This window comes from Brassica rapa, chromosome A10, assembly GCF_000309985.2.
Source record: "Brassica rapa cultivar Chiifu-401-42 chromosome A10, CAAS_Brap_v3.01, whole genome shotgun sequence".
In the NCBI taxonomy this organism is placed as follows: domain Eukaryota; kingdom Viridiplantae; phylum Streptophyta; class Magnoliopsida; order Brassicales; family Brassicaceae; genus Brassica; species Brassica rapa.
Genome location: NC_024804.2, coordinates 7,594,429 through 7,655,376, shown reverse-complemented (window position 1 = coordinate 7,655,376; position 60,948 = coordinate 7,594,429). Strand labels below are relative to the sequence as shown.

Below are 60,948 nucleotides of genomic sequence, written 5' to 3'. Positions count from 1 at the left end.
ATGGGATGCAGATCTCCTCGACGGACGCACTCTCAATGGGTAAAAAAAATAGTGTTTCCGAAACGAGTGCGACTTCGAAGCGAATCCCTTGATTATCGCCATATGCGTCCTCGACGGACGCACTCTCAATGGGTAAAAAAAATAGTGTTTCCGAAACGAGTGCGACTTCGAAGCGAATCCCTTGATTATCGCCATATGCGTCCTTGGGGCCAAACGGCACATTCGCAAATTTGGAACTGCCACTGGCTTCAACAAAGCTTCGAGATAGTCAGCGTTAAGATTCATGTCCCGCTCATAGCTCAAGACCAAGATCCCGACAAGATACTGCAAACTAGTACGCATAATCTGATTTATCGACAGCCAAACCGCTTCAGGATCTGAATGATTATCTCCCGGATGGGGAACCACAAGCGGAAACTCAACAAATGACCTTTGTAACATGTAAAGTACCCATCCGGAGCAGCATCAGCACGTTCCCCAGCCTGTGGAAGTCGAAATTTTACTATCTGGAACATGGCAGAAACGTCGAATGACTTCGATGTATGAAGGATGGCTGCGGCTCGGACAGCCAGCGAATCTTTCGTTATTAGGCTTAGGAGGAGGCCACGATTCACTCGGAGGAACCTCCTGTCCGCACGTAACCATCCAGTATACATCGGCTTCCTTAGGATCAACTGAATATGCCACGAATTCAGTCTTTACGACGGTTTGGCCATTTGGCGTTTCAAGGCTCTTAGGATCAAGGCAACAAGGAATAACATGGACTGAAGCCTTCTGGTTTTGAGATATAATCCAAAAAACAACAAAGGGAGAGAGAGGGAAAGAAAGATTTTTCTACCTTAAGTGATTCTTGTGGAAATGAGCAAATAACGATTTTGAAAACTTACTCCACATACTTATAGGAAAGGAAAACCTACTATTTACCCTCAGACTTTCGGCCATTGATCCCGCACAACTTTCCTAACCTACCTAACTGAACATAAGAATCAAATTCGAAACTTGCGAGCTTAAAGACTATTGCACGACAAGCTCCTCAGTAGCGACAAAATCAATATCGGAATTTTTTCCGAATTTTGGGGGGGGGGGCTAACTGTTGGGGTCAAAATCGGTAGTGACAAAATCAATATCGGAAAATTCGCGAGAAACCTTTCTAAAACGAAAATAAGAATACGAAAACCTAAAACTTCGTATTTTTAAAGACTTTTGCACGACAAGCTCCTCGCAAGAGATCACTCAACCCGTCGAATTGACGATTCCCGTGCATCGGAAAAACCAAATCAGCATCGTCCGACCAAAGTCCAACTCACCCAATGGCTAGTTGGACGAATAACTTCCAACTCGCCCAACTGCGAGTTGGATCGACCAAATCCAACTCACCGTTGGGCGAGTTGGATGACCCATTTCCAACTCGCCATTGGGCGAGTTGGATCAGTCTTTTCTAATACGCCATTAGGCGAGTTGTATCAGTCCAATGATTTCCATTCTTGTCTCCGCAACTCCCCCCCCCCCATTCGAGTCTCGGTCAAAGTGTCTCTTGTTTCATTCCGATCGGAGTAACAATTGAAACTTTAGGATAAAAACGACGAAGCCTTATTTTCTCGTATAAGTTCGGATCAATCGTATAAAACGATAACGGTTTACTAAACACCAAGGTTATCTCAGCTATACGATTGATCTCCACTGTTTCGTAAAACCACCGTCGAACTAAAGGTTATTCTTCAAAAAAAATCGTAAAAATGATTTCGTCGAAAACGGCCCAAAGGGTCTAAAACACGGCAAAAGCCCACTTACGATTTTTAAATAAAAATCGGCCCAAAGTCACTATGACGGTTTATCAATTATTCTCGGGAAGACATAAATATCAAGTTTGAAGATAAATGTCAAGTCTGAAGATAAATATCAAGTATGAAGTTTCAAGCGATGATTAGGAAGATCGGGAAAATGGAATATTTTCATAAGAAGATAAACTCGACCCAAGAGCAGAAAAAGAAAGCCCAAATCGACGATGGAGGAATATATAAGGGATGCAAAGGCGAGATACGCAAGAAAGAACTTTACACACAGCAAAATTTAACACAGAGCAATTTAGGCAATTTTCGTTTTTGTTATCGAGCTGCGACTCACCTAGGTTACACAGTCTCACTACAAGAAAGACGCGTTTTTATAGCAGACGAATAACGCTATATAACGATAGGATAGCGGTTTCTTAAGGGCTGTATCATCGCCCGTCATAATAGGTCGAGGGCATTAAATAGCGGTATTTCGTTGTGCTATCTTTTCTTCCGCTACGATAGCGCTTTTATTTCTGCCAATAAATATTATTTAATAGCGTCTTTTTACTGCTATTACTAATTTTATAAATAGCGTTTTCTGTTTGTTTTAGTTAATACTACTATAGTAGTTACCAAAGTGCAATGTATATATGTACTACTATAGCAGTTTCATTTGTGCTGTATATATTATGTTAATATATTTATATATTTTAAATTCACACTAAAGCAACATTGTCATCCTTAGAGATACACAATCTTATCATTTGGCCAAGCCACGGTGCTTCCTACTGCATCACCCATGAATTCGATTTCAGAGTTTGGCCTCCACACTCGAGCCCCATCGAACTCGGAAACCTCTACCCAAACCTTCGTAGCATTGGGACCTAAAGGAACGAAATGCACTTTCTCTGCTGGATCAGTTGAGAACACACGACCTAAAGCAACTCTCTGTCCTAAGTTATGACAGTCCAAGAGAGTAACCTTCTGTTTGCCACCTTTGTTGCTACTACTAGTGCTGTTACCACCACTCTAAAACCAAAAAAAGACAAACACATTCACCACAATATCAACACCGGCAACCTAAGAATTCAATATCTAATCACCTTCTCAGAATTTACAAACTTACCTGATTGGATATCTTGTTTGATTCAGTAGGTGAATGTTGATCAGTAGGAGAATTTCGATCAGGTAGTCTTATCTTATCTAGAGGCCACGCTATTGTCCCATGTACTGCATCACCCATCTTTGTCATTTCAGGTGTAGGTCTCCAGATAAAGGCATTAGGTTTAAAAACCATTTCGACTCTAAGAACTGCTGCATTCGGTCCCAGTGGAATTTGGTTGACGAGGTGAGTAGGTTCGGTTGTCAACAAAACACCCTCAGCTATCAACTCCTCTTCTAGTTTCCAGTAATCAAATATTTTAACATTTCCTAAAGATGCAGCTACATCCTGAATCATGTAAAATATATTCACACATTGAGCCGCTGAGAATGATCCTTTGAGTTATTTGGTATCTAGCATGAACAGATCACATATCAATATCATTACCAGATCACATATCAATATCATTACCATGACCAGATCACATACCTTATCTTTTATCCATGTCGAAAACCTTTTTGTATGAGTTTTCCATAATATGGTACCATTTCTTGCACATCTTCCATCTTTTGCTTGAAGTTCCTCTAAATACATCATGTAAAGGCAAAAATATCTTCATCTACAGTTATCTACACTGATAGTAAAACATAAAATATCTATATCCACACTTACTGAACATAAGGATCCATCACTGCAGTATTCATGAGGACATAACGATGAGCTACATCTCTCTCCTTATCAGTAAGTTTCACTTCTGTAGCTTTTTGAAGAGGGCGCCCTTCAAGTACATTATCATGTGCCTCTAAATCTTCATTTCTTGTCATTGGTTCCTCAACTGGTACCGATTTCTGCAAGAACTCCATACAAAATGCAAGACATTCACCAGCTAGATAACCCTCTGCCATACAAGCTTCAGGTCTTGCGAAATTCTTCACAAAAGCCTTCAGTGTCTTCATATACCTGCAAATCAAGAAGGTTAAAATATTGAAATTCGCTTAAAGCCTTAATAATTAAGCTTCTAATGAAAACAATATACTTACCTCTCAAATGGATACATCCACCTGAAGTGTACAGGGCCACCCAATCGTGCTTCTCTCGCCAGATGCAGTGGAAGGTGAAACATGATATCAAACAATGAAGGTGGAAAGAATCTCTCTAACTGGCACATTGTCTCCACAATCTCTGTTTCTAGAGCAAGTAGCTTCTCAGGATCAAGAACGCGTTGACAGATTCTGTTGAAGTAATTGCACATACGACTCACTGCAATCCGAGGTCCTTTTGGGAGTAAACCTCTCAACGCAACCGGAAACAGATTCTGCATAAGAACATGATGGTCATGTGACTTCATGCCGCCAATAGAAGGAGGATCCAGTGAGACACAATTGGATATATTTGCACAATATCCATCAGGGACTCTGAAGTTGGATAATCTTCTGCAGAATTTTTTTTTCTTCTTTAGAGAGCCAAGACGCAGCTGGAGGCAGATAAGTTCTCTTCCCCCTTACTTGTGTATGTAAGCTGCTTCGAATACCCATATCTTCTAAATCCTTTCTCGCTTTCAGGCCATCCTTTGATTTGCAACTATTCATCAGAATAGACAACAGGGCATCGCTCACATTCTTCTCCACGTGCATCACGTCGATGTTATGCCTCACAGGCATATCCTACAAAAAATTTTACAAGTATTTAGCATAAATAATATTAACAATTTCAGACTAATAAGGTAAGTTAAAGAAGGTAAATCAAATAAAATACCTTCCAATAAGATAAGTCAAAGAAAATAGATTTTTTCTTCCACCGCCACATATCATGATCTTCTTCGTACTCCTCAGCTGAAACAACATCATCCTCATCTCCGTCACTCCTCTTTCTCTTACTCTTCTTAGGTAAGAGTTTTCCAAAATCGTTTTTAAAGTCCCTTAGACTGTCTAATATTTCTGAACCGCTCTGAATCCTCTTTGCAGAACCAACCTCAACCGTATTGTCAAACCATCCTTTCTTTCGTCTGTATGGATGACTAGGCATGAGCCGCCTCCAGTTCTTCATGTATACATGTTTACGACTGAACTTTAGCCACCTATGTGCACTACAAGAAAACACAAGATTAACGATGAAAATTAACGAGGAAAACTGGTCCTCGTAAATTTACGTTGACTTTACGAGAATCTTACAAGGAAATTTACAATCAACATTTTACGAGGAAACGATTTCCTCGTAAAAACCACGCAAGGTAACTTCGTTTTTACGAGGAAAAACTGTTTCCTCGTAAGCTCGACGTAAAAGTAGCATCTTCTTTACGAGGAAATAGTTTACGTTTACTTAACGAAGAATTTTCGAGTCCACCCACTTTGTAATTGTAACACGTTTTTTGTTTCGGCTACCTTACTAAATTCCACATAATCATGAGTAATGAAAATGATGATGTTTCTGGTAATGACGAAAATGTCGATGTATCTGACTGATGTATTTGTGTTTTAATATGACTGATTTTCAGACTTAATCCATGTGATTTGATGGATTTAATCATGAAAATCTATTTATATAATTTAATTTTATGTAATGGGGTTTGAATTAGAAAGAAGAGATTGAGATTATTAGTTAAGGAATTGTGGTTTTAGAATTTGGGGTCTAGAATGGATAGAAGAGATTGAGGTTAAAGGGAGGATGGGGTTGGGGTTTGGGGTTTCGGATTTTAGGGATTTAAACGTAAACATAGTTATTTCCTCGTAAATTAACGAGGAACTTACGACGATTCTTAAAAATAAAGAACGCGGCACTCGTTAATTCCACGTAAGCAGAAATCGTCGTAAAGACCTCATAATAAAAAAACGCTGGCCTCGTTCATTCCTCGTAAAAATAAAAGCGGGCCTCGCTAATTCCTCGTAAATTAACGACGATGTAACGAGGAAACGAAACGGGAATAAATTGGTTTGCCGTGATCAAAGTTACACCTCGTGGACAAATCATCAGTGGAGAAGAACCACCATTGCAAGAAGAACAGATAGATGAAGTTGAGGTACCTGAACAACAAATTGATGACATCCTTCTCATTGATCCGCATAATCATGAGTACGAAGATATTACCGACGATGCCACGGACGAAGCTGTTGAAGACGAGTTTAATGAAAATGATGATGTTTCTAGTAATGACGAGAATGTCGATGTATCTGATTGATGTATTTGTGTTTTAATATGATTGATTTTCAGATTTAATGCATGTGATTTGATGGATTTAATCATGGAAATCTATTTATATAATTTAATTTTTGTAATGGGGTTTGAATTAGAAAGAAGAGATTGAGATTATTAGTTAAGGAATTGTGGTTTCAGAATTTGGGGTTTGGAATGGATAGAAGAGATTGAGGTTAAAGGGAGGATGGGGTTGGGGTTTGGAATATATGAAGTAGAAGATAAGGAAGATAAGGAAGAAGGGGTTTGGGGTTTCGGATTTTAGGGATTTAAACATAAACGTAGTTATTTCCTCGTAAATTAACGAGGAACTTACGACGATTCTTAAAAATAAAGAACGTGGCACTCGTTAATTCCACGTAAGCAGAAATCGTCGTAAAGACCTCGTAATAAAAAAACGCGGGCCTCGTTCATTCCTCGTAAAAATAAAAGTGGGCCTCGCTAATTCCTCGTAAATTAACGACGATGTTACGAGGAAACGAAACACGGACCTCGCGAGTTCCTCGTAAATAAAAACACGGGCCTCACGAGTTCCTCGTAACTTTACGAGGAATTTACGACATTTCATAATTTCCTATATATACACGCGAGTTCTCACTTCCCATTTCATCTCAACTTCCTCTCCCTTTTGTAGCTATGGTACGCTCTCTATTTCCTCTCTAATTTGATTAGTTTAGGTAGATTAGGTGGTTAGTGTAGGAAATTTAGATAGTTTTACGGATTTTATGTTAATTAGTGTTGATTAGGTGGTTAATGTAGAGAACTTAGTTAGATTTATAGAATTTGTTAATTATTGTTGATGTTAATTTTAGGCGAATCATCATCCGTCACACATGCCGACGCGGATGTAGAGAGGAGGAGTGAGAAATTCTACCGGGGATGAACGACCCTTAGTTTTTTTTTTTTCGTTGGTTGTATTATAAATTCAAAAATTATTTATGTATAAATTATTTTCGTATTCAATATTCTTTTTAAATTAGATTTTTATTAAATAATTAAATACATTGTTTTTTTTTAATCTGGAAAATATAAACTCAAAGTAAATTCGTAGCTAAATTACGACAACCTTACGTGGAAATTTTACGAGGAATTAACGAGTAAAATATTTACGTCAACACTACGAGGAAAGATTAACGAGTATTTGACGTGGAAACATTTACGTGTTATTTACGAGGAAATGTTTTCAAGGTATTTACGAGGAAATGTAGCGTCCCCCTTACGTGGAAGGGTTACGTGGTTTTTACGACGAATACTTTGCTTCGTCTTTACGAGGAAATGTTTTCTCGTTAGTTTATGACGAATTAGCGAGGAAATATGCGTTACGACGAACAAATAACGACGAAACGTGTTTCCTCGCTAGTTCCTCGTAAAACTGATTTTACGACGAACTTACTACCAATTTCGCCGTCGTTAATGTTGTGTTTTCTTGTAGTGGTGGTGTATCCTTCCCACAGACATTACACGCTTGCTTGCCGTTCACTTTACAACCAGCTAAAGTTCCTAAACCAGGGTAATCTGTGATACTCCACAGCAACATGTCTCTAAGAGTGAAACTCTCCTTCTTAAAGGCGTCATAAACTTGTATACCTTCTGTCCATAGTTCCTGCAAGTCTTCCATCAATGGCTGTAGATATACATCAATATTGTTGCTAGGTGCGGTTGGGCCAGGAATTAGCATGGTCAACATAATGTTCTCGGACCTCATACACTGCGTTGGAGACATATTGTAGTTGACCAAGAGAACAGGCCATGTGCTGTGGTTGGTGTTCTGGATGGAGAACGGATTCATGCCATCTGTTGAAATACCTAGTCTTAGGTTTCTTGCCTCAGCTGCGAAGTCCGGCCATTTGTTGTTTATCTGCACCCAAGTCAACGAATCCACTGGATGTCGCATAGTTCCATCTTCAGAAGCATTAGTGGAGTACCAACACAACTCCTTAGCCAACCGCTTTGATCTAAACATTCTCCTGAAGTTGTCTTTGATCGGGAAATACCTAAGCACCTTAGCAGGAACCCCTTTCTTCTCCTCACCAGATTGCTTATCCTTCTCCCATCTTGATTCACTACATCTTGGACAGCTGACCACATCTTCATACTGTTTTCTATATAAAATACAGTCATTCTTGCAGGCGTGGATGACATCGTAGTCAAATCAAAACTGTTTCAGAAACTTCTTCATCTCATCAGTAGACTTAGGTAGCACATTTTCACCGGGAAGCATGTCATGAACCAAGGACAGTAGCTGATCGAAATAGTTCTCAGACATCCCACTCTTCACCTTTATCCTATAAAATCCCATGATTGCAGCAACTTTTGAAAATTTCTCACACTCCGGGTACAACGGAGTTTCTGCATCATCTAACTTCTTTCTGAAGTCAGCCTCTTCTGGACTGTCAGGCCCCTCAAACGCTCCTGCATTCTCTTGTTCAGCAGTCGCATTGCCTTCACTTGCCAAGAAAGTCGTTCTGAACAACTCGTAAGCCTCATTTTCAAATGAGTACACATCAGCTGACTTATCTGGTCTTGTCTCCCCGTGTTTTGTCCAAAACACACAACTCTTGTACTTCTGATCCATTCCTCTAATCACCAGGTGCTCCAAAACTGTCTCACAAGCTTGATGGCAGACATTGCGACAACCAACACAAGGGCAGAACATTTCAGCTGGATCTCCTAAACGTCTTGATGAAGAAGACACAGATTCACTAGCTCCTTTCTCATACTCAAGGCTATTCCTGTCATGTAGAACAAATGAGAATACAACATTCAGTCTACCAAATAAATGAGATCAACACAAAACAATTTCTAAAAGATAGTGAAGTGAAGTTAATACCTTGGTAACTAGACCCACGATTTATCCATGTTACAGCTCCGAGCAATTGTACATACAAGACGCTCACTTTATCAACCCAGAAAACCAAAACAGAACGAGTTTTGTAAATAAAAGATGATAGTGTGACTTGTTTTTACCTTTCGATAAAATCTCTTCAATTTTGCTTCGAGTCAGCTACAAAATAAGAGAATTGTGTTAAAATAGAAAGAAAAAAACTAAGTAAAAGAGAAACGAAAAGAAGAAAATGGACCTTAATCCGAAGATCTACAAACGAAATCCTTCCTGCAAAATAGTATACAGAAACGCATCAATTGACAATGCAATAACACTAGAACATATATAAGAAAAAGAAAATCGAAATATAATCTGATGGATTAGTAAAAGCGAACTCACCTTCGACGGATTGGGAATTGATTACGACAAGAGAAGAGGAATTGAAAATGGATTCGAGATTACGAGAAAGTGGATTCGAGATGAGAAAAGGTAAGAGCTTAGGAATTGAAAATGAAATTAGAAGTGAAAGAGATTGAGATTGATTCTTTCGAGCACAAAAGAGGCAAGGAGATACGAGAGAGAGGGAAGATCGTAACCCTAATAATTTGGGTTTTTTTTTCGACACTAATCTTGTTTAGGAGCCAAAATTTTACCAAGTGTCCCGGGCATAACCGCGAAACTCAACCATAACACTTTTAATCACTTATTGCTATTATACACTCCTATTTCTTCTTTAAACATACACTTAATTTTTTTTTATCAGTTCACAACTCTAACATAGCGTTTCGAAATATACAAACGCTATCTTTAAAACCCGCGTATATCAAGCATAGCACAATTGAAAAAAACGCTATTCCGGTCTGCTATTAAAACCCATTTTTCTTGTAGTGTCTTAAATACTTAGAAATAGGGAACTCGCCGACAGATCTTGTGGCCAAGGCTCTTACCTGTTGTAAAAAGCTCATACCCAAATTTGGAATAAGATCTTCTTTGCTCTCTTTTTCATGTTTATCGATTTCGTACTTAGTCTTTTTTTGCGTGTTCTGATTGCTTGGCGTATGGTTTAGCAACTTGTAGCTGTATAGGGATAATATTTAAATGCTTGTAAACCAGCAAACAAAACTAACAAACTTCTCAAAAAAAATTAACTAAATAATAATTTATAATAAATAGATAAGTTTAGTTAAATCATTTTCGAAAATTTAGATATGATTAATTCATTATCTTTGAAAACTCAAATCTATAAGTCATCTCACAATATAATTTCAAATAATTTTATTTGATTTTGGTTATTAAAATAGATAATACTTTTAGCAACCTGTAGCAATATAGGGATAATATTTAAAAGGCAGTAAACCAGCGACAAAACTAACAGACTTTTCAAAATTTTGTAAGTCAACTAACAAAATAGATTTCGAGGTCATGATTTTTCTAAAGACATCATTTGGTGACTGGGCAAAAAAACACAAAAGATAGCTGTAAAACGAGACAAATTGAAGCAAAGGAGTGATCATAAGAAATGGGCTATAAGAAGCAGACAAAACCTCCAGATTTTCCAAAATCTCCTTTGGTTTTCTTTAGTTATTTTCCATTCAGGATTGTCGCCCCATCAGTAGCTGATAACAAAATGTATATGTATGTATATATGTATTAATGTCTTCATTTGTCCTTCATTAATTTATCGGTTCGAGTTAAAACTGAAATGCTTTCATTCAGTTCATCAATAAATTTTTAATATGTAGAACTCTTACTTCCTAAATTCTATTAGATCCTTGTTATAAAATGTTTTGATCCTTTTTCAGTTTTATGTTAACTTAACTAAAGGTACATAGTTTAGGTTCAATGTTCGTAAAGAAGAATGCATGTCCTACTTGTTAAATTGTCAGCTTTTGTGTAGGTTCCACAAGAAATAAGGTCATTGAACCACTCTTACAACTTTAACGTTGTTTGAATTATACAATTGCAAATTCTACGTCTAGGTATATGTTGAATCAAATGGCCTAAATTAAAAGAAGTGTGGTAGATGTATCGTTTGTAGGTGGTTAACCTCGAGTTAATCACCACTACAAAAAAAAACATCAACTTTGAGAGTACTCTTGCAACTGCATTTGGTGGTTGCAAAATTAAGGGAACAGTTTCTGACTAATTTGAAACTATTTTGCAACAACTATAAATAAGCTATACATAAGTCGCATATTTGCGACCAAAGCGAGTTATGGCAATCGGTCATTTATTTGGGACACATTTTTGACATTTTTTGTAACTATTTAGAGTAGTCACAATATAGTAGCATCATTATAACTAATTTACAACTATTTCTGTAACCGCAAATCTGTAGTTACAAATTAGTCACAAGATAATGTTAATTCATAGTTTCAAATTGCTGCAAACTGTAGCTAACTCAATATACCATTCACACTGATCATCCGGCAAAAGCTCACTAACAATTTTTAACGTAAAATCGACTAAAGTCACTATGCCGGTTTATCGATTATTCGCTGATAGAGATAAATGTCAAGTTTGAAGATAAATGTCATGTTCGAAGATAAATGTCAAGTTTCAATGGATAATTATAAAGATCGAGAAAATGAAATATTTCTGTAAGAAGATAAACTCGACCCAAGAGCAGAAAAAGAAAGCCCAAACCGACCTTGGAGGAATATATAAGAGACACAAAGGCGAGAGACGCAAGAGAGAACTTTACACCCACCAAAATTTAGCACTTAGGCAATTTTTCGTTTTTGTAATCGAGCTGCGACTCAACTAGGTTACACAGTCTTAGGTCGTTAGAACTAGGGAACTCGCTTACAGCTCTTGTGGCCAAGGCTCTTCCCTATTGTAAAACGCTCATACGCAAATTTGGAATAAGATCTTCTTTGATCTTTTTTCGTTTTATCGATTTTATACTTGGTTTATTTGGCTTGTTCTAATTGCTTGGCGTGTGGTTTAGCAGATATATGGGGCCTCTCGAAATTTAGGGTTTTTTATCTTTTCTTATTTTACAGAAATCGACGGTGTGAATCTCGGTTCCCACAAAATATAGATATAATTAGTTTAGCTAGTTTAATATTTTTGAAAACTCAATTTTATTAGTCATCTCACAATATAATTTTCTTAAAAAAAAATTGAATTAGTTTATTAAAAAATAGATAATATTTTTAGCAACTTGTGGCAATACAGGGATAATACTTCACTGGCTGTAAACCAGCAAACAAAACTACCAAACTTTTCAAAACTTTAACTAAATAATTTTTGTAGTACATCGATAAATTTTCTTAAATAATTTTTCGAAATTTAGATGTGATTAATTAAGTTAGTTTATTATCTTTGAAAACTCGATTCTATTAGTAATTTCACAATTTAATTTAAAGATTTTTTTTTAATTAGTTTATTAAAAATAGATAGTATTTTTAGCAACTTGTAGCAGTATAGGGATATTATTTAAATGGGTGTAAACCCGCAAACAAAACTAACATAATTTTCAAAAAAATTAACTAAATAATAGTTTTTAATACATAGATAAATTTTGTTAAATAATTTTCGAAATTTAGATATGATTAATTTGTTATCTTTGAAAACTCATATCTATAAGTCATCTCATAATATAATTCAAAATTATTTTATTTGATTTAGTTTATTAAAATAGATAATACTTTTAGCAACCTGTGGTAATATAGGGATAATATTTAAAAGGCTGTAAACCAGCGACAAAACTAACAGACTTTTCAAAATTTTGTAAGTCAAGTAACAAAATAGATTTCGAGGTCATGATTTTTCTAAAGACATCATTTGGTGACTGGGCAAAAAAACACAAAAGATAGCTGTAAAACGAGACAAATTGAAGCAAAGGAGTGATCATAAGAAATGGGCTATAAGAAGCAGACAAAACCTCCAGATTTTCCAAAATCTCCTTTGGTTTTCTTTAGTTATTTTCCATTCAGGATTGTCGCCCCATCAGTAGCTGATAACAAAATGTATATGTATGTATATATGTATTAATGTCTTCATTTGTCCTTCATTAATTTATCGGTTCGAGTTAAAACTGAAATGCTTTCATTCAGTTCATCAATAGATTTTTAATATGTAGAACTCTTACTTCATAAATCCTAATAGATCCTTGTTATAAAATGTTTTGATCCTTTTTCAGTTTTATGTTAACTTAACTAAAGGTACAAAGTTTAGGTTCAATGATCGTAAAGAAGAATGCATGTCCTACTTGTTAAATTGTCAGCTTTTGTGTAGGTTCCACAAGAAATAAGGTCATTGAACCACTCTTACAACTTTAACGTTGTTTGAATTATACAATTGCAAATTCTACGTCTAGGTATATGATGAATCAAATGGCCTAAATTAAAAGAAGTGTGGTAGATGTATCGTTTGTAGGTGGTTAACCTCGAGTTAATCACCACTACAAAAAAAAACATCAACTTTGAGAGTACTCTTGCAACTGCATTTGGTGGTTGCAAAATTAAGGGAACAGTTTCTGACTAATTTGTAACTATTTTGCAACAACTATAAATAAGTTATATATAAGTCGCATATTTGCGACCAAAGCGAGTTATGGCAATTCGGTCATTTATTTGGGACACATTTTTGACATTTTTTGTAACTATTTAGAGTAGTCACAATATAGTAGCATCATTATAACTAATTTACAACTATTTCTGTAACCGCAAATCTGTAGTTACAAATTAGTCACAAGATAATGTTAATTTATAGTTGCAAATTGCTGCAAACTGTAGCTAACTCAATATACCATTCACACTGATCATCCGGCAAAAGCTCACTAACAATTTTTAACGTAAAATCGACTCAAAGTCACTATGCCGGTTTATCGATTATTCGCTGATAGAGATAAATGTCAAGTTTGAAGATAAATGTCATGTTCGAAGATAAATGTCAAGTTTCAATGGATAATTATGAAGATCGAGAAAATTGAATATTTCTGTAAGAAGATAAACTCGACCCAAGAGCAGAAAAAGAAAGCCCAAACCAACCTTGGAGGAATATATAAGAGACACAAAGGCGAGAGGCGCAAGAGAGAACTTTACACCCAGCAAAATTTAGTACTTAGGCAATTTTCGTTTTTGTAATCGAGCTGCGACTCAACTAGGTTACACAGTCTTAGGTCGTTAGAACTAGGGAACTCGCTTACAGCTCTTGTGGCCAAGGCTCTTCCCTATTGTAAAACGCTCATACGCAAATTTGGAATAAGATCTTCTTTGCTCTTTTTTTGTTTTATCGATTTTTTACTTGGTTTATTTGGCTTGTTCTAATTGATTGGCGTGTGGTTTAGCAGATATATGGGCCTCTCGAAATTTAGGGTTTTCTATCTTTTCTTATTTTACAGAAATCGACGGTGTGAATCTCGGTTCCCACAAAATATAGATATGATTAGTTTCGCTAGTTTAATATTTTTGAAAACTCAATTTTATTAGTCATCTCACAATATAATTTTCTTAAAAAAAAATTGAATTAGTTTATTAAAAAATAGAGCAACTTGTGGCAATAGAGGGATAATACTTCACTGGCTGTAAACCAGCAAACAAAACTACCAAACTTTTCAAAAACTTTAACTAAATAATTTTTGTAGTACATCGATAAATTTTCTTAAATAATTTTCGAAATTTAGATGTGATTAATTAAGTTAGTTTATTATCTTTGAAAACTCGATTCTATTAGTAATTTCACAATTTAATTTAAAGATTTTTTTTAATTAGTTTATTAAAAATAGATAGTATTTTTAGCAACTTGTAGCAGTATAGGGATATTATTTAAATGGGTGTAAACCCGCAAACAAAACTAACATAATTTTCGAAAACATTAACTAAATAATAGTTTTTAATACATAGATAAATTTTGTTAAATAATTTTCGAAATTTAGATATGATTAATTTGTTATCTTTGAAAACTCATATCTATAAGTCATCTCACAATATAATTCAAAATTATTTTATTTGATTTAGTTTATTAAAATAGATAATACTTTTAGCAACCTGTGGTAATATAGGGATAATATTTAAAAGGCTGTAAACCAGCGACAAAACTAACAGACTTTTCAAAATTTTGTAAGTCAAGTAACAAAATAGATTTCGAGGTCATGATTTTTCTAAAGACATCATTTGGTGACTGGGCAAAAAAACACAAAAGATAGCTGTAAAACGAGACAAATTGAAGCAAAGGAGTGATCATAAGAAATGGGCTATAAGAAGCAGACAAAACCTCCAGATTTTCCAAAATCTCCTTTGGTTTTCTTTAGTTATTTTCCATTCAGGATTGTCGCCCCATCAGTAGCTGATAACAAAATGTATATGTATGTATATATGTATTAATGTCTTCATTTGTCCTTCATTAATTTATCGGTTCGAGTTAAAACTGAAATGCTTTCATTCAGTTCATCAATAAATTTTTAATATGTAGAACTCTTACTTCCTAAATTCTAATAGATCCTTGTTATAAAATGTTTTGATCCTTTTTCAGTTTTATGTTAACTTAACTAAAGGTACGAAGTTTAGGTTCAATGATCGTAAAGAAGAAATGCATGTCCTACTTGTTAAATTGTCAGCTTTTGTGTAGGTTCCACAAGAAATAAGGTCATTGAACCACTCTTACAACTTTAACGTTGTTTGAATTAAACAATTGCAAATTCTACGTCTAGGTATATGATGAATCAAATGGCCTAAATTAAAAGAAGTGTGGTAGATGTATCGTTTGTAGGTGGTTAACCTCGAGTTAATCACCACTACAAAAAAAAACATCAACTTTGAGAGTACTCTTGCAACTGCATTTGGTGGTTGCAAAATTAAGGGAACAGTTTCTGACTAATTTGTAACTATTTTGCAACAACTATAAATAAGTTATATATAAGTCGCATATTTGCGACCAAAGCGAGTTATGGCAATTCGGTCATTTATTTGGGACACATTTTTGACATTTTTGTAACTATTTAGAGTAGTCACAATATAGTAGCATCATTATAACTAATTTACAACTATTTCTGTAACCGCAAATCTGTAGTTACAAATTAGTCACAAGATAATGTTAATTTATAGTTGCAAATTGCTGCAAACTGTAGCTAACTCAATATAACATTCACACAGATCATCCGGCAAAAGCTCACTAACAATTTTTAACGTAAAATCGACTCAAAGTCACTATGCCGGTTTATCGATTATTCGCTGATAGAGATAAATGTCAAGTTTGAAGATAAATGTCATGTTCGAAGATAAATGTCAAGTTTCAATGGATAATTATGAAGATCGAGAAAATGGAATATTTCTGTAAGAAGATAAACTCGACCCAAGAGCAGAAAAAGAAAGCCCAAACCGACCTTGGAGGAATATATAAGAGACACAAAGGCGAGAGGCGCAAGAGAGAACTTTATACCCAGCAAAATTTAGCACTTAGGCAATTTTCGTTTTTGTAATCGAGCTGCGACTCAACTAGGTTACACAGTCTTAGGTCGTTAGAACTAGGGAACTCGCTTACAGCTCTTGTGGCCAGGGCTCTTCCCTATTGTAAAACGCTCATACGCAAATTTGGAATAAGATCTTCTTTGCTCTTCTTTCGTTTTATCGATTTTATACTTGGTTTATTTGGCTTGTTCTAATTGCTTGGCGTGTGGTTTAGCAGATATATGGGGCCTCTCGAAATTTAGGGTTTTCTATCTTTTCTTATTTTACAGAAATCGACGGTGTGAATCTCGGTTCCCACAAAATATAGATATGATTAGTTTCGCTAGTTTAATATTTTTGAAAACTCAATTTTATTTGTCATCTCACAATATAATTTTCTTAAAAAAAAATTGAATTAGTTTATTAAAAAATAGATAATATTTTTAGCAACTTGTGGCAATAGAGGGATAATACTTCACTGGCCGTAAACCAGCAAACAAAACTACCAAACTTTTCAAAAACTTTAACTAAATAATTTTTGTAGTACATCGATAAATTTTCTTAAATATAATTCAAAATTATTTTATTTGATTTAGTTTATTAAAATAGATAATACTTTTAGCAACCTGTGGTAATATAGGGATAATATTTAAAAGGCTGTAAACCAGCGACAAAACTAACAGACTTTTCAAAATTTTGTAAGTCAAGTAACAAAATACATTTCGAGGTCATGACTTTTCTAAAGACATCATTTGGTAACTGGGCAAAAAAACACAAAAGAGAGCTGTAAATCGAGCCAATTGAGACAAAGGAGTGAGCATAAGAAATGGTCTATAAGAAACAGACAAAACCTCCAAATTTTCCAAAATCTCCTTTGATTTTCTTTAGTTATATTCCATTCAGGATTGTCGCCCCACCAGTAGCTGATAACAAAATGTTTACACCAAAAAAAAAATGTTTATATATATATTGATGTGTTCATTTGTCCTACATTAATTTATCGGTTCGAATTAAACTGAAATGCTTTCATTCAGTTCATCAATTAATGTTTAATATGTAGAACTCATACTTCCTAAATCCTAATAGATCCTTGTTAATATAATGTTTTGATCTTTTTTCAGTTTTTATGTTAACTTAACTAAAGGTACAAAGTTTAGGTTCAATTATCGTAAAAAAGAATGCATGTCCTACTTGTTAAATTGTCAGCTTTTGTGTTGGTTCCACAAGAAATATGGTCATTGAACCACTCTTACAACATTAATGTTCTCTGAATTATACATGAAGCAATTGTAAATTCTACGTCTAGGTATATGAAGAATAAAATGGCCTAAACTAAAAGAACTGTGGTCGATGTATCGTTTGTAGGTGGTTAACCTCGAGTTAATCACCACCACTACAAGAAAACATCAATTTTGAGAGTACTCTTGCAACTGCATTTGGTGGTTGCAAAATTAAGGGACCAGTTTCTAACTAATTTGTAACTATTTTGTAACAACTATAAATAAGTTATATATAAGTCGCATATTTGCGACCAAAGCGAGTTATGGCAATATATTTGGGATACATTTTTGACATTTTGTAACTACTCAGAGTAGTCGCAATATAGTAGCATCATTATAACTAATTTACAACTATTTCTGTAACCGCAAATCTGTAGTTACAAATTAGTCACAAGATAAAGTAAATTCGTAGTTGCAAATTGCTGCAAACTGTAGCTAATTCTGCGACGATTCCGACGAATATACCATTCACACCGATCACCCGGCAAAAGCTCACTTACAATTTTAAACGAAAAATCGACTCAAAGTCACTATGACGGTTTATCGATTGTTCGCTGGAAGAGATAAATGTCAAGTTTGAAGATAATTGTCATGTTCGAAGATAAATGTCAAGTTTCAAGGGATAGTTATGAAGATCGAGAAAATGAAATATTTTTGTAAGAAGATAAACTCGACCTTAGAGCAGAAAAGGAAAGCCCAAACCGACCTTGGAGGAATGTATAAGAGATGCAAAGGCGAGAGGCGCAAGAGATAACTTTACATCCAGAAAAATTTAGCACTTAGGCAATTTTTGTTTTTGTTATTGAGCTGCGACTCAACTAGGTTACACAATCTTAGGTCGTTAGAACTAGGGAAATCGCTTACAGCTCTTGTGGCCAAGGATCTTCCCTATTGTAAAACGCTCATACGCATATTTGGAATAAGATCTTCTTTGCTCTTTTTTTCGTTTTTATCGATTTTCTACTTAGTTTGTTTTGCTTGTTCTAATTGCTTGGCGTGTGGTTTAGCAGATATATGGGATCTCTGGAAATTTAGGGTTTCCTATCTTTTCTTATTTTACAGAAATTGACGGTGTAAATCTCGGTTCCCACAAAATATAGATATGATTAGTTTGGTTAGTTTATTATTTTTGAAAACTTAATTTTATTAGTCATCTCAAGTTCGACGATTGCTGTTGTAGCCTTTGGCTTCAGGTCTTCTTCCGTATTTCCCGTCTCTTCGAGTTTCCTGAGGCGTGTTTTCCATCGGAGGTGTTTGATCGGGTTTCGCCGGGTGATCGGTGTACCGGAAATGATATGCGTCAGAAATTTTTCCGAAATTGAAATTTTCCCAGGGAAAAACCGCCTAATATTTTGTGAAGCGCCACAATAAAATTTTTTGATGGATTTCCAATGAACTTAGTTGTCAGAATATTTTAACATATATAACAACAGAAAAACTCTTCTTCTTCATTAAAACTCTCTCTTTCTCTAAGCTCTCTCTTTTAAATGTTAGTCATTTATCATCTTCTCAATAATCATATATGTTAATTGTATATGTGTTAGGTTAGAATGTATTTTAGGGATTGGAATGTTAGAAATGATTAAGGTTGGCTAATTTAGGATTTTACATTTTATAAATCATATATTAACTTTTTTATGTTTTTTTCAAAAGGTTTTACAATTTTGTTATTGTTTTAAAACGTTTTTATGATTTTATAAAATATTTTAAACTTTTATAAAACGTTTTACAGTTTTGATAATAACATAAATTATATTTCTTGTAATTTATAAAACATGTTTATGTTTTTAAAACTTATAAATTTTTTAATTTTTTCACTTTTGAAAAAGGTTTTCAATTTATAAAACATTTTAATGTTTTTTTAAGATGTAATTAAAACGTTTTTCAATTATTAGAAAACGTTTTCAATTACTAAAAGTTTTTTTTTAAGGGACATTTGCTAAAACCAACCCAAATATTCAATTCAAATGTAAAAATGTACCCCACTTTCAGTCAAATGCAAAACCAACCTAAAAGAGTAGTGAAAGTACTATTTAACCCTTATGACCAAACAAAAAACAGAAATGTATTTTACGTTTTTATCCTTTGGAAGTCTACACGTAATAAAAGAAGTCTACATATATATAGACTTCCTACGAAGTCTACCTTATAGACTTGTTTTGTAGTCTACACTCTAATTTGATCTAATAATTTAATTTTGAAAATGTATAAAAATAATTATTGTGATATTTTTAACTAATCATCAATATAATGGATAATATGAAGTAAATAAATTAAAATTTCATATAATCGAACAATTTTGAAGAATATATACTAATTTGGTTATCATGTGTTAGACTATGTTCATAGTTTAGAAACAAAAGGTTCTAACATGTTATGTCTTTTAGTAGTTGATTTCATAGGGTTAGATTTTAGATTTTGTTTTTTTTTTGTTTTATTAACTTAAATCTGCATATTAATGTTTAGTAGTTTTTATTTTGTATAAATGAGACTTTTTGATTATCAAGCAAAACATTTAGGGTTTGAGATTTGTGGTTTAGGGTTTCGTAGACCTACAATAAAGTCTATTTATCTGAAGATGTCTTTTTCAGTCTATATTTTTCAATTTGTTTTACAAAAAATTATTATATTTAAACTAAGTTAAGTTCCTTACGAATAAAAAAGTGAAATCATATACTATAACTATTAAAAAATAAAGAAATAAATTTAAAAAATCATATATTAAAATTATTAAAATAATAAAGAATAAACAACAATAATTAAATTATTATAGTAGACTTCCAAAAAGGTCTACTATGTTATAGTAAGATCTACTCCAAAATTTTAATTTTAGTAGACTTCAAACGAAGTCTACAGTATCGTAAATTTTAACCTAGTTACATTTTTGTCTCCCTATATAAACAAAATTTATACAGTCTCTCTCTAAAGTGGCTGCACAAGTTTTTAAAACTCTCTCCCTTCTCTCTAAAACTCTCTCTCTTCTCTCTAAGATTCTCTCAATTGTTTCTAAAACTCTATCATTATCTTCTTTCTCTCTAAAATTTTCTCAAGTCTTTCTCACAATATTATCTTGTCATTTTAGATATTATGATTCATGATTTTCATATTCTCCTTTAAAAAATGTAAGTTTTAGATTTATAGATTTTAAATGTGTATTTTTATGTTATTTATTTCTCACAATATTATCTTTTTTTGGTAGGTATTATCACTCATGGATTTCATCTTCTCCTCTAAAAATGTAAGTTTTAGATTAATAGATTTTAAATATGTATTTACATGTTTATATTCAAATAAATTTATAGATCAAGCTCTCTACATTAATTTGCTACTAGTTTACCTTATAAATTCTATTATGTAAAGTATTTTCAGATTTAAAATTATTTTCACATTTCAAAATATATAGATTTTTTCAGATCTGAAAATTATCAGACAGTGTAGACTTCTAAAGAAGTTTACTAAAGCTTGCAGACTTCATATGAAGTTTACTAAACCACAAAGTTTAAGCCGACTTCATTGGAAGTCTACAAAAATATGACTTTAATTTTTTTTTCTATGTTTTTAATAATTTTATCTTATTTTGCAGGTATTTTCTTCCATAGTTGTTCTCTTTTCCTCCTAGAAATGTAAGGTTTACATCTATAGATTTAAAATATGTGTTCTAGTATTTATACTCAAATAAAGTTACATATTAAAATTCATATTAATATGTCTTTAATTTATAACTATTTTGTCTATGAAATCATATTTTTAAAAGTTTTTTAGATTTAAACTTATTTCATATTTTTAATGTATTTATTTTTCAGATCTATTTTTTTTGATAGAATAGACTTCATTTGAAATCTACTTAAAACTTACGGCTGGTAGACTTCAAATGAAGTCTACTAGCCTTGACTTTTAAGCATATTTCATTAGAAGTTTACTCAAATATGATTTTAATTTTTATCTTATTTTTCATAACTTTATTTTATTTTGCAGGTATTCTCTTCCAATGTTTTCAAATCATCTTCCCAAAAATGTAAGCTTTCCCTATATTCATTATAAGATATTTTGTGTTTATAATGAACTAAATTTATAGATTCATACATTATCTTTTTGCTTTGTTACAAGGATGACAAAAAACCATTTTTGAAATATTTTCCAGAACAAAGTATTTTCAAATTTTCTAAATGCACACTTTTAGATATGAAAAATTTTCATTAGTGTAAACTTCAACTAAAGTCTACTAAACAATAACTTTACGTAGACTTAATAAAAAGTCTACTAAAATATGATTTCATTTTTTATCTTATATTTTTCTCATAACTATATCTTATTTTGCAGGTACTTTTTCCAAGACTTTATTTGAGGCATCAAGATTATGAAAAATCAAACATACTCAAGAATACTTTTTATTATATTGCTCTGTAATAACTTTCATAATAAAATATTAATTTTTAAATAATTTTTTAATGCATAATCTATAAACATTGTATTCATCTTTAGTTGTTTTCACTTGTATGATATTATTAATTTTTTGTTAAACATTAATTTTTTCACAAGATCTAACCAACCAAACAAGTAAAACCACCATAAGCTAAAATAATAACTAACACACATGTGAGAAGAAAAAAATCTATACAAACTTTTTCCAAAAATTTTCATGAGTAACACTAATCAAAACAATTTGCAATAAGTATCAAGTGTATAATTATAACACATTAAATTGTGAAATTCATCCAAAACCATTAAAATTTTACTAACATACACTGTAAAATAATTAAATCATAAAAAAATATGATGAATAATACACAAATACACTTTTAATAGAATTTACGACGTAGACTTCAACTGCAGTCTACATTTGTAGATTTACAAAAACGTCTACACTTATTATCTAACATATAGTTAATCCAAAAATTTCTAGTGTATTTGGCGCATGCCTGATACACAAAGGCGTACAAAGTGTGTCTTAGATAACTCGATCAAGTTCCGTACTTGTCGATTATTCGTGACAGGCATAAGAGGAGTATTTGCCTATTCAAAGTCATTTGTTTTAAATGATGTTTGGTAAGGAATAGGTTAGCACCATCTTCTCAATTTTGTTGTCCAGATCATAATCTTCTTGTGTCATTTCAAGAAGTTTACCATGTGTACAGCCATCATGCACAAGGAACATTCTTCAACCTTTCCGATTCTTCATCCTTTTCGAATATTTTGTCACCCAAAATGTCTTTGTCCCATGCTTCACACTCGCTCTAAGTTTCCAACTACATCCTTGAACACGACACTTAGCCACATACAGAGTTTTCGTTGTCTTATATGCTGAGAATGTAAATTTATATTCCACAGCCACCGACTTCAGCTTTGAAACAAGCTCAGCCTTACTAGCAAAACTATAAACGAAGACTTACAAATACGTCTACAATTATTAGCTAACAACATTGTCAAATCAAATGAATTATACCTTCATAATTATAAAAAAATTTCTTTTCAAAATCACTCAAACCTATTAGGATTAACTAACACACACTGTCAAACAAAAAAAACTAGAAAAAATTTAATGAATAATACACAAATTCACATTTTTATAGATTTTTCTATGCATACTTAATATTCAGTCTCTGAAGATGTAGACGTTCTTTTCAGTTTACAGACGTAGACTGTCAAATAGGTCTACTCTTTGGGTTGGTTTTTGCAATTGACCATTTTACGGGTTGCTTTCTATAGTTGAATAAAAGTTGTGATTTTGTACATGTAGACTTTCATTTCAGTCTACAATTTAAAAATGTTACTTTTTGCAATTGACCAGAATTCATCCAAGATTTGACTTTCAGAACTAGACTTCATATGGAGTCTACATGTTTGAATTTTTTTGAAAGAGGTTAGTTTTGCAATTGACCAAGTTTGACTTCCAATCAGTAGATTGAAATGAAGGTCTACGGGTGTGTAGACTTCTTGTGAAGTCTACTCTCAAATCCGACGGGTTGGTTTTGCATTTGACCAAAATAAAAAAGTAGACTTTATACGCAGTCTACATTTTTTTTTTTAAGATAAGAAGACTGCATATGAAGTCTACAATTTAATAAATTTTTGATTGGTTTTTAAACTTTTTGGTCAAACACAAAACTAACCTATTCCACGAAGTCAAAGTTTTGGTCAAATGAAAAACTAACCTTTTATAGACTTCGTTGGCAGTCTACATTTTGTAGACTTCCGTTGAAGTCTATTTTGAAAAGTCAAAAGTTCGGTCAAATGAAAAACTAACCTCTTTTAGGTAGACGTCTTAGTAAGTGTACCAAAAGTTTTATTTTTGTTGTCAAAGGTAAAGACGGAGACTACTGGGGAAGTCTGCGTTAGAAAAAAAATTTGTCTGGTCAATTGCAAAACTAACTTGTGCGTTGACAAATAGACTGCATCGTAAGTCTCCACGGAGGCGTAGACATACAAAACAGTCTACCGTCGCGACACAGATCTGAAAAAGAACGAAAACCATGTAAATAGTTATCGTTTTCCTGTGTAAAGCTCGTTTCCAACCTTTTCAACCGTCCAAACTCCAAATATGAGCAAAAAGAAGCATCTTTAACGATTCACTAATGAAGAAACTCGAAAATATGAAGTTTGTGATTATGAAAATGATAGTTATGAGAGTTTTTTAGATGGAAATGTAGAGGAGATGAGAGGAAATGAAGTTTTTTGGGTTAGAATGGGAAAAAAAGTGGTTGAAAATTGAATTATAGAGCTTTAGACCTAAAAAATGGTGGTTCATGGTGGTTGAAAAAATTGATGATGATGGCATTTTTGTAAATAAGAAGAAATGGTTAGGGTGTATTTGGTTTTTTGTTAATTTCGAAATTAATAAAAAAATAAATAAAAATGGCAATTTTGTGAATAATTCAAAAACATATGGATAGTATGGAAATTTTATTGATGAATAGTATGGACAAAAAAAAAGGGGTTGGTTTTGGATTTGACTTGAAAATATGGGTTGGTTTTGAAAAACACCCTTTTTTTAATTTACAAAAAACGTTTTCACATTTTTTTAAAAATATTTTTAATTTATAAAACGTTTAATTCTTTTTAAATTTTATAAAACCGTTTTTTACTTCTCTAAAAAAAATAATTTATAAAATTATGAAAGTTCTTTTCTAAAATTTTATAAACAATTTTAAAATAATTATATTACAAAAATGTTTTGTAATTTTAGATTTTATTTTAAATAAATTTTGTTTTATTTAAAAAAAATTACATAATTTTCGATGGATAATATTCGTTGGAATTTCGTCAGGAGTATGTCTGTAGGAAATTTTCTTGAAAATTAGCTTATTCCGACTAATTTTCAACGAGATCGTTTACAGGAAACAAACTGTTTTCTTGTAGTGACACTTCTCTTAACTGAATGTAAGAAATTTGTTCTGGAAAGTGTAGCTTTTGCAAGTTTGAGATATAGAGTATGGAACCTATTTTGAACATGTTCTTGATAAAGGTTAAAGTATGGTTGCTAAGAATAGGAGAGTTCCCACACTTCTAAACCTTTCTCCATGTTCTTGATAATTGACATTGTTTGAGGACAAACAAGGATCTAAGTCTGGGGGATTAGATATTTGGTGTTTTTGATACCTTCTTTATATGTTTTTCAATTCGTTTTCAAGTCTTTATCGAGTCTTTTTAGTCACTTTTGAGTCATTTTAAGTCTGGAGTATGTCGCGAATCACTTAGAGGGGGCGCATGCAGAAAATGATTCAAATTGGAGATTTTCACTCCGAACAGCCGAGCACAGCACCCGAGTGCCTGTTTGTTGGGGTCAAAATCGGTCACGACGGAATCACTGTCTGAAAGTCCGTAAAAATCAGCATGAACGTTTTTACGAAAAGTAATCTTCGTAAAAATATCTTTACGAAGAGCCTTGCGGTAAAATCTTGTTCAAATCTCAATCGAACCACTAAATACCGATTGTGCGAAGGTAACGGACATGTATCCAAATCGGCCGCGGACAAGCTCGAGTATGGAAATCAGACCGCGGACAAGCCAAGCTCGATCGATACGCGGCGACCAAGCATGCACACAGCTCGGTCACTACGTAGCGACCGAGCGTCTGTCCCGCTCGGTCGCTACGTAGCGACTGAGCTCGAGCCAAGCTCGGTCGCTACGTAGCGACAGAGCGTCCGTTCCGCTCGGTCGCTACGTAGCGACTGAGCTCGAGCCAAGCTCGATCGCTACGTAGCGACCGAGCGTCCGTCCAGCTCGGTCGCTACGTAGCGACTGAACTCTTCCGAAACGTCGATACGACACCAGTTCATGCATTCTCGTCTATCCTACGATGCTATCTCCCGAAGACCGTAGCGAACTCAGTTCATGTCTTCCGACCATTCTTAGACATCAGTCAAACTTTGCGGTAAAAACCGCGGAAAGATCGTTCTTTATCGAAAGAAGTTGTAATAAACGTTTCGAGTCGGAAGACGGCCCAAAGGGACCTAAGACACGACTCGAGGCCCAACTTACGATTTCTTAACCAAAAGCCCATAAACCGTATCACGGTTTATGCTTGGCGCGCAAGGAAGGATAAATGTCAAGTTTCCGCGGATAAATACGAAATTTTGAGGATAGTTACGAAGATCGGAAAAAATGGAAAATCTCCATTTTATGCTATGACGGCTTAAGGACAGAAGAGTAAAAGCGTAAACCGACCTTGGAGCTAGTATATAAGGAGTCCTAGGCGAGAGGCATGAGGGAGACTTTTCAGACTCAGAATTCTCTGCACTTAGAAACTTTAGGCTTTATTCTCGACAAGTTCGGTTTCTATGACTGGCACTCAATTACTAGACGAACTCGTCCAGGCAGTTCGATCTCTTTTCCAGATTTATCAATTGAACTACGTTCGGCTTGATCCTCGAAAGGGGTACGTAGACAGCCTTTAACAAGGTTCAGTCCGAAATCAATCAAAAACCTTTTCCGTATCTTTTTTGTATTTTGTTATCGAGCTGCGACTCAACTAGGTTTGAGCTTTTAGGCCGCTAGAACTAGGTAACTCGCTGACAGCCTTCGCGGCCAAAGATTTTATGATCTCTTGTAATGATCGCAACGCTCTTACGCAGACTCGAAATAAGATCTACTGTTTTCTCTAAACTCGTTTGTTATCTTTTCACGATTTCCGCATATATTTGGTCACTTGTCGTTGGCTCTCGCAGAGATCCGGGACCTCTAGTAAATTAGGGTTTTCTTAGTTTCCTAATTTAAACGTAAATCGACAGTGCGAATTTCGGCTCCCACAGTTTGGCGCTAGAAGGAAGGGGGGGTACGGATTACTCGAACTCATAGCCGCAAAATGCTTGATCAAAACAATGTCTGGAGATACGAAAGACAAAATTGCAGTTCGCAACAACGCTGGTAGGACAACCCCAGCCGCCACTGCGCCTATGGCCAACGCTTACGCAAACGCCATAGTGCCTAAAAGAAAATCAAAAAACCTAGCCGCGACTTTTCGCCAACAGGAAGTGCAATGAGACAAGCTCGCGATTTTCTCTTTCTGAACATAAAGGGAAACGATAAATCTTATCAAATCCCGTAAGTTTGGCTCAAATCTCAATGCGTAAGGGTTTTACCAAAACATGTTTTCCGAAAATATTTTCGGAAAGGTAAAACTTGTTGTCCCAAAAAACCGCTGAAAAACCCCTAGGTTAATCGCAGAAAAAGGAAACGCAACAAATCGATTACACAGCTCGGTCGCTAAGTAGCGACCGAGCACTCACACCGCTCGGTCGCTATGTAGCGACCGAGCACGCACTTCTCAGTCGCTACGTAGCGACCGAGCACGCACACTGCTCGGTCGCTACGTAGCGACCGAGGACGCACACTGCTCAGTCGCTACGTAGCGACCGAGCACGCACACCGCTCGGTCGCTACGTAGCGACCGAGCACGCACACCGGACGTAGCGACCGAGCACACACACCGCTCGGTCGCTACGTAGCGACCGAGCACGCACTGCTCGGTCACTACGTAGCGACAGAGCACGCACACTGCTCGATCGCTACGTAGCGACCGAGCTCAAACGAACTCTCCACTCGCTACATAGCGACCTGTAAGGCCTAAGAAAGGTCCTCCTTTGGGTTCTCTTTTGAGTCCTCATCGAAACGCTTTTCGTTTCGTCTCAATCGGAGTTTCCGTTGAGATTTTACGACGAAAACAAGTAGGACTCTTCTTGGCTCGCTTCCACTTGCCACGTAGCGACCGAGCAGACCTTCACTCGCTACGTAGCGACCGGTAAGGCCTCAGAAAGGTCCTCCTTTGGGTTCTCTTTTGAGTCCTCATCGAAACGCTTTTCGTTTCGTCTCAATCGGAGTTTCCGTTGAGATTTTACGACGAAAACAAGTGGGACTCTTCTTGGCTCGCTTCCACTCGCTACGTAGCGACCGAGCAGACCATTACTCGCTACGTAGCGACCGGTAACGCCTCAGAAAGGTCCTCCTTTGGGTTCTCTTTTGAGTCCTCATCGAAACGCTTTTCGTTTCGTCTCAGTCGGAGTTTCCGTTGAGATTTTACGACGAAAACAAGTAGGACTCTTCTTGGCTCCCTTCCACTCGCTACGTAGCGACCGAGCAGACCTTCACTCGCTACGTAGCGACCGGTAAGGCCTCCGAAAGATTCTCCTTTGGGTTCTCTTTTGAGTCCTCATCGAAACGCTTTTCGTTTCGTCTCAATCGGAGTTTCCGTTGAGATTTTACGACAAAAAACAAGTGGGACTCGTCTTGGCTCCCTTTCAATCGCTATAGCGACCGAGATGATATCCTCACTCGCTATAGCGACCCGTCAGGTCTCAAAGGGGTCCTCCTTTACGTTCTCCTTTGAATCCTCATCGAAACGCTTTTCGTTTTATCTCAATCGGAGTTTCCATTGAGAATTTACGACGAAAACAAGTGGGACTCGTCTTGGCTCCTTTTCACTCGCTATAGCGACCGAGATGACATCCTCACTCGCTATAGCGACCTGCCGGGCCTCAAAGGGGTCCTCCTTTGCGTTCTACTTTGAATCCTCATCGAAACGCTTTTCGTTTCGTCTCAATTGGAGTTTCCGTTGAGATTTTACGACGAAAAAAAGTAAAACTCATCTTAAACTCCTTGGCTTGTTCCTGTTCGCCCTACCTCCATCTTTGCGTTCACTTTCGAATCTCGATCGAAACGTCTCTTGTTTCGCCTCGATTGAAGTTACCATTGAGACTTTATGATATAAAAAAAAAAAACCGCAACGGCTTTTTTCCTCGCATGAATTCAAACTGATCGTATAAAACGGCAATAGTTAACTTAACACTTTAGCGGCCTCAACTATACGATTACGTTGAATTGACGTTGTATCGAAGGAGAAGATGACAGTCAAGTTTGAAAGATAATTGTCGAGTTCAAAGGATAAAACCAATGTCGAGAACAGTGAACGCACACGAGAAGAGGAAGGGGAAGTAAGCGAACAAAACTGAGAAAAGACAAATTGCATCTCCGAAGCACACTAAGATCTTGCTAACCGATCCAATCTCTCGTACAACCGAAAAACGATCGCCAAGCATTCGAGCGTACTCATCTCGCTTCCTAAAGAAAGAAAAAACTAGAGACACAAACGTCGTCTTAAAACCGACTCGTTCCTAGCAATTTTCTTAAAAACGGATATATTCCAAGTCGTCATCAATCCAATGTCGTCTTTAAAATCGACCCAGATTGTCGATCACCCCAATCCTCGAAAGAAAAAACGTACAAAACTTTTCGAAGGAACAGTTCATCCATTTTCTTTCGTAAAATGCATTGGTCAAACTCGGGTTCAGAACCCTCGTTGCTTGTTACTCGTCGTGTATAGAGCTTGATTCTCTTCTCGGAGAACTAGGTTCTCAGCTTCGAACTGCAAGAACTTCTCCACTCTTTTCTCTAACAGCTTGGAGTGTTCGTTCAACGTGTTCTTCAAGAATTGAACTTCTGAGAGAAGCTCAGGATTATCTGCAGCGAAGTCTCGAGCTTTATGTAACTCGTTGATTTGAAAACCAAGGCCTTGATTCGAGCTTGCCATTGGATTTCGACTAGGGTGGCCGGAGATTGCTCAATATACTCAATTTCTATCATCGTTATATAGATTAGATCACCCGCCTCCTTCTTGCCAGTTAGGGATAATATTTAAATGGCTGTAATCCAGCGACAAAACTAACATACTTTTTTCAACAAAATTAACTAAGTAATTGTTTTTAATAAATAGATAAATTTGGTAAAATCATTTTGAAATTTAGATATGATTAATTTGTTTAGTTTATTATTTTTTAAAACTCAATTCAATTAGTCATATCACAATATGATTTTAAAAAATAATTATTTGAATTAGTTTATCAAAAAATAGATAAATTGTTTTGGCAACTTGTAGCAATATAGGGATAATACTTAAATGGCTGTAAACCAGCAAAAACAAAACTACCAGACTTTTCAAAAACGTTAACTAAATAATTTTTTTGTAGTACATAGATAAATTTTCTTAAATCATTTATTGAAATTTAGATATGATTAATTTGGCTAGTTTATTATCTTTGAAAACTTAATTCTATTATTCATTCACAATATAATTTAAAAAGATTTTATTTGAAGTAGTTTATTTAAAATAGATAATATTTTTAGCAAATTGTAGCAGTATAGGGATGATATTTAAATGATTGTAAACCAGCAAACAAAAACTAACAAACTTTTCAAAGCATTTAACTAAATAATAGTTTTTAATAAATAGATAAGTTTTGTTAAATTATTTTCGAAAATTTAGATATGATAAGTTTATTATCTTTAAAAACTCAAATCTATAAGTCATCTCACAATATAATTTAAAATAATTAAATTTTATTTAGTTTATTAAACTAGATAATACTTTTAGCAACCTGTAGCAATATAGGGTTAATATTTAAAAGGTTGTAAACCTGCGACAAAACTAACAAACTTTTCAAAATTTTGTAAGTCAAGTAACAAAATACATTTCTAGGTTATGACTTTTCTAAAGACATCATTTGGTGACTGGACAAAAAAAAAAAGATAGCTGTATATCGAGACAACTTGAAGCAAAGGAATGATCATAAGAAATGGTCTATAAGAACAGACAAAACCTCCAGACTTTCCAAAACCTCCTTTGGTTTTCTTTTGTTATTTTCCATTCAGAATTGTCGCCTCACTAGTAGCTGATAACAAAATGTTTATATATATACTAATGTGTTCATTTGTCCTTCATTAATTTATCGGTTCGAGTTAAAACTGAAATGCTTTCATTCAGTTCATCAATAAATTTTTAATATGTAGAATTCATACTTCCTAAATCCTAATAGATCCTTGTTATATAATGTGTTGATCGTTTTTCATTTTTATGTTAACTTATCTAAAGGTACAAAGTTTAGGTTCAATTATTGTAAAGAAGAATGCATGTCCTACATGTTAAATTGTCAGCTTTTGTGTTGGTTCCACAAGAAATAAGTATTGGCCAACTCACAAGATTATAGAATAACTTCTTTATTAGCTTAAGAAAATCTCTCAAAACTTAAGCTCTCACAATAATCTCTCTCACTTATAAGTTCATGTCACAACTCAACATCTTCTTATATAGAGATCTAAAACTCCTAAAACTTAATAGTAAAACCTTTTATCCTAATCCTAATACAAGTAGGATTAGTATGACTTGAGTTTCAAGCTATCTTCAAGTTTATCTCTAACATTCTCCCCCTTAAACTTGAAGTAACCATCTTTCAAATCTTGAACTCCAACCAGCTCTCGCATCTCCTTGAATTTCAATCTTCCTAAGGCTTTAGTAAGAATGTTCGGCTTTCTGAAGGCTTCCTGCAATATGCTACACGTCCACTAGACCATTGTCTATGCACTCTCTGATGAAATGATAACGTTTATGAATATGCTTACTCCGTCCATGGAACACTGGATTCTTTGTAAGCGCTATTGCAGATTTGTTATCTATCTTAACCACCACTTTCTCACACGGTTCTTCAGTTACTTCAGCAAGTAATTCTTGTAGCTAAATTGCTTGTTTTGCCGCCTCGGTAGCTGCCATGAATTCGGCTTCACATGAAGAGAGAGCAACAGTTTCTTGCTTCTGAGAGCACCATGGTGATAGGACAATCGTTCAAGTAGAACATATGGCCTGTGGTACTTCATCCATCATCAATGTCAACATTGTGACTACTATCACTATACCCTGTTAACGTCCATCCTGCTTTGCTTGACCGCAAGAAGTTGAGACCATACGCAAGTGTGCTTTTTACATACCTTAGGACTTGTTTCAAAGCCATCCAATGCGAAGTTTTAGGTTCATGCATATACCTACTTATTACTCCAACGGAATACGATAGGTCCGTTCGAGTATGTACCAAGTAACGCAAGCACCCTATGACCCTGCGGTAATCCTTCTCATCCACGCTTGCCTCCTGCTCCGCCTTTGAAAGTTTTAGACCAGCATCCATAGGAAACTGTGTTGCATTGCAGTCAATCATGCTTGTTTCTTCAAGAACTTTCTTTGCATAGCTCGCTTGTTTGATAAATATTCCTTCATTGCTTTGAACCACTTCAATACCGAGGTAATAGGTTAAGAGACCGAGATCACTCATCTCGAATTTGTTCGACATATTGCTTTTGAACTCATCTATCATCTCTGTCTTAGACCCTGTTATCAACAAGTCATCAACATATACTGCCACAAGCAAAACGTCACCATCACACATCAAACGATACAGGGATGCTTCTGATACCACTCAAATTACCCTAAGGAGTGTTACTCTCATCAAAAGAGGTTCAGATGTAGTACTTAGGGATCAAATCCACAAGGAGCTAGGGAACAATTAAATCTAGTGTTTATTAATTCTAAAGGTTGTAAATGTTTAAATGAAATAGCAATAGTAACAAGCGAGTAAATAATAAATGTAACTTGGTTGGAAATGATATTAGATGCAGGGCCACTATTCAGGTGTTGGAGATTATAATACCTATAGATGCCTAACTGTTGCATGCATGATATATTAGAGCTCAATCGCTTAACTCAGTGATCAGCTGTCGCATGTTTCACTGGTCAACAGACTAGATCTCGTGTCTCAACGATTAGTATGTCGACAACGAGAGAGTGTCGATCGATGGTCTATTAAGACGTCGACCGATACACCTTTGCCAACGTCGATCGATAGTCAGTTGAGGACATCGAACGACGGGTTCTAGCAAGGCCTATGCGCGAGTATGATATGCCCTATTAAGATACTAAATTGGCGGTTAGCCCTCTCTAGAAATCCTAATATGATACATAGATGTCAGGATGGGATAACAAGGGTGCTTGAGTATTGTTGGGGTCAAAAACGGTCATAACGGAATTAACACCCGAAAACCCTCGGAAATCGTATTTCCGAAAAGATAGTAAAAGAAAAATATGATTTTCGCAAAAATAACCAATACGAAATTTTTACGAAAAAGTATCCTTGAAAGCTCGAAGTGGACAAACCAAGCTCGGTCATTAAGCAACTACCACACATGCACGCTATCCGGTCACTACGTAGCAACCAAGTCCAAGCCATAGCTCGGTCGCTGCGTAGCGACTGAGTGTCCGTCCTGCTCGGTCGCTACGTAGCGACCGAGCGTCCGTCCCGCTCGGTCGCTACGTAGCGACCGAGCGTCCGTCCCGATCGGTCGCTACGTAGCGACCGATCGTTCGTCCCGCTCGTTCGCTACGTAGCGACCGAGCACTTCCGAAATGTCGATACGACACCAGCCCATGCATTCTCGTCTATCCTACAATGCTATCTCCCGAAGACCGTAGCAAATTCAGTTAGTGCCTTCCGACCATTCTGATACACTAAATATGAATCCTTACTACTCTCAAGTTAACAGTTGTGGTTATAGTACTTTAGATTCAATCCAGAGGACCAGTCTATACTTTACTCTTATAAATTTCAATACTAAGCTAAGAAGAAAATGGTTTTCAATTCGATTGGTGACGCGGAAAACAAGTAAACTAGAGATTGATTCAATTTAACAAGAAGCTAGCCTAGGGTAATTCATTGGGTGTTGAGCGAGAGCCAAACAATTATTCAAGCGCGATGCAGTGCTTTCTAGAACTCGGATCACTCAGCTGGAGCACCCCACTGTCGTGGTGGTGATCCCTTTGCTGGTCGATCCCACCATCTAACTGTCGTTGAGATGAGAAGCGACTGCAAGCCTTAGAGATCAGGTCCGATCAGTTCATTTACTACCCTAATATCTACTTTCGCCGATTAGGGATATTAAGCTCATTCAATACGTGTCAAGTTATCTCCTAAGCGGTTAGCTAGGTGATTTAACTTAGGATCTAACATTAAGTGATCAGATTAATGGAAGCTTTAAGAACAGTATGAATGAAGAATGATTAAGAATAGCTTATCTATGTTTAGCTCATAATTCAACACCCTAAAAACCCTAGGCGAGCTAGATCACTACTCGATTATGATGCAAGCAGTCAAAGACATAGATCCTGAATAATACTGCATAATAATAAGAGTAGGAAACAAAGGGTTCAGATGTCTTCTCTATGAGAGAATGGATTCTTCTCCCTTACAAGTTGCAGATCGCAAAAGCTAATAGTTCTCTTGTAAAACTAGCGTAAGAAAATAAAATAGGATATATGGCCTTTTTATATGGAGGCGCCAACAGGTGGAAACGGTATTAGGGCAACAGGGCTTTAATTCCCGAAATAGGAGCTTCCTTATTTGTCGGGAACAACCTCGGGATCTCTCCGTCTGCTTGTTCCGCTCGAGAACTGTCTCAGGACTGTTCTCCTTGAGTGTTCTCCGCAGGAATGCTCCAAAAGGACAGCTTCTCTTCATGCACCCTCTCTTCACTCTTCTACCAACTCCAGACCTGTAAAAGATCAAAAAGAACTAGACCGACACGGATTAGAGACTCGAATCAATATGAAAACATATATACAATGATGTGAAAAACACCATATATCAATTCCCCCAGACTTAGATCCTTGTTTGTCCTCGAACAAGGCAAGTACCAAGAACAGGGAGAAATGTTTGGAAATATGGGAACTCGCTTATTTTCAGCAACCATACTCTAACCACAAATCTCTGAACCATACAAGCGGTAGATTAGGACCACACACACTTACTGGGAACCCCTGATCGCTGTTCAAAGATCGGCTCCTTACTCTACATCTTAACCTGAAAAAGCAACACTTTCGAGACGAAACTCCAATTTTTCAATTAAGATTATCGTGAGCTTCTTGTCACAGGCGTTACTCAGGATAGACGGTCTAGGTATGGAACAGGCTATTTAATGGTGGAGTTAAGAGTGTTTAGGGGCTACCAATTCTTCGTAGAGGATACAGGATATCGCATAAAATTGCAAGAGAGGACGGATCCATTGATATCCACAGCCTCTACTCGTTTTTGCTCTCTCTAGAATGGCTGTTCTTTGTTCGGGAACAGTCATCAGACTGCTCTGCTCGTCCCCTTCTATATGCTCAATTAGTACCAAACTCTTTGCTTAACTTTCCCAGTGGCTCGTGTTCTCTTGAATTCATCTCCTTCTCCATCGTCAAATGCTAAAAATGAAAGATAGAGTTTTTTTTTTTTTTTAATCATAGCATGAAAATAGATGTTGAGGTGACGAAGAAGGAGGTAACATGTGATGTTAAGGAGGCCACTGGTGGATCTGATTCGCACCATTCTGTTCCACTTGCACGATTCATTGGTCATGGAGCAGTTGCTCCCTTAATCTGCTTGTTCTCCTTTCTGATTGAATTTCTGCAGCATTAACGAGTAAGAGACTGCGTCGATCCTTTCCTCTCCAACATTTTTGCACATACCTGCACATATAACACTGAAAAAGAAATGCCTGAAGGTGGAATAAAGGCTAAGGTATAAGGTGGGAACTAGCTAAAGATGAGCTAGCCACTCAGGAACAACAAGATGGATATAAAGGATAAGAAGTCCTGAGTGTAGGTCTCGTTTCGCTGATCTAGTGCCCATAACAAGAAGAATTAAAGTCCAGATTAGGTCCAGATAAAGTGGAGTTGAGTCTACCCAGTGTAACCTGATCGGTGGAGAACTTCTGGAGTGTCAAATGAGATAAGTCTGGGTGTTCTAGGTCCATGTGTGGGTCTTTCATCACTGCTAAGGTCACTGAATAAGAAGGTTAAAGCACGAGGTGGTTAAGAAATCATCACAAAATAAGTTCCTGATTACCACAATAAGTTTTGACTGACTCGATCCTAGGAACTGACTCGAAAAAATGAAAGCATGAAATTAGTACAGTCTCTCCCCCAGACCTACTTCACACCATCCCTGGTTGTGAAAATAAATCGGAGGAGGCTAAAACAAACCAAACAGAAACAAATAGCAGGGAAATAAATAGTTCAGATGGATAAAACAAGGGGATAGGAATAGTCCTTTCGGACTCAGTCTGAATCGCCGCTACTGGAGTGACCGGTTGTTCTCCTGTTCCTTGGAAGTCTCTCTTCTCCAGTTGAGGTGCCCGCTGGTTCCTTGCCTGGGCGCCTTGTTCCATGCGTCGTCTGCTCATCTTGACTTCCGATGCAGCCGCCAGTGATCGCTCTGAGGATCCTCTTCATGAGGCTGTTGTTCTTCTTCTAAGAATCAACCATCCAGCATCGGTAGGCGTGATCATCAGTAATATCAGTGAGGTCCTCCAGATCATAAGTTCCATCGGCAGGTGGAGTCACATCCTCCACATCATCCATGTCAGCATTCTCATTTGGAACTGGCGCTCGTGGGTCGTCGCACAAGTGTTCTGCGTCGGGCAGGAACACTATGTTGTCTAAGGTCGTGAAGTTTGTTAACCCGTGAAGAGGAAGCTTGCAGTAGCGAGTGTTCCCTTCTTTGTCAGCGAACTTGTAGGTGCTCTCGTCGCGCAGGATGTGGCATGTGATCAAGTAAGCGGTGTCGATGTACTCAATTTCAGGAACAACCGTGTAGGAATCCAGGTTGATGTTGAAACGTTTGAACAAGGGAGTGAGAACACTGCCGCAGCGGTCCTTCTTATCGTCAGTCCGGAGCAAGGAGTCTTTGCGCTCGGTGAGCATCGAGATGAGAAGGAATCCAGGGTTAGTTTTCACTTCCTGGATTGGTATAACTTTATCTCTACGGATCTCGTCCTCGAGCCCCGTGTACATAACCTGCAGCTCTCCGTTTGTAACCTTAGAGGTGAGCTCCTTTGCAAAGAGGATGTTTGAGACGATCTTGGCAATGATACGCAGAGTGGGGTTTCGGATTTGTGATTAATAAGCCTTGCGAGAGGTGAACTTTCCTGTCGCAATGAGATCCCAAAAGGCGTTTGCTGGTGCGAACTTCTTTTCAACCGAGACCTCTCTAGGCGTGTCTTCTATCTCGAGAAGGTCGTTTAGATCATGGAGAGAGATGGAGCAGAACTTGCCGTCGGCCATGAAGGAAAAAGAGCAGTTCTCGTACGTTGGCGCGGTGGGGTTTTGGTAAGTGACCTGAGCTGTTGCGAGCACTTGCCGAACCAAATCTGGATAGAGAACTTGGGCTTGATAGCAGAGAGGAGCAAGGCCCATGACGTCGAGTGTTTCGAACACGTCTGTCTCGAGACCGAGATCAGCTAGGGTTTCCGCGTGTGCAAATCGTGTCGGCAAGTTCTGCTGCGAGAAGCCTGTTGTACCTCGCCGCGGACTCCTTGTCCCACCCCTCACAATTGTAGTCAAGGAGCAGTGGGTCATTGATGTTAATCGGTTGACCCTCAACCTTGTTCGGCCATGGGTAACAGGTTGGAACACTCGCGGAATGAGAAGGTGTGGCTGCTCCACGAGAGGCTTTGAGTGCTTTCGGGTTCCTTGTTCTTGGAGGCATCTGCAAAACAAAATCAATTTCCAAATTAGCCATGCTCAACGGTTGTTCTAGAAACGATGGGACATTCCAATTTCTCAATTCTGCCCAAGTCCATCAATTTCTAAACAACCTACAAGTTCTTAGGTTTAACATTTTGCCCCAACACAATCGCAATTACTCAAGAACCGCAATCAACAAATATGTTCCTATTCCGTATAATCAAGCACAATTTAGACCCTTGTAGCAAGTGTGAAATCTAGAGCTACAATCTTAGATCAAATCGCTAATCAAAAGGTATGAGGGGATCCGAGGGGACACTTATAAATCGCGTTTTGGATGCGCGAAGGGGAAGGGGATCTGAGCGGTTACCTTGATTGGATTGATGATTCTTGCAAAACCAAACCGCTCTTTAGAGGATCCAAGAGATTAGAGCAAAATCGATGAAGAAGAATAGGAAATGAGAGTTTTCGATTTAGGGTTCTTAGGAGTGTTTTGCGGCGTGAGAGATAATGGGGGAGTGAAGTAAGTGGGCCTTAAATAGGCTACTTCCCCCTTCTCTTTTTTTTTTGTTCGAGCACTTACCTGGGAACAATCGGTGGAACAAGCGTTGGAGTGTTCTCCTGAGAAGGTCTCGATTTTCTTGATTTTCTTCTTGCAAGTTAGTTTTTTTTTATTGAAAGATAAAAGAAATATTTACGCTAACCAGTGGGTTGCCTCCCACCAAGCGCTTCTTTTCAGTCACTAGCTTGACTTTGGTGAGCCGATTAGGTTTGAAGCGAGGTAACACAACAGCTCCATAGGGGCGAACCTCCTTGATGGTGAAAGGTCCTGACCATCTAGACTTAAGCTTTCCAGGGAACAGCTTAATCCTTGAGTTGAAGAGTAAGACCTGATCATTCGGAGCAAAGCTTCTGCTGATGATCCGTTTGTCATGGAATGCCTTGGTTTTTTCTTTGTAGATTTTGGAGCTCTCATAGGCCAGATGCCTAATCTCCTCCAACTCATGGATCTGAATTGTTCGCCTCTCTTTGGCGGGTTTGATGTCGAAGTTAAGCAGCTTAACAGCCCAAGTTGCCTTATACTCTAGCTCCACAGGTAGGTGACATGCCTTGCCATAGACCAGATGATAGGGAGTGGTCCCTAATGGGGTCTTATAAGCTGTTCTGTAGGCCCAGAGAGCATCGTCAAGTTTGAGGGACCAGTCCTTACACGTGGTATTGACTGTTTTCTGCAGAATGTTCTTGATCTCTCTGTTGGAAATTTCCACTTGGCCACTCGTCTGGGGATGATAGGCGGTTGCAACCTTGTGTTTCACGCCGTTCTTGCTCAGTAATCCTTGGAACACTCTGTTGATGAAGTGAGTTCCACCATCGCTGATAACCACTCTAGGTACTCCAAATCTTGGAAAGATGATGGAGGTGAACATCTTGGTTACAACTCGTGCGTCGTTGGTTGGACTAGCAATCGCTTCTACCCACTTTGAGACATAGTCGACTGCAACCAGGATGTACTCGTTCTTGTGAGAAGGCGGGAAAGGTCCCATAAAATCTATTCCCCAGCAGTCGAACACCTCAACTTCCAATATGTAGTTCTGAGGCATCTCATTCCTTTTGCTGATACTGCCCATTCGCTGGCATGCATTGCATCTGGATATGAAGGTGTGAGCATTTCTGAACATTGTTGGCCACCAGAATCCCGCTTGGAGAATTTTGGAGACTGTTTTGAATGTGGCGAAGTGTCCAGCGTAGGAAGATCCGTGGCAGTGGTGTAGGATCCCTGGAATTTCAGCCTCCGGAACGCATCGTCTGAAGATCCCATCTTTGCAATGTCGGTATAGGTAAGGCTCATCCCAAAAGTAATGCCTTGCCTCTCTTAAGAATTTCCTCTTCTCATTCCCTGTGAACTTCAAAGGCTCCTTTTCAGCGGCTAAGAAATTTGCAATCTCAGCAAACCACGGTAGATCAGGATATTGCTTCTGGATTGCGGCCACAAACTGCTCTGGTTGCGAGGAACAAGCTGTTTCTATGCGCGTTGGTTGTTCCGCGTAGCAAAGACCAATCGCGCTGATGTGTTCCACTGGTTGCTCTTCGTCAATCACTGTATCATCGTTTATTTTCATTCTGGAAAGGTGGTCCGCTACTCCATTTTCTACCCCCTTCTTGTCTCTTATTTCCAGATCAAATTCCTGTAGGAGGAGAATCCATCTCAGGAGCCGCGGTTTAGCATCCTTCTTCGTGAGCAAGTACTTAAGGGCTGCATGATCCGTGTGGACTATCACCTTAGACCCAACGAGATATGATCGGAACTTCTCAAAAGCATAGACGATGGCCAGGAGTTCCTTATCTGTGGTAGCATACCTACATTGAGCTTCATCCAGTGTCTTGCTCGCGTAGTAGATCACATGGAGCTTCTTATCCTTCCGCTGCCCAAGCACTGCTCCCACTGCAAAGTCACTCGCATCTGTCATGATCTCGAAAGGGAAGTCCCAGTCTGGAGGTTGGACAACCGGTGCACTGACTAGAGCCCCCTTGATCGTGTGAAATGAAGCTAAGCACTCGTTGTCGAAATCGAACTTTGTTTCTTTGCAGAGCAGTCTAGTGAGTGGTCTTGCGAGTTTCGAGAAGTCCTGGATGAATCTTCTGTAAAAACCAGCATGTCCCAAAAAACTTTTTATTCCCCTTACTGAAGTTGGTGGCTGTAGAGTCATCATGATTTCGATCTTTGCCTTGTCCACTTCGATGCCTTTTTCTGAAATCTTATGTCCTAGAACAATCCCATCTCTGACCATGAAATGGCATTTCTCCCAATTCAGCACGAGATGCTTCTCCTCGCATCGCTTCAGAACCCTGCACAAGTTTGACAAACAGACACTAAAGGAGCTTCCATAGATGCTGAAATCGTCCATGAAAACCTCCATTATGTCTTCGATTAGGTCAGTGAAAATCGACATCATGCAGCGTTGAAAGGTCGCTGGAGCATTGCATAGCCCGAAAGGCATCCTCCTGTAGGCGTATGTTCCGTAAGGACATGTGAACGTCGTCTTCTCCTGATCGTCTGGGTGGATGGGAATCTGAAAGAAACCTGAATAACCATCTAAAAAGCAATAATAAGGGTGGTTAGCCAATCTTTCAAGCATTTGATCAATGAAGCGAAGTGGGAAGTGATCCTTGCGAGTCGCAGCATTCAATTTACGAAAATCAATGCACATGCGATGACCAGTTACTGTTCTTGTAGGGATTAATTTATTCTTCTCATTTGTTATAACAGTGATCCCTCCTTTCTTAGGCACTACATGAACATGACTAACCCACTTACTATCAGAGATCGCATAGATTACACCAGCTTCTAGAAGTTTCATTATCTCTTTCTTTACAACATCTTTTAGATTTGGGTTCAACCTCCTCTGATGTTCTACATAAGTCATTGATTCATCTTCTAGGTGTATTCTATGCATGCACAGATTAGGTGAAATGCCAGGTATATCAGCTAGAGAATATCCTAATGCCTTTCGATATTTTCTAAGTTCACAAAAGAGAAGAGCAGTTTCAGCATTGTTCAGATCAGCATTCACGATTACTGGGTATGTAGAATTTGGTCCAGGAAATGCGTACCTAAGCCCCTTAGGGAGTGTTTTGAGCTTGACTTTTGGAGCTTTGGATTCACTCCACAGGTGATTGTTCCGACTTGGTGGAACAGGCGGGCTCGATGGGTCTGAGGCATTGTTCTCCCCCAGACTGAGATATGCCACTAATCTTTCCATGGTTCTGGCGGAGTCCAAAATCTTAGCGTACCAATCAGCGTCGATGTTCTGGACATTCTGTTCTGCTTCAGCTCTAATCAAGGCTAGTTCCAGCGGATCATCAGTAAGGATCTCCTCAATCATCTGATCACTCGGTTCCAGCAGATCACCCTCCTCTTGGACAGTGAAGGTTTGTCCATCCAGCATGGGTTTCTTGAGCACCTGATTCATCTCGAACCTCATCACAATGTCTCCTAGGTGGAGGTCTATTTTTCCTTGTCGCACATCTATGATAGCTCCGACAGTGCATAGGAATGGTCTACCCAGCATCAGGGGATCCTTTGACTCTTCCTCGAGTTCCAGAACAACGAAATCGGCAGGGACAAGTGTGTTCCCAACCAGAACTTGGATATCCTCAATAATTCCGACTGGAGATTTCACTGATCGATCAGCAAACACTAGGGACATCCTGGTAGGTTTGAAATCCGTGTATCCAAGGCGCTTAGCCACAGAGTATGGCATGAGGTTGATGCTTGATCCCAGATCGACTAATGAACACGAGAAGACTGTTCTCCCAATTTGGATGGATAGGACAAATTTTCCAGGATCACCCAGTTTCTTGATCCTTTTGTTCTGGAGAACAGCGCTGCACTCTTTTGAGACCACCATGAACTCACTGTCATCGGTTATCTTTCCAGAGATCAGTCCCTTCACAAAGCTACTCATGGATGGCATCATCTGGATTGCACTCATGAGAGGAAGTCTGACTGTTAAGTCTTCCAGAATCTTCCTACATTTCATCTCCTCCTTGTCCTTGCGTGTGGCCTTAGCCGGAACAGGGTACGGAACCTTAGGCACATAGTCACGGGGGGGGGGGGGAACAGGTTCTGCAGCTGGTCGAACAACCACAGTAGGCTGCTCTGTAGTGGTCGGAGTATGTTCAGCAGGTAGCTCTGCTTCTTCCTCGTCTGTTGGTGCGGTTACAGGTGGTTGTTCTGACTCTTTCTGCTTCCCTTTCTCAGCTGTTGTGAATCTCTTGGGTGCCGGATCCGTTAACTGCTTCCCACTCCTAAGCGCGACTGCATTGCACTCCTTGGGATTTTTATCTGTCTTTCCAGGGAGAGTACCTTGCTGTCTCTTCACACTCTCAGCAGTCTGAGCAATCTGAATATCCATCTGCCTCATATGGCTCGAGACATTATCATATTTGGCACTTAGGTCATTGAACATGTGATTCATTCGGGTGTTGATGTCGTTGGTGACCTGATTCAGTGCTTTTCCCTGGATATGCTGTCGTTGGAGCAGCTGGCTCATCATATTGGCAAGACTCTTCATCTCGTCCTGTGGAGCAGTCTGAGCAGGCTGTGCAGACTGCTGGTTAGTCGGTTGTTTCTGGTTGTGGAACTGAGTATTCTGAGCTGGGCTGAGGACAAAGGTTCTTCCTTGATTTCCATACCCCCTTTGGTATCCACTGTTCTGAACCTGATTGCCTTGAGCGTTTTCTGCGTTACCGTCGGGTTTAGGGTTGTTGAACAGGTGGGGGTTGTTCCTCACATTAGGGTTCGGGTGATAGTTCTTGAACTGCCATCCTTGCCCATTCACATAGCTAACCTCGTGATGGTCCTCAGTTGCCTGGTCTGCCTCTGATGTAGCGTCTGCGGTTCCTTTATCCTGAGGGGATTCTTCCATGATGAAGACATGGTTCTGATTACTCTTTATCAGCTGATCGACCTTGGCAGAGAGTCATCGATTTTGCTATTGTCGATGCTGTTTACCTTCTGGGTGCGGTCAGTCTCGCGGTTGCTGTCAGCTGAGGTTGAGGCCATGTTCTCAATTAGCGCGAAAGCGCCTTGAGTGGATTGGGTCATGAAATCTCCATTACTGGCTGAGTTTAAAGCATTCCTGTACTCCCAACCTACTCCATCGTAGAACACTCCGAGTAGATAATCTTCTTCAAAACCGTGATGTGGGCACTCCCTGCGGTAGACGTTGAATCGCTCCCATGCGTCGCAGAACGGCTCATCTACCAGCTGTTTGAAGGTGGCGATCTTCTGTCTCAGAGCTGCCGTCTTTGATTTCGTGTAGAAGTGGCTCAAGAAAGCAGATCTGACTGGTTCCCATGTGGTGAGCGATCCGGTGGGTAGGGAATCTAGCCATCGAGCAGCCTTCCCATCGAGAGAGAAGGGGAACATGGTACACTTGATGTAATCTGGTGGTACTCCATTCGCCTTAGTGAACCCACACATCTTCTCAAAGTTCTCAATGTGGTCCATCGGTATTTCTGCAGGAAGTCCGTTGAAGATCTTCCTCTGCACCAGACCTATCAAGGCAGGCTAGATCTCAAAGTCTTGTCTAGTGCACGGTAGAGGGTTGATGGCGGATCGCGCAGCAGGTAGATTACGCAAGAGATTTCTCTGGCCAATCTGATCAACTTCCTCCGGTGCATTCCGTTGGTTTGCAGCATTCGCTTGGATAGTTTGCTGCATCTGCTGCATCTGTTGTTGCATTAGTGCAAACGCGGCAGTAAGATCATCCTGATGATCACCCATGTTGGTGCTCGTAGGTCTAGGCAGTTGATGGTTCTGACGTTCTAATCTCGCTAGTTCTTCGTTGGTAAGCTGATGCAATGGTCCTTGTGCGTTGCTCCGAGTATGTCTACTGGTCATGCACCTGTATCATTAGCTGTGACAAAGAAATAGAGGCGAGTTAGATATCTTAGACTTAAAATGAAACCGAAAAGTAGAGGTAAAAAAATCTGGTCCCCGTCGCAACGGCGCCAAAACTTGATACACTAAATATGAATCCTTACTACTGTCAAGTTAACAGTTGGGTTATAGTACTTTAGATTCAATCCAGAGAACCAGTCTACACTTTACTCTTATATATTTCAATACAAAGCTAAGAAGAAAATGGTTTTCAACTCGATTGGTGACGCGGAAAACAAGTAAACTAGAGATTGATTCAATTTAACAAGAAGCTAGCCTAGGGTAATTCATTGGGTGTTGATCGAGAGCCAAACAATTATTCAAGCGCGATGCAGTGCTTTCTAGAACTCGGATCACTCAGCTGGAGCACCCCACTGTCGTGGTGGTGATCCCTTTGCTGGTCGATCCCACCATCTAACTATCGTTGAGATGAGAAGCGACTGCAAGCCTTAGAGATCAGGTCCGATCAGTTCACTTACTACCCTAATATCTACTTTCACCGATTAGGGATATTAAGCTCATTCAATACGTGTCAAGTTATCTCCTAAGCGGTTGGCTCGGTGATTTAACTTAGGATCTAACATTAAGTGATCAGATTAAAGGAAGCTTTAAGAACAGTATGAATGAAGAATGATTAAGAATAGCTTATCTATGTTTAGCTCATAATTCAACACCCTAAAAACCCTAGGCGAGCTAGATCACTACTCGATCATGATGCAAGCAGTCAAAGACATAGATCCTGAATAATACTGCATAATAATAAGAGTAGGAAATAAAGGGTTCAGATGTCTTCTCTATGAGAGAATGGATTCTTCTCCCTTACAAGTTGCAGATTGCAAAAGCTAATAGTTCTCTTGTAAAACTAGCGTAAGAAAATAAAATAGGATAGATGGCCTTTTTATATGGAGGCGCCAATAGGTGGAAAAGGTATCAGGGCAACAGGGCTTTAATTCCCGAAATAGGAGCTTCCTTATTTGTCGGGAACAACCTCGGGATCACTCCGTCTGCTTGTTCTGCTCGAGAACTGTCTCGGGACTGTTCTCCTTGAGTGTTCTCCACAGGAATGCTCCAAAAGGACAGCTTCTCTTCATGCACCCTCTCTTCACTCTTCTACCAACTCCAGACCTGTAAAAGATCAAAAAGGACTAGACCGACACGGATTAGAGACTCGAATCAATATGAAAACATATATACAATGATGTGAAAAACACCATATATCACATTCTGAGACATCAACTAAACTTCGCGGTAAAAACCGCAGAAAGTTCGTTCTTTATCGAAAGAAATCATAATAAACGTGTCGAGTCGGAAGACGGCCCATAGGGACCTAAGACACGACTCGAGGCCCAACTTGCGATTTCTTAACCAAAGCCCGTAAACCGTGAGACAGTTTACGCTTGGGTCACAAGGAAAGATAAATGTCAAGTTTCCGCGGATAAATACGGAAGTTTAAATATAATTGTGAAGATCGGAGAAAAATAGAATATCTCCATTTTATGCTATGACGGCTTAAGGACAGAAGAGTAAAAGCGTAAACCGACCTTGGAACTAGTATATAAGGAGTCCTAGGCGAGAAGCATGAGGAGAGAACTTTTCAGAGCAAACTTAGTACTTAGAGCAATTAGGCAACTTTCCGTTTTTATTGTTCGAGCTGCGACTCAATTAGGTTTAGCCGTCTTAGGGTTGTTAGAACTAGGAATCTCGCCGACAGCTCTCGAGCCTAGGCTTATACCTTGTTGTAAACGCTCATACGCAAATTCAGAATAAGACTTCTCTTTGCTCTCTTTTTACGATTTCTTATACTTTATCGTTGTTATCTCGTCTTCTGATTGCTTAGCGTGTGGTATTAGCAGATATCCGGGACCTCTGGGAAATTAGGGTTTTCCTAGTTTCCTTATTTAAACGGAAATCGACAGTGTGAATTTCGGTTCCCACAGTTTGGCGCTAGAAGGAGGGGGGGGTACGGATCAATCTAACTCTCAACCACATCACGCTCAACCAGACATGTCAACTGACGACGCGGATAACGTGCAGACTCCTCTCAACGGAGGCAGTGGCACCGATCTCCATACTCCAACAGCGGACGTATCCGCGGCCAACGCACCAGCCAACGCCACGGCGCTCGAGGAGTTAAAAAAGATGTTCGCCACCTATGAGAAAAGGTCGGAAGAACAGGATAGGCTCGTAAGCACCTTGACCAAACAGGTTAAAACCTTAACGGCAAGGACCAGAGCAATCCGTCCCCGCGGAACCACTAAAATCCGCGGGAAAAGACTCGACTTCGCCACCCCACTCAACAGGCCTGGAACCGCACGGGAACAAACTCCGGGTCAAAATTCTAGCGAAAAGTCTCCCGTTGAGAAAGGGAACCATGAGAATCTTCCGCCTCCCGCGAAAGAGTCGGAAGATAACGATGTCGAGCGCATTGACCTGGATCCTAGTGATGTCTCTAATGATACCGACGAGGACGTTGACAGGCATCCAAGGAGGACCAGAAGTCGATCTGCTCGGGAAAACTCTCCGTTCGAAAAACCAATGACAGAAGAGGAGGAAATCCTCTACTGGAATGAACAGGAAGAGCTAGATGAAAAGCAGAGCGAGCTCACTCGCAGCAAACGCCGACAAGCTCGGAAATCTGCTGACGAGACGTCGGATATTCGCGATCTCCACGACTACATCACCAAAACTGCGGCTGAAGTAAGAGCCGTAAAATTGCAAATCCATCATGCTACTAGCGCTGCCCCCAAAATCGATCGACTGCTGGAAGGAGCTCGGAAGACCCCCTTTACCAGTCGCATTTCGGATATGAGGGTATCCGATCCGGGAAAAATCAAAGTACCCAAGTATGATGGTACAACCGATCCGAAAGCGCATCTTCAGGCTTTCCATATCGCAATGGGAAGAGCGAGGCTGAAAGACGGCGAAAAAGATGCCGGCTACTGCCCCCTGTTCGTCGAGAATCTGGAAGGAGCGGCGCTCGAATGGTTCGCACGCCTTCATCGCAACACTATTGGGAGTTTCCGACAGCTCGTATCGGAATTTCTCAAACAATACTCTGTATTCATCGACAGGGAAACTTCCGATGTCGATCTCTGGAGTCTTTTCCAGAGGGAAGACGAACCACTCCGCGAATTCATCAGCCGGTTCAAGCTGATAATGTCCAGGGTTAGCGGAATAAGCGACAAAGTGGCCATTGACGCGCTGAGAAAGACGCTCTGGTACAAGTCGAAATTCAGAAAACGGATAACCCTTGACAAACCGCGAACGATCCAGGACGCCCTCCACAAGGCAACGGATTACATCATAGTCGAGGAAGAAACGAAAGTCTTGTCGCAAAAACATAAGGCGGCAAGACCATCCTCGAAATACGTAGATCCGAAAGCTAAAAAGAAGAACTCTCGTAACGACAAGTATGTCCATCACGAGGGGGAAGATCTCCAAGGGGCGCATAATTACGCGATCAATTCGGACCAAGCCCAAACCACGGGTAATACATGGACTCGCAATGAAGGATATGACGAGAACACCTTATGCGAGTTCTATCAGTCCCGAGGACACTCCACAACTAACTGCAAGGTCTTGGGAGCAAGGCTGGCCGCGAAGCTACTCGCTGGAGAGCTCTCGGAAGTGACCAGCGTCAAAGATCTCATCCTCGATTCTGATCGACCTCCAAGGACGGATAGAAATCCGCCCGCTGAAAAATCCCCTCAACGAAACCAATCCGGCGATAAACGCGGCAGGAGGCCAGACGAAACGGGGAATGACAACAATCGTCGCGGAGTCAACATGATCATCGGAGGATCGCAATACTGCAGTGATACTGTTTCGGCCATCAAGGCTTACCAGCGCAAGGCAGAGTCGAGTGCAAACTGGCCTACATGGTCTCCTCCTCGATATGGCCAAAATTGCCCGATCACCTTCACAAAGGAGGAGGCTTGCGGAATAGATCAACCTCACTGCGATCCGCTCGTCATAGACCTTGTCATTCGAGACCTGGAAGTCGGAAGGATCCTCATCGACAAGGGAACCACGGTCAACGTAATCTTCCGTGATACTCTCAATCGAATGAGCATCGAACTTGGAGAAGTAATCCCGACACCAAAACCACTCACGGGTTTTTCAGGGGAAGTATCGATGACCCTCAAATCAATCCAGTTGCCGGTCATGGCCAAGGAGATCACGAAAATCGTCAAGTTCGCGGTAGTTGATCACCCCGCTATCTACAATGTAATCATGGGAACCCCATGGCTCAACGCCATGAAAGCCGTCCCGTCGACATATCCCCTGGGCATCAAACTCCCAACCCCAAGCGGAGTCGCAGCTATATGGGGATGTGAGAAACAGTCACGGCTGTGCTTTCTAGCGGAGCACAAGTTAAGACAAATCACGACCTCTGCAGCAACAAACCGCCAGCGCACGAAGATAGACCACTCTTTGGCCGAAAACGCATCAAAGAAAAACGATTTGACATCGTCCGCCGACGCAAACGCCTCGGACGTCGAAACTGAACGCGAGTCCGAAGCCGACGCTTCAACTCAACTGGAAAATCTGGAAAAGAACATTGACCCGGCCACGATCATCACGATCAAGGCGGTCAGCACGGCGACAACCGCCGAGTGAAAAACGCTCGCGGCATGAAACAGAACTACGAGATGGCTTAATCCTCGAAAGAGGTACATAGGCAGCTCGTCGAAAGACGAGTTCAGCTATCCCCCTCTCTAAAAAGGGGGGAGGGAGTGGGTGCGTATACTCGTATACTCCCACATAGGAAAAGATGCACTATTCTAATCGAGTTTTTAGAAACTCCAAAAACTTTTACTACAATCTACATTACTCCTTTTTATCGAAAAACGTTTACGCTTCATTCAGCGCAAAAACAAACTTCAGAACACGTCTAGAAACATCAAAACTCTTGTCAGCGGCCTCATCCGGCCCAAAATCGAAAATAATCATCCTTCAAACACTTAAAAACATACACGTATAGTCTTCGAAATAAACTGCGAGATGTCGCAAAGTTTAAATTCGAAGATGAAATGAACAAATTCGTCCGAACGTGACCACTAAAAACCTATACCCCGTTCGTCGATTGGCCCCGACGAACGCTCCAGCCGCCTTAAACAAACGCAACTCGATCACTCTTTTGATCTTCAAAACGTCCAGCACAAGGACGAAAGCGCGCTACAACAAAAATCCGAAATTTTGGATTAGCACTTCCAGTTGGCTTAAAAATTGCCTCTGAAAAGATGCTCGATTCGTACCATACAAGTCATATAAGCCGAGAACCTATCGCGGACTTTAAATCGATACGAGTCAGGAAGAAATCGCAACAGGAAAAACGATAGCCGGCTAGTCACCGCACAAACCTTAAACCGAAAGTAAACCTAGGTCTTGCACTAAACCCATCGCATTGGTCTCAAACATCTCAAGACATGATGAATGATACGAGATCTTAAACCATGTCTCTCCGTTCACATCTCAATGTTTCTGAGAATCGTAAGAAGAAGTAAAATTTTCTACGAAAAGTCATGAACGAATCAACAGATTTAACGTCATATCGGAATTAAATATGAGACGACAACTCATATTTACTTCAAACCTACTCAGGAAAATTCAAAACAAAACGTTAGGGATTCAAAGCCACCAACGGCCAGTCCCAGTAAACAATAAAATGGCCAAAAACAGGCCCATGCAATCTCTCGAAATAAAGGCCACACTCGGCCACAAACAGAACAGATAAACAAACAACCTCTCAAGGTTCAAAGTAAAAGTCCCCGGACAGCAAAGCCCCAAACACATCCGCATGACGATCTACTTCTTCTCCATCGCCAGGAAACTCAGTCGCGATCTCTTCAGTATCGGGAGAAACCAGGATGGGATCCCAGAATCCCTGAATCCTTCCGTCGATCGGAGGAATCAGTGCCTCAGCATGAGCATTTGCCTTCATGCCACCCTTCATCAGACTCATCTCCTCCTCAAAACGTAGTCATCCGCCTGCGTTTTCCAGAGACTCCCGACCGAACCACGGCACTCGCGAAAATCGCCCACCAGGGTAAAAGCGTCCTTGAGATTCCCATACTCAGTTTGGAATTGAGAGGCACGAGTCTTCATCACCTCGACGATCTCCCTGTTGCCCTTCTGTTCCGCCTTACGGATAGCCCTTGCATGATCGCGAGCGAGTTTCGCATCCCGCTCCAACATCTCACCTTGCATACGAGCAAGATACCTTTCCGCTTTCTCCGCTTTGAAGCGGTACACCATGGCTTCTCTATGGCTCGCCTCAATGGCCGAGCCCAGCAAGCTCAGACTCTGCAAGATCGATTGATGTATTATAAGCGGAAAAAGATATACATAAGACAATCACCAAGAAATTCTCGAAAAACTAACCCCATTGATGATGCGAGACCCTTCCGCGATGACTTTCGGCCTCGCCGATTCTTTCGCAGGCGGAGGAGCGTCGAAACCCGGTGGCAGACCAGCAAAGAAATTGTCGAGATCCGGAATAGGGACTTCGCTCGAACCACTCCCGTCGCCATAAGCAAGGTCCGGGTCCCATCCTTGGAGCATAGAGTCGTCCATCGAAAATTCTTTGTCGCCAAGATCGATATCCTTCCCCTTCCAAGAGTTCGACTCTGGTGCAGACGCTGGAACTGTAGCGGGGTTCCGGTCGTCAGGTTCGGAGTCGCTTTCCGTTTCTGCGACCGAAGCAGGACCGGGGTGCACGAACCTCAGCGCCTTTCGAACCCTCTTCGGCGTAAAGGAAGTCCAGAAGAAAGGACCGTTCCTAAGAAGATCTCTCACCGCGAGGATATCCTCAGGGAACGGGGCAAGAGGATTAATGAAGGGACGATCGTTCGGCAACCAACGGAACAGTGGAATACAACTCTCTTCGACAGACGCAGCGTCTATACAAACAAAGAAGAAAAATTTCTTCCAAGAGTTGAAGTTAGAGATAAACCGCTTAACCACTGACATAAAACTCCGAGGGACCAGCCTGTACTTGTCCGTATCCTTGACGAGTTGAAGCCTCAGAAGTGCTTCAAAATGATCAACGGAAAGGGAAAGGCCATGCTCGTAACTCAGGATCAGGATCCCGATAAGATGCTGAAAGGCGAGGGGAGTCAACTAGCTTATCGCCACCTCAAAACGGTCCAACACTCGGACGATGATTTCGGGAATTGGGAACCATAGGCGACAACGCACTAGCGCACTCCCCTAGATGAGGAACCCGAAACTCCACCGTGTCCGGGATATGGTAGAACGACCGCATCATCGCAAGAAACTCGTCGGTACTCCTGCTTGGACCCCCTTTCTCGACTAGACGATGGTTCAGGACCGGGAATGACTTCTCTTTGGGAGGAGTAAGCGAACCGTAATGCGCAACCCAACATGCCTCATTCTCGGCGGTATCTACCGAGTGAGGCACGAACTCTATCTTCGGAACAATGAGCTCTTCATAAGCACTCGCGGACGAGGACCCTTTTCTCGCAATCTTTTTTCTTGCTCGACATTTTATACTTCTCTTCTGAGGAAGTAGATAGAAAAGATGGAGAGAAAAGAAAGTTTTTTCTTAAGAGAAATCTTACAAGAAAGTGAAAAAATTGTGAAGCAAGTTACCTCCCTTCTTATAGGCATAAGAATTTACTATTCAAACTCGGACTTTCGGGTATTAATTACATCCAACACGCCTAACTTGCCAAACATGCCTAACCGCACGCTAGGACCCTACGATGCATGGTCCTAGCGGGCTGGGGGGCTAACTGTTGGGGTCAAAAACGGTCATAACGGAATTAACACCCGAAAACCCTCGGAAATCGTATTTCCGAAAAGATTGTAAAAGAAAAATATGATTTTCGCAAAAATAACCAATACGAAGTTTTTACGAAAAAGTATCCTTCAAAGCTCGAAGTGGACAAACCAAGCTCGGTCATTGAGCAACTACCACACATGCACGCTATCCAGTCGCTACGTAGAAACCAAGTCCAAGCCATAGCTCGGTCGCTGCGTAGCGACCGAGCGTCCGTCCCGCTCCGTCGTTACGTAGCGACCGAGCTCGAGCCAAATCTCGGTCGGTACGTAGCGACCGAGCCCGAGCCAAGCTCGGTCGCTACGTAGCGACCGAGCGTTCGTCCCGCTCGGTCACTACGTAGCGACCGAGCGTTCGTCCCGCTCGGTCGCTACGCAGCGACCGAGCGTTCGTCCCGCTCGGTCGCTACGCAGCGACCGAGCACTTCCGAAACGTCGATACGACACCAGTCCATGCATTCTCGTCTATCCTACAATGCTATCTCCCGAAGACCGTAGCAAATTCAGTTCGTGCCTTCCGACCATTCTGAGACATCAACTAAACTTCACGGTAAAAACCGCGGAAAGTTCGTTTTTTATCGAAAGAAATCGTAATAAACGTGTCGAGTCGGAAGACGGCCCATAGGGACCTAAGACACGACTCGAGGCCCAACTTGCGATTTCTTAACCAAAGCCCGTAAACTGTGAGACGGTTTACGGTTGGGTCACAAGGAAAGATAAATGTCAAGTTTCCGCGGATAAATACAGAAGTTTAAAGATAATTGTGAAGATCGGAGAAAAATGGAATATCTCCATTTTATGCTATGACGGCTTAAGGACAGAAGAGTAAAAGCGTAAACCGACCTTGGAGCTAGTATATAAGGAGTCCTAGGCGAGAAGCATGAGGAGAGAACTTTTCAGAGCATACTTAGTACTTAGAGCAATTAGGCAACTTTCCGTTTTTGTTATTCGAGCTGCGATTCAATTAGGTTTAGCCGTCTTAGGGTTGTTAGAACTAGGAATCTCGCCGACAGCTCTCGAGCCCAGGCTTATACCTTGTTGTAAACGCTCATACGCAAATTCGGAATAAGACTTCTCTTTGCTCTCTTTTGACGATTTCTTATACTTTATCGTTGTTATCTCGTGTTATGATTGCTTAGCGTGTGGTATTAGCAGATATCCGGGACCTATGGGAAATTAGGGTTTCCTAGTTTCCTTATTTAAACGGAAATCGACAATGTGATTTTCGGTTCCCACAAGTATGCAATCCTATGATCAAGTTCTAGTTAGCAAGGCTAAAACAAGCAATGAATACAAATCTATCATGAATATGACAACAAGGCATATCTATAGTTTGGGGCTAATCCAACAAACCTATCTGAACCCTGGATCTAATAATTGAACTACTCAGACATAGCAAAGCAATTCATAACAATAAATGAATGGAAACTCATAGTATAGATGAAAAGAAATGAAAACAAGGAGTTCCAATCACAAGTGATATTCTCTCCCAAATGAAACTTGTAACAAAACTAGGTCTAGAAAAGCACTCCTGCCGTCAAAACACTTAGGCAGTATATAATCTACTAGGTTAAAAACTCGTCAGGGCATTTTGGTAATTTGGCTTGGCCTTGGTTTTTAAGTCTGCTGAATCCAAATGTCGTGTGTCTGGTGTCTCGACATCGATTGATGGTACTTGTGTATATCGATCGATATTAATCTTTATCTGTCTAGGCATCTCCTGGTATCGATCGTCAGCACTGATGCGCATCGATCAATTGTTCTTCCTCTCGTCGACCTCTACGTGGTCAGCTCGGGTGAAATGTCATTTAAGCTCCAAAATGCTCCAAAGTCAGAGCTTTACTCAGAAATGCACCTGAACCTGAAAACATACCTAGAAGAGTAGAAAACATAGATATATATATATAATAAAATACTTATATACCATGGATAAAAACGGGCAAATCCAAGGTATATCAACTCCCCCAGACTTACCCTTTTGCTTGTCCTCAAGCAAAACATACAGGCAGTCTCTCTGAAAGAGGTTTGAAAGTATTGGGGACTTAAGATTTTAAAGCCTAGAAATCTTTCCTCAACAATTTTGCAACCACATTTAAAAAGTCCTAATCACAAAAGCACACTATGCAATATCCTAGCTTAGCAACCATTTCTAACAAAACACAACTCATCAATTCACGTCTGACATCATCCCGTCTACTGATTTCATTTCTTTGCATAAATATAAAGTGAATGCTTTACCTTGGGAGTATCGATCACAGGATGCAAGGATTTCAGAAAAGTATCTGGAGCTGCAGGTAAAAGTTAGTTCCTAGTTTCTCTCTCTCTAATTTTCTCTCTTGAGTCAAAGTCTGCTTCCATTGCAGGATCAGTAACCAAGATTGGACAGGCTTCCATGAATCAAAACTTAATGGTGGTTGCCACCAAGTTCTGTTCACTTCTTTTTGACCTATATCCAAGAGTTTTTTGCGAAAGCGAGCCTTGAAGAATGCCGCCTCCAAGTCTCGTTTCGAACTCTTTTATTTGAGTCTTTATGAATCAAGCCTTAATGGTTTTAGCCACCAAGTCCTGTTCAGACTCATCCTAATTATACAATAAATCTTATTTATTTATTTTTTTATTATTATTATTATATATATATATATATTTTAAATAGAATTCACTAACTAATCAAGGGTCGAAATTTAGAGAGAGAAAATGTGATAAATAATCTACACCAGACGTTACTTTCCAGACCTGTCTGGAGAATCCGATCCCATGTATACCAAGCCCCAAGACAAGCGGTTATGTCAGGTTTAGTGTTGGAAATCAGCTTTGGTTACTTCATACGGTTCAAGGCAAGTGTGTAGTTGATAGGTTGATCTGCTTTAGCATCTTTAGTGCTCTCTGTAATCAGTAAATCTAAAATGGTGCTAAAGATTGGTTAGATATTCAAGTTTGAATCAATATAAGATTATAGTCCTTATTTTCAATAGCTAAGCATAATTTATTAAAACTCCTTTTTATATGAGAATAAAATAAATTATATCATTAGATCTCCCCCCAGACTTAAATTACACTGTCCCAGTGTAATTCAGCCGGAGTAATGATGAATAGTTTATGATGTACGAAATGAAACAAGTAAGGAAGATACATCTGACCGGATTAGATATCGATCGATGTGTAAGTGGTACATCGATCGTCGTGTGGTTGTCTATGTCGATCGTCAAGTAAGTAAGTGATTGTCATCTGACCCTCCTACTTGGGTCTCCTAAATCTGAAAGAAATAAAACGAAAGTAAATAATTGCTAGCTAATAAAACTAAAATAAAATACCTAATAGTGGGTTGTCTCCCACTCAGCGCTTGGTTATAGTCATTTAGCTTGACTGTGGTAGTGATTGGCTATTGGGTGGAGAAACAGCTGCTTGTTGGAAAGCAAGCATCCACGTCATCTCTGCACATTCTGGACCAAGATGCAATGAAACTTCTTGTGGCCTCATCATTTCTTGTCCATCTGTCATCCATCTTTTCAAGTACATTGGAGATGTTATGTAGCCTTTCTTGAACGTTGTCAATGCTGATCTGGTGCCAGCCTATGTTGTCATAGGCGTATGCTGAAAGATCTGCCAGTTCCTTTGGCATTGACTCTATCGTCTTGTGTATCAGTTGCTCGCTGATTGGTGTAGACTCGGTGTCGATCGATGCGATTATGTTTTCGTTGGTCGATCTCGGCGAGTTGCCATCGATCGATTTCCCTCATGTCCTGTCGAGCGATGCTGATATCTGGTGTTGGGCTACGAGTTGCCTCTGAATGGCTTTGACTTCTTTCTGTAGCCATTCTGCGTGGCTGTCTAGTCCACTGATTTTGTTGTCGAATGGAAAGTAGATGTCATCGCAGCGTTTGTCAAGTCGTTCCTCCATGGTGTCTAGAGCAGTGTAGATCTTGGATGTGATATTGTCAACCTCTGCTGCTGTGTAAGGAAGTAACTCCACAGGTTTCTTGCCATCGATCCAAGGCCCTCGTAGCCTGTCGATCGATGCTGATTTTGCCTGCAAAAAACTTTGATTAGTAATGTTCTCAATATCCTTTTGGGCATGAAGCAATTGACTAGACAATTTGCTTAAATATGTCATGACTGGTGATATAAAGCGGTCATGCATGTCCTCGTAAGTCCTCAGCCTCTTATTCATGGCTGAGAATTTAGCGTCGAGCGATGTGAAGGTACACATGTCGAACGATGTGGCTGGTTATTGTTCCTTCTTGCGAATGGTGTCCAGATCTTGCTGTAGTAGCTCGATTTTGGTGCTTAGCCAGTCCACGTTGTTGTTGAGAGGGCAGTAAACGTCGTTTATCCTCGTGTCGATGTATGAGACTTCCCGTTCATCCCTGTGTTGTGTTGAACTTTGCGGTTCTGCAGGGATCTGAGCTGTAGGAAGACTGACGTCGATCGATGTTGCATGTGGTGTGTCGATCAATGTTGAGGTCGTAGCTTCCTTCTCAAGTTGCTGACGTAAACTCTCAATTTCTGTCCTCATTTCTGCCATAAATCTGAAAAGCTCATTGTAGCCTCTATCCAAAGGCTGATGTATATCTTCCACCAATGTTTTGAGCTCCTCTCCCAGTTTCTCCTGAGCTCCACAAATACCAAACACCATCTCATCGATTTCATCTTTGGTGTAGAGTTCTGGTGCCAGTCTTGTGAGTGTGAAGGAAGTGGCATGTTCTGGAAGACAGATGTGGCTCTCTTTAAAGAGAGATGCTCTTTCCAGTATTTTCCTGATGTTATCCTTTGTGACAGGTATCATCACACCAGCTACGCCTCGTGCGTGTCCACGCTCATCTCTGTAGACTCCATACTCGTCCCTTTGTTCCCAAGTGAACTTTCTGTCTCCGTACATGTTGAAAGCGCGGTTCCCACATTCATACCGTCTGTCGATCGACGTTGGTTCATCTATATCGATCGACGTTGGTATTACCCTGTCGATCGGTGTCTCAGTTGTACCGTCGATCGATGCTTGGCCTTTTGGTTGGCGTGATATATCTGGGTTGATCTCTGTTGTGGCGACTCTTGCGTGGTTGTTAGGATCTGTTTGAATGACGTCTGGAGTGCTACGTTGCTGTGAGAATTGGTTGTCAGGTCCATTGGCTACTTGAAGGATGTCTGCTATGTCCTCTCTGGACACTTGTAAAATCCTTCCATCCATTGCACGTGCGTTGCCATCTGGGTCTCTGAAAATACCAAATTCATCAGGTGTTAGAAAACCGTAATCAATGTTTGCATAATAATTCATTTTAGAAATAGAAAGATTAGGGTTTAGAGTAGTATCGATCGATGAAGATACAGTTACATCGATCGATGTAGATACAGTTACATCGATCGATGGCAGAGTAATTTCTGCAGAATTTGTGTTCTTGAGATGATTGCTCTTCATGGATTTTTCTGTAGATGTAGAAGGAAGAGTATTCATCTTATTTGCTTGTGTGTTTGCTCTAATGTGTGTAGGTAGTTTCGGAGGTGCAAAGCGATTTATATAGGTATCTATAAACCTAGTTGGGGAGGGAATATTCTCCTGCTCCTGAATTTTCGCTGCGGTGTTAATATCGATCGATGTTCCTTTACGGATATCGATCGATGTGAGCGGTTGTTTTGCTGGACGAGGGTGGGTATCGACCGATGTGGAGTGCACAGCGTCGAACGATGTTGGAAACGTGTTGGTGAACTTATGTGTTTCAAGTCTTTCATCCTGCAAAGACATTTCTATTGCACGTTCTTTCCAATAATCCTCATCGTATTCCTCCGTATGTTTCTCATTAGGTGAAGTAATTACAGTGTCAATTGCAAAACTTTCATGGAAACCACTGTCTGCCCAACTGCCTATGGAATAATCATCATGTCCTCTCTTGCTTGGAGGTTGGAAGGCAAAGTGTTGGTGGCAATGATTAGGTGAAGCGAAATGGTCAACTGGGTGCATTACGTCGAGTGACGTGTTGTTGCGGTCATCGGTCACCGTTGACACATTGAAATCGATCGATGGAAAGGTTGGGGTGTCGATCGATTCCGAGTACTCTATTCCGAGTACTCTGTTTCATACTCCGATTCATACCCTGCTCCACATTGGCATGCGCCAATGAAGCCAAGTTCTTTCCCATAATCAACAGAATTAATGACCTTTCTCTTAGGTCGGATGGGGTCGTAGTGGATGTTTGGGTCTATGAGCGTTAGACACAATTTGTTTTTGTTCATGTCACATACGGCTCCTACTGTAGCTAGGAAAGATCTTCCAAGCAGAAGTGAAGAGTTTCAGTTAAGCTCGATGTCTAAGACATGAAAATCTACAGGGACAAGGGCATTACCAATCAGTACCTCCAGATCTCTTATGATACCGCCTGATCGTTTCTCTGAAAGATCCACGAAGGTGAAGGATTCTGTTGAGGGTTCGATGGTCAAACCAAGCTGGTCTGCCATGATCCTAGGGAGGATACTAACTGATGCTCCTCTGTCACACATTGAATGGGGAAATTCAACACCCTTGACTACGCATGGTATTGCAAACTTCCCAGGATCACTCTTCTTCGTCAATGTGATCATGTGTTTCATCTTCCCTCTGACTTGATGAAACATTCTCCTAATGTCCTCCTCAGTTACCTTTGTTTCTCTGAAGAACATCCACAACCGGTGTGTGAAGTAAGCTTCATCAAAAGGTTTTTCGATTGGGATTCTGAGGACTCGTTTAGTGAAACCATCCATCTCCTTATCGTTAGCTTCCCTCTTAAGGTTTTTAGGAATCTTCTCCCTTGTTTTCCTTAACTTTCTCCCTTCAGATTCTTGTTCTTCTTGAACTGATTCTGGTGAACTATTTAAAGGATTGGGTTTTGGTTCGGGTGGGTTTTCTAATGGTTTAGGTGGTGGTCTGAGTGCGTTGATGTAATCATTATCGATTGAGGGTAACCGCACTCGGTATGTCAGAGGTGCCTGTCGATCGATGGGAGGTGTGTTGTGACGATCGACGTCGGACTCACTCTGTCGATCGATGGTTGGCTCAACCGATCGATCGATGTTTTCATAGAAAGGGGAGGGTGGGTGAGGATGCTTAACTGCGAATTCTTCATGAGTTAGAATTCGAACCGCATTGCATTCAGTCGATATGGCAGACGACATCGATCGATGACTGGAGTAATCCGTCCATCGATGTTCATCATGGTCTGTCGATCGATGCGAGTTAATCGACATCGGTCGACACCATTGGGATCCGTCGAGACTCATGGAGCTTTCGATTTCGAAGTCTCCTTCCTCAAGCTTTTCATTTCTCACCACTTGCCAGAAATCATCATTTATGATGGCATTTACGTGGTGTTTTCCTTTGTCGGCTTCTGCTTCTCTAGCGAAAGCTTCTTGCCTCTTTATAGTCTCGCCCGTCTGAATTACTTGGGTTTCAAGTTTTCTCACCTGAGTCCCTAAGGTCTCGATTTTGGTGTTCAGATTGTTGTAGGCGGAGTCTATCTTACCGTTGAAATCCACGGTGATTTGTTGTTGTCCCAACAGTACTCGATCAAGCATCTCTTCGATCTTGCTTTCCTGAGTCTGGGGTGGTGGATTTTGGTAGTAAGAGTGCGAGTAGTTCTTGCTGTTGTTGAAGGGTTTTTGAAATTGTGAACTTTGGTTACTTCTTTGGCCATTTCCAAAGAAGTTTCTGTTCCCGCCCTTGTTTCCAAATTTCTGGAATCAGGTACCTCCGATGTAGTTCACATCTTCTTCTCCTTCCGTATCAGCTACTTCTCCTTCAGCTGAACAGACTTGCTTCCTAAGAAGCTCGTGCACCACATCTAACTTAGCTCTTACTTCGTCCATCTGTTCCTTCCCGATAGAGGCTACAGACTTCTTCCATTCAGAGTCAGTGTTTTTGGTGCTGCTGCTGTTAGCAAGGTTTTCGATAAGTCTCACAGCTTCCAACGGATTCCGAGTAGTGAAGTTTCCTTCACTCGCCGTATCAAGGGCCATTTGATACTGTAAGGCGAGACCTCGGAAGAAAGTGCTTAGAAGCTGCCCTTCGTTAAATCCGTGGTGTGGACAGTCTCGCTGGAAGAACCTAAATCTAATCCACGCATCTTTGAAAGCATCTCCAGCCTTCTGCGAGAATGTGGAAATTTTGTTCCGAAGTTCTTCAGCGCGCGCCTCATCGAAGAAGTTTCGTAAGAAAGCATTCTTGATGTCGCTCCAGGATGTTAAAGATCATGTGGGTTGCTGCCTAAGCCAATGCATCGCTTCTCCATTCAGCGTGTATCTGAAGAGCTTGCACAGCAGGTAATCTTCGGGGACTCCTTCCATCCGAATAGCAGCGATTAGATCCTCGAACCGTTCCAAATGGTCCATAGGATGCTCGTGCGGTAACCCATAGTAGGGTATCTGCGACACGAGAGTGTAGTATTGAGGCTTCAGCTCGAAATTCTGCTTCTGGATCTCCGGATGTCGAATAGCTGATCTGTTGGATTAGTACTCATCTGGGCGATTGTAATCGGCCAGTGGTTTCGATCGAGCGTCCTCATCTACAGGTTGAGCAGCTCCTGTAGCATCAGCATCAGGGATTACAGTTCCCTGAGTATCAATTTTTTGACCTGTTGCATTACGCAGATGACCGGCCTGGTCATACAGGTTTCCGTTCTCATCCTGAGTTAAGATAATACTGTTTACCATTTTTGACGACACGGTATCGATCGACGTACGCGGTGTAGTATCGATCGTTGTGGAACGATTGGGATCGATCGACGATGATGGTCTGGTGTCGGTCGACGGTTGGTTGTGCGTATCGATCGACGACGAAGTGGTTGCGTCGAGCGATGTGGAACGTTGACCTCTACGGATGGTGCGTTCCAAATAAGCAGGATCGTCTGAGAACAGCAAGTCTTTATCCTTGTTGCTTCTGGTACCGCTGGGCATGCACCTGAAAAGACAATAAAAATAAATTATTAGAAAGGGGGTAAAGAAAAGAATAAGAATTAATAAAACTAAATCTAATGGCGATCAAAGCTCACTGGCAACGGCGCCAAATTTGATACCACTCAAATTACCCTAAGGAGTGTTACTCTCATCAAAAGAGGTTCAGATGTAGTACTTAGGGATCAAATCCACAAGGAGCTAGGGAACAATTAAATCTAGTGTTTATTAATTCTAAGGGTTGTAAATGTTTTAAATGAAATAGCAATAGTAACAAGCGAGTAAATAATAAATGTAACTTGGTTGGAAATGATATTAGATGCAGGGCCACTATTCATGTGTTGGAGATTATAATACCTATAGATGCCTGACTGTTGCATGCATGATATATTAGAGCTCATTCGCTTAACTCAGTGATC

The 60,948-nt window shown here is 39.7% G+C and overlaps 4 protein-coding genes and 2 non-coding genes across 9 annotated transcripts; 2 read left to right on the top strand and 4 right to left on the bottom strand.

Moving 5' to 3' along the window:
• Positions 1 to 2,419: 2,419 nt before the first annotated feature.
• LOC103847776 lies at positions 2,420 to 7,882 on the bottom strand. Of its 4 annotated transcripts, none has more exons than XR_004452720.1 (5): positions 7,651 to 7,882; positions 3,915 to 4,960; positions 3,547 to 3,834; positions 2,899 to 3,458; positions 2,420 to 2,801 (listed from the first exon to the last, which is right to left on the bottom strand). XR_004452720.1 is itself a non-coding variant. In XM_033282507.1 (5 exons), exons 2-5 carry the CDS (start codon positions 3,551 to 3,553, stop codon positions 2,514 to 2,516), a joined length of 714 nt encoding a protein of 237 aa, XP_033138398.1. In that variant the 5' UTR covers positions 3,554 to 4,960; positions 7,651 to 7,882; the 3' UTR covers positions 2,420 to 2,513. The 4 variants fall into 4 exon arrangements, 3 of the variants coding, with proteins under 3 accessions (XP_033138398.1, XP_033138396.1, XP_033138397.1); XM_033282507.1 differs by having other exon boundaries at positions 2,899 to 3,222; positions 3,364 to 3,458; positions 3,547 to 4,960; XM_033282505.1 differs by having other exon boundaries at positions 2,899 to 3,222; positions 3,364 to 3,834.
• A 23,814-nt stretch (positions 7,883 to 31,696) lies between these two features.
• Positions 31,697 to 36,074, bottom strand: LOC108870329 (uncharacterized mitochondrial protein AtMg00810-like). Its single transcript, XM_018655814.2, has 3 exons — positions 35,938 to 36,074; positions 34,282 to 34,418; positions 31,697 to 32,232 (listed from the first exon to the last, which is right to left on the bottom strand). Exons 1-3 carry the CDS (start codon positions 36,072 to 36,074, stop codon positions 31,697 to 31,699), a joined length of 810 nt encoding a protein of 269 aa, XP_018511330.2.
• On the bottom strand, positions 33,796 to 36,699 carry LOC117129196. The gene has a single exon (XM_033282598.1). It carries the CDS (start codon positions 36,697 to 36,699, stop codon positions 36,157 to 36,159), a length of 543 nt encoding a protein of 180 aa, XP_033138489.1. The 3' UTR covers positions 33,796 to 36,156.
• On the bottom strand, positions 33,796 to 42,856 carry LOC117129194. Its single transcript, XM_033282597.1, has one exon. The coding sequence runs from the start codon at positions 42,798 to 42,800 to the stop codon at positions 38,043 to 38,045; it is 4,758 nt and encodes a 1,585-aa protein (XP_033138488.1). The 5' UTR covers positions 42,801 to 42,856; the 3' UTR covers positions 33,796 to 38,042.
• Positions 42,857 to 43,067: 211 nt separating this feature from the next.
• Positions 43,068 to 43,174, top strand: LOC117129418. Its single transcript, XR_004453067.1, has one exon. It is a non-coding gene; the product is annotated as a small nucleolar RNA R71 (small nucleolar RNA).
• Positions 43,175 to 59,651: 16,477 nt separating this feature from the next.
• Positions 59,652 to 59,757, top strand: LOC117129435. The gene has a single exon (XR_004453084.1). It is a non-coding gene; the product is annotated as a small nucleolar RNA R71 (small nucleolar RNA).
• The last annotated feature ends 1,191 nt before the right edge of the window (positions 59,758 to 60,948 follow it).

What these genes read in the sequence shown, in the direction of transcription:
- LOC117129194 (XM_033282597.1), bottom strand. Translation starts at nt 42,800, where the DNA reads ATGGAAGAATCCCCTCAGGATAAAGGAACCGCAGACGCTACATCAGAG.
- LOC108870329 (XM_018655814.2), bottom strand. Translation starts at nt 36,074, where the DNA reads ATGGAACAAGGCGCCCAGGCAAGGAACCAGCGGGCACCTCAACTGGAG. An exon ending in AGGACTATTCCTATCCCCTT is followed by an intron (nt 34,419 to 35,937) that starts GTTTTATCCATC and finishes GATCTTTTACAG; the next exon opens with GTCTGGAGTTGGTAGAAGAG. An exon ending in GCAGACGGAGAGATCCCGAG is followed by an intron (nt 32,233 to 34,281) that starts GTTGTTCCCGAC and finishes TGCTTGTGGCAG; the next exon opens with TATATGTTGATGACTTGTTG.
- LOC117129196 (XM_033282598.1), bottom strand. Translation starts at nt 36,699, where the DNA reads ATGTACACGGGGCTCGAGGACGAGATCCGTAGAGATAAAGTTATACCA.
- LOC103847776 (XM_033282505.1), bottom strand. Translation starts at nt 3,471, where the DNA reads ATGATGTATTTAGAGGAACTTCAAGCAAAAGATGGAAGATGTGCAAGA. An exon ending in CGACATGGATAAAAGATAAG is followed by an intron (nt 3,223 to 3,363) that starts GTATGTGATCTG and finishes TACATGATTCAG; the next exon opens with GATGTAGCTGCATCTTTAGG. An exon ending in CAAACAAGATATCCAATCAG is followed by an intron (nt 2,802 to 2,898) that starts GTAAGTTTGTAA and finishes TTTTGGTTTTAG; the next exon opens with AGTGGTGGTAACAGCACTAG.